The sequence below is a fragment of the Alligator mississippiensis genome, chromosome 2 (genome assembly GCF_030867095.1).
Source record: "Alligator mississippiensis isolate rAllMis1 chromosome 2, rAllMis1, whole genome shotgun sequence".
Taxonomy (NCBI): domain Eukaryota; kingdom Metazoa; phylum Chordata; order Crocodylia; family Alligatoridae; genus Alligator; species Alligator mississippiensis.
The window spans coordinates 168,566,075-168,618,353 of NC_081825.1; the positions used below are offsets into that span (position 1 = coordinate 168,566,075).

Below are 52,279 nucleotides of genomic sequence, written 5' to 3' on the forward strand. Positions count from 1 at the left end.
GTGTGTAGGACCCTGTATCATTCAATCTGTGCCTAGCATTCAAAATAAATAACACAATGGTTCCTTCATCTGTATTGGTAAAGTTCATTGCTGAATTGAATTCTCTTCTGTTAACTCTGGGAAATCATCTAGTAAGTGCTTTGTTACTTGGATAGGCAACTACATTCCTGAATCCATCTGGATTAATATGATTTCAGTGCTATAGGCACAAATCCATCAGCTACAATAGTGTATTTTCTGTGATAGAAGCAGCAGCAAAGATCCAGCCCTGTGCTGGGTTGAAAGGCTGATTTAAACATTGGACTCATCTACTTCTTGCCTCTTAAGCATCATTTGCCCAGAAGTTGGGGTTCCAGCTTTAAGGCTCTGCTCCTCTTCGGTACTGAAGTTGGTAGTGAAGCCCTTGTATACATATGACTCAACAAAATTCAGCATCAAGTTTCAAAAAGCTGATTCTCCAACAAAGACTACTTGGAGGAATGTGGAAGTCTCTCTATTGCTCTCAACTTCTTTGAAACTGGGTGCAACTTAACTCACAAAAATTATGGAGGGGTGCCTCAAGTCCAGAAAGGATGAGAACCACTGATCTAGGCAATTAATTAGTTCTCAGTTAAGACACTCAACAAGGAGATGGGAAAATTACTTTTCCAATCTTCATATAAAAATGATGTGTGAAGATAAGATCTACTAGCTCTAAAACCTTGTTTCCGTTTAGCTTGGATTTCAACAAGTTCAGTTCATTACTACAGGTGCATCTTTTGTTCTTAAGCAAGTTTAAAAACAAACATAAAAAATCAAACCAAACCAAACCCCCTTGAATATTTGCACATTTATACCAGGCCTATTAAAGGCAGTTTTAACTAAAAATAAAAATGCTATTATATATTTAATTGAATTCCACTTTTCATTTAAATAGAGCTCGACATATTTCACAAGTAAAAATAAGCGTAGTAAAAAAGATGCATCTATCTTTTACTCCCTTTCTAACATAAAATTAAAAAATAAGAATCTGTATAAGTGTGTTGCATGTTAAGCTGGATAACAGCTTAAATAAATATATATCTAGTGTATCCTTTCAAAAATGAAATGCCAAATTTAATATAAAAACATGCTTTAATAGTTACTTTCCTAAATAGATGTTGATTCTTACTGATAAGCAGAAATGTATCACAAGAGTAAAAATTATTTGAGTCAATACATCCTGGTTTGGATAGCTAAACAGCTATTAATACTGGATAACTATCACATTCTAAAACAACAATAATCATTCCATGAACACACAGACTAACCTTTTAGAATATCAATTTGTTTTGGTTTACAATTGCAAGTTTATTTGTTGAAATACACCAAATAAGATGCAAGCACTTTCATGACAAATATACAGAAAAAGTAGGATCAACACAGAACAGTAATTCTTAGCTAAAAACAAGGGAAAGCTCTTTAAATGTTATGACAACATACTCCCAATAAGACCTGCTTCCTTTCTCCAGTTAAGTTAATCATATTGTTCAATAAAATAAAGGGTGGTAGATTAAGAAAAGTTAGCTGTGCATTTTCCTTAAAAATGAACTCCAAACTAATTCATGCCAGTTAAACACTAGAACTAAAAATTTACAAATAAGCATAAAAGGAGCTGAAGGTGTTAGAATGACTTTTTTCTTTCTGAGCAGTCCAGGAAAAAAAAAGTTACTACAAATACAGCAGGCAAACTGACTGTTGGACTGATTGATATAGGATATATAGTGTTGTACTGAACTCAGTCTCAAATTGTGCTAAATGCTCATCGTCCTCAGTATGGCACATTTTGGTCCATGATGGGGATTTTATGTTGAAACAGATCCCAACTTGTTACAGAAATGTGTAAATATTGTTGCTTTTAAAATTCCAGGTGTACTTCCTTCTACGATGGCAGAAGTTAGAAGATATTTATAGGAAGTAGTCTGGGGTACGACGAGTGACATGAGGCTCTCCACGACGAGGTGCTGGGTCAAATTGAAGGCTATAGAAAAAGGAAAACAGAAAACAAAAAACCCCAATGGTTATTTTTTGGCACCAGAAGGAATGTTTATTACATTTTTTAATACAAGGCTGCTGTACTTTCACTTAACCCACCCTCACCACACATTGTATCTTATATCCCAATTCAAACTTAAAAGAAAAATAATTACCAAATGATGTAGTGTTTTACAAGAGGTAAATTGTTATCAACTGGCATAAAAGGTTGCACGAAAAGGTCAAAACAGTAGCCACTTCAAAAGTGAATTTATTGTCTCAATAAAGGTTAGAAGTGCCTTTCACCAATTCCATCTGGTGAGAAGGCTAGACCCCTTCCTTTCAGGCTCTGATCTGGCTGCCACCATCAATAACACTGAGCAGGGGTCTGGACTAGATGACCTTCTGAGGTTCCTTCCAGCCCTACTTTCCTGATTCCTTTGCTTTTGTAACATTAAGCTAGAATACTTTACCTGCGGCTGCCCACAGTGACAGTCCAGAAGATGCAACTGGTGTGGAATGCAGCAGCCTGCTTTCTAACTGGGGTGAGTTAAGGAGCACACAACTCCAATGCTCCAAGGCCTGCACTGGCTCCCAGTAACTTTCTGAGCATAATTCAAGGTGCTGGTTTGGACCTAAAAGGCACTAAACAGTCTGTGCCCTACTTACATAAGAGACGGCCCCTTCTCTCTTATGCCACATCATAATTCCTAAGACCAGTTGGAAGCAACCTCCTACTAGTACTATCAGTTTGCTTGGCAAAAAGATATGGGAGGCCATTGGTAACAGCTGCTCCCCAGCTCTGAAAATCTTTCTCCCTTGAAGCCTTCCAGAGCCTAAGCCTGGGCATCTTTTGGATACACTGTAAGAACTTCCTACTTGGGTAGGTGTTTAGCTAGCCAGGCTAAACCGGTATACTATTTAAGGAGCTTTTGTTTTCATGTTCTATTCTACTTGCTTTTATATGCCCACCACTCACCCTTCAGGGCCAGCCATGTAAACACTCCTTTGAAATCTGTCATTCTTGACGAGCAATTGGCTAGTCTATGTAATAAATAATACTGTTACAAACATGGGTGTAAGTCTTGTAAATAATACCATAAACTCTTTGCTCACTTCTTAGCCCATAACTACTGCTTGTCAATAACAACCTGCTGCACTTTGACACTTTTATATCATGCCTGGCTATTTTTCAATGTGTTCACAATGTTTCAGCACTTTCTTCCAGAAATACTTGTTTACATTATAAAAAAACTCTGGCGTTTTCCTTCCTAAACATGAAAGGGATAGAGAATGGACACAAATAGAAAAAGTACCAGGGAAAAAAGAGAGAGGAGGGCTAACAAATGAGAAATTGTGCTTATTAGGAAGTAGTAATACAAAACTAGATTTGCATAAATGTAAAAAAAAGCTTTTGCCTCCTTACAGTCAGAAACCAATACTTCAAAAAATATGGATTTCTCCCTATTTAAAAGTAAAAGGGGGACACAAATAAAAAAAAAGAGTTACTCACAAGGAATATTTTAAAGTATCATCTAGTTCCATAATAGCAGCCTGATTCCCACAACGATAACAATAATTGGGCGCACTGAAAATGGTAACCACATTTCGATCATGACACCAGTTGTAACCCTGCAATGCAAAAACAAAAAAAAGGAAAACAAAACATCCTTAGTTAGGGCTTAGTGTTGGTCAAATCTGAAAGCTCTTCTTAAAAGGTTTATATGGATTATAAACAGATTACTAACTATTTGCAAATTCTGAAGTACAGGCAGTCCTCGGACTTTTGACACAATTGGTTCCTGAAAACTGCCTCTTAAGTCGAAACACTGTAACTCAGAACCAATTTTCTCATAAGAAACAATGTTATAAATGGGGGACTGGTTCCTGAACCAAGGCCCAATACCCTATTTTCGCCAAAAATAGCCCAGAATTTTGTACTTGATCAATTATACATGAGTAATATAGCTACATTAATGTATTTATATTGTAAATAGCAATCATTTGATTTGGAAGGACTTCTTTGAGGTGACTTTGCTGGACTATGAATCTATGCTATGCTATGAACTTTGCTATGAATCTGTGACTTTTTGAAAGGCTCTTGGTTGGACTTTTTGAAGGGTTGTTGGCTGGAGTTTTCTCAGGAGTCTCGGCTGCAGGTTTTTCTGGAGTCTTGTCTGCTTTCTTAAAGAGACTGTCCAAAGAAGTTTGGACAGTTGTTTCCAGGGAGATGAGCGACACAGCCAACTTGTTCGCTGGTGCGGTGTTGCATCAGATCAAGTGTTGTAAAGTCGAAACTGATGTCATAAAGTTGAAACAGGGTGTCAATTTATAAATGTTGTTAGTGAGAAAAGTTGTAACTCGAAACGTTGTAAGTCAAGGACTGCCTGTATAGTATTCTAGAAGTACCTAAAAACTTTTAACTAGATATATTTAGCTTTTTAAATGTGATACAGTTCACACTTGACCAGTTTTCATATGCTGATGCTTGCATGTACAGACACTAAATATAAAGTTCTATCTATAACAGTGGTCACCAGCTTGGGGATCCCGATCTACAGGCAGATGCCAGAGCCTTTTTTGGGCTGGGGGGACAGTTGGGTGTGCACCATACACACACCTGCCACCCCCAGTACCAGCAGGTCAATCTGTGGCGGAGGGAAGGGGCGGGGACCAGACTGAGACCCCCGCAGTGAGCAGATGATCATGCAGCCCAGCCAGGAGCAGGGGAAGGTAAGTGGGGCTCCAGCCCGGCCGGGTGGTAGGAGGTTTGGAGCCTGGGGGCCTCCCCCCAATCTCTGCGGGAGTGGAGGCAGCAGAGGCTGCTGCTGCACTTCAAGCCCTGCTGCAAGCTGGCCACGTGTGGGCACAGCTCAGCTCAGTTCAGCAGTGGGAACTCACGTGGGGGCAGCCCCAGCCCAGCTGGGCCTGGGAATTTCTGATCACCCAGGGGCGCGTGGGGGCTCCCACTGCTGGGCTGAGGCCCGCAGCACCAGCTGCCTTGACCCGAGCACAGGTGGGGGGGGGGGCGCGGGCATGGGCCCCCGGGGCCTCCACTACTCTTGCATGTGCCCCTGGACCACAAACACTTCCAGACAGAGCCAGGCCGAGGCTCTGTCAGCCACATTTCTCTGGCTGCCAGGAGGGCATAGCTCAGTGCAGCTGCAGCACAGAAGAGGGAATGAGCTCCAGCCTGGCCAGGACTGAGACACTCCGTGGTCCAGGGGTGCGTGGGGAAGGAGGCGGGGGACGAAGACCCTGGGGTGCTCTTTAATTCCAAAAAGTGATCTTCACCATAAAAAGGTTGGGGACCACTGATCTATAACAACCGGATGGTTTAATCTCCATTACTGATGACTGCTATATATTACAGGATATCCTAACATATTAGTAGCATAAAACACTCTCAGAGTGCAAACAGACTTAACATATTTACTCAAATCTAACATGAAGCATCTGTCCATCCCCCATCAGCATTGGGGAAAAAAGCCCCTTGTCTTAGATTTGAGTACAAAGGGTGGAGGAGGGAGAGGAGGGGAAGATGGCTGCTGAAGCTCAACTCTGGTCCTGAACACAGGTTGGGGCCAGAGTCAGACCCACAGCAGCCTCTGTGTCTGACTCTGCTGCTCCTGGTAGAGGCCATGCTTCCACATGAGGAAGGAACAGAGCCTGAGCTGCATCTCACAGTAAGGGGAGTGAGGGAAAGAGGCACAGACTGTGGACAGCAGGGGAGAAAGCTTAGAGATTGTTGGAAGTGAGCAGGGTAAGGTGCAGAGGCTGTGGGGAGCTGGGGATGAGGAGATGCAGGTGGTGGGGGGAGTTGGAAGCAGGAAGGCTGCAGGGGGAAGAAATGGAGGGAGGACAGAGTGAGGGGGCTACCTAACCACCTCAGCCAGCCACCTGATCCCCCACTGGCCACTGCTTTTCCTGCTGTAGCAGTGAGGAGGAGATAAATTTAAAACAACCCTCCAGTAATTAGATTTTATACCTGGAAAATGATAACAAATGTATATATTTTCCATATACAGAATCTAATTATTGGGGGGTCATCTTAAATTCAGGGTGGTCTTAGATTTGAATAAAGTAAATGCATAACTAGTGATAGAAAAGGAAATGGAGATGAAACATACTTTGAATAACTCGATAAAGATAACAACTGAATATCCTTTTAATAATTTAGCTAAAATGACAAAGATTTAGAGCATTACATTTCTGGCCTATTGCAAGAAAGGCTTTTAAATGCCACTATATGCAATTGAATACACACCAAACTTGCATTGAGAAATTAGTTTCTGTATGACCTCATCTTTGGTAGTTTACATGTAGAACAGAAAATACTCATCATACCTCCATAACAAGTTGGTGAGCACGGGAGACCAGCGTAAGACCATTGGCATGGTTAAATGTTTCAGAAATGTCTTGTCCAAATGTGTAGCCAGCACCACGCGGAGAGATACCCCAGCCACCACGATCATCTGGATCTGACCATAAAAGATCACACATTGGGCCCTGGCAAGGAAAAGAGTGTTTAGCTCATCATATTTCCTTACTGAGGCAAAACATTCATGAAAATTAAATAATGCTGCTTTGTAACTAAAATGCATTTCAAACAGGTTGATAGCCCTTTCTTTTCTACACATGCACTGTATATTTAGGTACTTCCCAAACACATTTTTCAGGCACAGTGTTCTATAATACTAAGAGAAGCAAGGGGTTTTCCTGGACCATATGTATAGTTGAGAGATGTGAGACAAGCTTTCAGGCACAAAGTGGCTGTCTTCAGGTATCAAGTGACTGACATTGTGGGCCTGTTCATGAATACAGCGAAGGGTGGTGGTAGCTGGTGACATGCTGGTGACTGCAAGGGATACAGCCATTCATCTGCCAGTCTGACTCATTGTCTCAGGTCTGCTCCTACCAGAAATATGTATTTGAGAGGTTACGGAGGGGTTGCTCGGGCTCATGCTACCCCATGCTGCTCAGCCATATGGACACTAATTGTACTGCCAGGGGTGACCCTAAACAGATCAAAAGTAACAACATGGCTCTCCATGCAAAAGTGCAGGTGACAGGGGCCCATGTTGTCTCTCCATTGATCCTTCAAGTCAAGGTTAAGGGCCCAGGGAGGACCACATACACCCCAGAGATCAACATATGGCTGCATATGGTACATACCATACCTGTGTTACCAGCAGGACTTTGGCTTTTTTGGCCATGGGCTGGTGTTCCAAGGACTGCTAGGAAAAGATGGGATTCACCTGATGACAGCAGAAAGGCCATCTTTGTTAACCTAGTGAGGAGTGTTTTAAACTAGGGTCAATGGAGGACAAAGAGAAAAGCTAAGAAGTAGAGAGTCAGGTGACCTGGATAAAAACCAAAAAAAAAGAGACTATGGGAAACCTTAATATTTCTCAGTGTCAAGTTAGAGCAAGCTGCTAGTTATCAAAGATGTTTGTAAGAAGAACTGGAAGCCCTACACAATCATGTAAGTATGTTGTAATTTGTTTAACTGAAACTTGGTGGCATAATTCATATTACTGGAATATTTTCCAGGATGGGTGTAACTTATTCAGGAAGGATGGGCAGAGGAAACAGGTGGCAGTGCTGCTCTCAGTATAACACACACACACACACACACACACACACACACACACACACACACACACACACACACACACACTTGTTCTGAGGTGCAGCACAAAGTATAGTAGCTCTGATGTTCTGGTGCGTGTTTGTTATTGCTCACCTAAGTAGGGGAAGAAAGTGGATGAAGTTTTAAAAACAACAACATCAAAAACCAGCCCAACATTTCATGGAAATATCCTGATAAGCAGGGATCCTGATTTTCTCTGATTAAAAAGAAATCCTCACGTTTCAGATTTAAAAAAGTAACCCAAAATCCACATTTTTCTCTGATTAAAATGAAACACCACTAATATCTGTCTCTCTCTAGTAGGGCTGCGCAAAGCTTCAGTTGCTGATTCAATTCAGAGGAGATTTGGCCTGATTTGGCGGCCGAATCTCTGAATCTGAACTGAATCGGGAGACCCACTAAAAGATATGAATTGAAACTGAAGCCTCTGAATCAATTCAGAAAAGATTCGGAGAGATTCAGATCAGCTGGGGAAGAGGCAGGAACAGCCGGGCAACTGCAGGTTCTCCCGCAGCTCCTCCGGCTATGCCTACCTCTCTCCGGGCTGGCGCAGCCGTGAGAGAAGCCCCCATGGCTGCCCTGCCTGGCCCCATCCCAATCCTGGCCCATCCTATCAGCACTTGAAAAGAAAAATAAGAAAGAAGCCCCGTACTCACTGGCTGCAGCAGCGGCAATCGGGGTCTCTGAGGGCTTATGGCAGAGCATTCCCCATGCAGCGCAGGGCACGGCAGTGGGGGGTAGTGGGGATCGCACCCCTCCAGCCTGGCACCCTTGCAGCAGCTGCCCCATGGCATGGGTGCTACGTGGCTCGGGGAGAGGCAGGCACAGCCAGTAGAGCTGCAGGAGAACCTGCAACTGCCCGGTTGTGCCTGCCTCTCCCCGGCCAATCTGAATCTCCGAATCAGTGCCGAATCTCTGATTCTGATTTGGCCAAATTGAAACACTGTCCTCCAAATCGGCTGAATCCAAATCCGAATTGAATACTTCTCTATTCGTACAGGCCTAATATCTCTCTCTCTCTCTCTCTCTATATATATATCGTGGAGTTTCATTTTAATCACAGAAAAATGTGGATTTTGGGTTACTTATTTAAAACTAAAAATCAGGGGTGTTTTTTTTTAATCAGAGAAAACCAGGATCCCTGCTGATCAGATGCCCTGCTGCACGTACTATGAAATTTGCTGGGAAGGTAACACAGCAGTGCACAGACAGGTCACCACGTACTTGGAGTGTTCTGAGGATAACTTTTTAGTACAGATGGTAGAGAAGCCAACTAAGGCAGAAGTTTGCTTCCAGAAACGGAGCATTACCTGAGGCTATAAAGGTGGATGGCAACTTGGGTGAGTGATCATGAAATGGTAGAATTCAGGGTCCTGAAGGACCGATGGACTGAGAATAAAGATACAGGATTACAGAAAAGCTGACTTTAACATGCTCAGAGAATGATTGGCATGATCTTCTGGGAGACAAGTCTGAGAGGAAAAGGAATCAAGGACTGGTGGCTGTATCTTAAGGAGACCATATTAAGGGAGCAAGCATAGGCTCTGCTGATGAGAAGAAAGGATAAGTGCAGCAAGATATCACCCCTCCCTGGGGTGTGGGCCCTTGGATCTGCGCCAGATGACAGGAGGCTGCCGCTGCCAGCAAGTGTCACAAGTTTTGCTTTTTGAAGTTTGAGGTGCAGTTTCTGAGAATCCTCTGCACCTATCTCCTTGAAACTTGGCAGGCTTCATGCCCTCTGAAGAGGCTGCCATCCCTGCAATATTCATCCAAATCAGGCACGAAATGACAAAGTTTTAGGCATTTTCATGATTCCCCATATAGCCTATGGGCGAAATGACGAAATGCGTCGAAACAGCGAAATAGTTTTGACGAAACGAAATGTAACAGTGCTTCAAAACTAAACAAAATGAAACACTGTCCCTTCGAAATGGCGAAATGAAACAATGGTGTTTTGCACAGCCCTAGTATTTAGGATTAAATCTAGAAGTGCTTCTATTCTTGTGGGTTCCAAGAGGAGTTGTTCTAGAAAGCAAACATTTATTGCATTCAGAAAATGTCTCTCTGCCTCTATAACCCCAATGAGGTATTCAACAACAATTGTAGAAGCTAAGAACAATACAAAGGTAGCAACACTGCTTTAACTTTAATCCTGATTCAAGCAGAGTTAAAGCTGGAACTGTTTTGGTACATTTGTATCATTCCCAGCTTATCTGTATGTATCTGTCAACATGCAGAAGCTGCTGTGCAGTTCAAAGCCAGTCCCCACTCCACTTTTTGAAAAAAAACCTAAACAAACTTCAAATGTACATTAACTATTCTACAGGAATAGTTAAAGACTCCTATTATTATTGCATGTCCTGCTGATGCAGCTTCTGTGAATCCCCCTTGGCATTTTGTAATCACCTTCACTACCGTGAGCAGGTGGTCAGTGGCTGAAGGGCCTGAGTGGTGAGCGGGGAACCAAAAGGCTGGCAATTCAGGTCTGGACACTGGGACATGATCTTAAGCCACAATATTGAGGAGGGCTTTAAACTAGGTTCACAGGGTGATGGAGACCAAAGCCCCGAGGTACATACAGGAGTGGGAGACTTGGAGGAAGCAGAAGCAGGATGGGACAACAGGGGTACTCTCATACTTCCTGAGAAATCAGGGCAATCAAAAAGTTACCTAAGGTAGCTGTATACAAATGCATGGAGCCTGGGATACCAGAAGGAAGAACTGGAAATCCTTGCACAGTCACGGCAGGCACTATGACATGACTGGAATAACAGCAACTTGGTGGGATAGCTCGCATGACTGAAGCACTGTCATGGATGAGTACAAACTGTTCAGGAAGGACAGGCAGGGAGAAGAGGAGGAGGAGGAGTTGTAGTTTATGTAAAAGAGCCATATGATTTCCTAGGGCTCCAGTATGAAGCTGGAGATTGGCCTGTTGAGAGTTGCTGGGTTAGGGTCAAAGGGGAAAGCAACAAGGGTGACATCATGGTGCGTGTCTGGTGTAGACCATACCAGACAAGGAGGATGTGGTAGATGAGGCTTTCTTCAAAAAGATAGCAGAAGTTTCCCAGTCACAAGCCCTGGTTCTCATGGAGGACTTCAATCACCCTGACATCCGCTGGGAGGGCAATACAGCAGTTCACAGGCAATCCAGGAAGTTTTCGAAGAGTACTGGATACATCTTCCTGCTGCAAGTGCTGGAGCGGCTAACTAGGGACCATGCTCTTCTTGACCTGCTGCTCACAAACAGGGAAGAATTGGTGGGGGATGTAGTGGTGGATGACAACTTGGGCAGCAGTAACCATGAGATGACTGAGTTCAGGATCCTGAGGAAAGGAAGGATGGAGAGCAGCAGTAAGGACCCTGGACTTCAGAAAAGCAGACTCATTATGGCCTTATGGGCAAGATCTCCTGGGCAGCCAGTCAGAAGGGGAGGGTAGTCCAGGAGAGCTGGCTGTACTTTAAAGAAGCCTTACTGAGAGTGGAGGGACAGGTAGGGGAGAAGAGGAGAAGTTGAACTTTATGTAAAAGAGCCATATGATTGCTCAGAGCTCCAGTATAAAGCTAAAAATTGGCCTGTTGAGAGTCTCTGGGTTAGGGTCAGAGGGGACAGCAACAAGGGGGATGTCATGGTAAGTGTCTGCTATAGACCACCAGACCAGGAGAATGAGGTGGATGAGGCTTTCTTTAAACAGCTGGCGGAAGTTTCCCAATCACAAGCCCTGGTTCTCATGGGGGACTTCAATCAGTCTGACATCTGCTGAAATGACAATATAGCAGTTCATAGGCACTCCAGGAAGTTTTTGGAGAGTAGTGGGGACAACTTCCTGGTGCAACTGCTGGAGCGGCCAACTACAGGCCATGCTCTTCTTGACCTGCTGCTCACAAACAGGGAAGAATTGGTGGGGGATGTAGTAGCAGATGGCAACTTGAGCAGCAGTGACCACGAGATGATTTGAGTTCAGGATCCTGAGGAAAAGAAGGAAGGAGATCAGCAGAGTAAGGACCATGTACTTCAGAAAAGCAGACTTCAACTCACTCAGGGTACTCCTGGGCAGGATGCCCTGGGAAGCCAGTCTGAGAGGGAGAGGACTCCAGGAGAGCTGGCTGTACTTTAAAGAAACCTTACTGAGAGTGCAGGAACAAACCATCCTGATGTGCAGGAAAATTAGCAAGTATGGCAGAAGACCAACTTGGCTTAGCAGGGAACTCTTCAGTAAACTAAAATCACAAAAAGAAAGCTTATAAGAGGTGGAAACTTAGACAAATAGCTAAGGAAGAATATAACAGCACTGCTCACGCATGCAGGGATGAAATCAGGAAGGCCATATTGGAGTTGCAGTTAGCAAGGAATGTGAAGGGTAACAAGGTTTTCTCCAAGTACGCTGGAAGCAAGAGGAGGATCAGGGAAAGTGTGGGTTCCTTACTGAATGGGGGAAGCAACTTCATTCTCTTCTGCATCCTCTGTAATAAAGTGCTCAATGCCTTTTTTCCCCTCAGTCTGCTCAGTCAGCTCCCTGACTACTGCACCTGGCACCACAGTTTGGGAAGGAGGTGAGCAGCCGTCAGTGGTGAAAGAACAGGTTAGGGACTACTTAGAAAAGCTGGATGCGTACAAGTCCACGGGGCCGGATGGGATGCACCCAAGGGTGCTGAGGGAGTTGACTGATGTGACTGCAGTGCCACTGGCCAGCATCCTTGAAATCTCATGGTGATCAGGAGAGGTCCAGTATGATAGAAAAGGGCAAACATAGTGCCCATATTTAAGAAAGGGAAAAAGGAGGATTCAGGGAACTACAGACAAGTCAGCCTCACCTAATCTCTCTGTATAAGTTGTCAGGAAATAAAGGTCTCTGTGCTAGCCAAGCAGTCTGGGACTGCCATTAGCTAGATCAGGAGTGGGCAAAATATGGTCTACGGGCCCAAAGGACTCCTAAAAAATTTAGAAAATATTCATCTGCTCCTGGCTGCCTGTCAAAGAGGACAGGAGACAGCGGCAGTAGGACCCAGGGGGAGCTGGCGACAGGAACCCAGCCGTGCCCACTCACAGCTATTTCCCTGCTTCCTGCACCCGCCCTACTCCAGCACCATGTGGTTCCCAGCTGCATGTCTGGACTGGGGAGCATGGGGCCCCACTGATTGGGGAGGGGGGGGGGGGGAGCGCTGTAGGCAGGGGCAGTGTGTGTGTATGTGTGTGTGTGTTTGTAGGCGGGGGTAGAATGTATGTTTTAGATATTCACTTTTTAAAATATAAATTGGTATTTTTCTGGTTCCAAGATGGCAAAACCCCTTGCTGAAAGAAGTACTTCCGAGGGCAAGGGGAGGGACTTCTGGTGGCAACAGTCAGGGGGCAGGACTTCTGGTCACAAGATGGTGACCAGGGGGCGGGGCACCTGTCAAGGGGTGGGGCTACCCATGCAGCTCTTGATAGTTTGCCAAAACTTAAGTCCCCCCCCCCCCCGAAATAACTGCCCACCCTTGAGCTAGACAGAGAGATCAGTGAGGCAGTTACCTCTAGCATTTAAAACATCCGAGTGATCTCAAAGAAAGTATGGGGCAGTTCACACCTTAAGTTGCAGGCAGTCTGCATGATTTTGCAAATACCACTGTATACTGGCTTAGGTTACTAACATTTTTAACATTACCTTTGAAACAAGGGCCTGATGTTTTATTCATTTAAACATTCATTTAAAGTGTTTCAAACAGAAAAAATTCTATATAGATGAAATCTCAGAATATGTCGGCCCTTTGATTAGCTAGTGGGTGTTTTGTGTCAGTTGGACCATTCCACTTTTTAGCACAAAACACAATTTTTTCTTTCACCTTCTTTCACATGGGTATTTGAATGAAGTGGGGGAGAATATTACTATTTGTTCAGGTTTTAGTTTCTTTCACTTCACTTTTACAAGCACTCACTCCTCCTGTTGGTTGGTTTTATCCTCCCTCCATAAAATTATACCTTTGTACTTGCCAAAGTTATTAATATAAGAGAAGCATTTATTCAAGCCATGAAAATGAATTTAAAAAAAATCAGTAAGAGGACTGGTGCATACAGGAATCAGCTCCTGGCAAATATTAGGAAATATTACCATCTCCTCTTGCAGATTTTCTTATCCAAATACACTGGTTTGACTTGCTTGTTTAAAACCATATCACTCTAACTTAATAGAAGTACAATTTGTTACAGGGTTCTCTCATTGTAGTAAAGTGGATTTTAGAATAGAGTAAATTTGCATTAAAAAACTAAAAATTTGTAAATTATAAACCATATATTTTTATGTTACCTCATGTGGAACTTCCTGTAGGCGATCCAGAGCTCTGATGTGATCCAATGTATCTATAGATGGAGAGAGACCACCATGGAGACAGAATATCTGTCCAGGAATAAAGTGATAAAAATATTAATCATATCATCAAAATAACAGCTTAAAAGGTAAGAATTAGCTGACTTTAGAGTTGTTTAGTTTTATACAGTTCTAACTCTCATGGCAAAACGTCACAGCTCATTTAAAATGAAAACGAAGCCTCTGAATGCCATATGCAAAGTTTTAAAGTAAAACTAAAACAGCGAAAAGGGTCCTATGAAGATGTCAGGTCATATTTCTTCAATTACTATTTCAGAAGTGTTTTGCCTCACAACAGAACTTTAAATTATGAAACAGTCATTGTGTATCATGTTGGGTTCCTAAAGAGTGAAGTGGTGAACCAGAAGAAACTTAAAATCCTATAATAGCTTGAAGGATTAAGTAGGCAAGTGCTGAAAAGACCAACACCCTCTTCCTCATCTCACATCTTAAACCAACCTGGTCACATCTCCTTAACCTTACTCACATGTCACTTCACTCTAGGACAGTGCCTGTGGAAGTTCCACCAGCTGCACAGGCAGTTTCTACATCTTAAAAATTACTTTACAGGAGCTGAATACTGCACATATGCCAGCAAAATGCCTCTACAATGCCTACAAGGAGTACTCTAGTGAGATTATTAAAAACAATTATATTCCAACAATTTTTTAGAGATTATAGTATTGATATCCGATGTACTTGTTAATAGCCACTTTTTATGTGGGGGAGGAGAAGAGAAAGGAAGAAACAACCTTTAGCTGATGGGCCCAAGTCAGCCAGTAAAAATATTAAGGGAAAAAAATGAAGATTTAGATCAGAGCAATGACCGAATACTTCCATATGAAAGTATCCTGACCCTACAGGTGATCCGTAAGAATACAACAAAGGATGATGTCCCTCCATATGCCATAACATATACATAAATACGTAAGTAAAAGCACAGAGCTGGATTTAAGGCAAGGAGGATGAGCGAAAGGAAGAGGTTCCCAAGAAAGGCCTATACAAAACCACAAGTCAATGCAGTCCCCACAAGATGGCGATTAATCTCCAGGGAACCAGAGATTCTCTGATTAAAAAAAAATAAAAATCTCTGATTAAAATGCCCCAAATCCGCATTTTTTTCTGTGATTAAAATGAAACCACTATATAGACAGGTATCAACTGAACACAATGTTTTATTGATATATTTATAATTTTAAAGCAATTTGGAAGCCTCCCAGTGCCTCAATCATTAAAATAAAATAAATTCTAAATACCTATATATTTTGGCATTTGATTTTATTTATTTTTTAATCACAAAAAATCAGAGTTCCCCCTGCCCCTTCACTCACCAGAAAGGGTCCACCTGCAGCTGTCCCCCTGCTGCTTCGTGGTGCTGAGCAGCTCTGATATGCTGGTACCCTGCCCCTGCACATGCTCTTGCCTCTCACTCCCAACCCACAGCTCCCTGCACCCCCCCCCCCCCCCCGCTGGAAGGGGCCCCCAGCTGCCAGGACTATGGGTCCAGGGCCTGCAGCCCCCTGCCCCTCCTCAGCAGCACCTAAGCCCCAGCTGCCATGACCAAAGCATGCATATAGCACCCCCTGCATCAAGCTTCCCTAGCCCCAAGCAGCCCCTTGCAGGCTGGAATTCTGCCAGCCTGCAAGGGAAAACTGTTGTTGCCTGTGTTTTTCTCCTTTAAAGGAGAAAATCTGCATTTTTCCCTTTTAAAGGAGAAAATACAAGTTTTTCTGCAGTGAATGCAAAATCTGGATCCCTGTTAATGACATAAGATAGTCAAGGACATCACTGGCAGCAGACATGAAATGGATCAGTGCATGCCAGCCAGCCTAAGCTAAGACTATGACAAAGGAGTCGAGAAGAGTGCTCAGAATGTTGAAGGCTGATCAGAAGAGAACTAGCTTGACACTTCCAGGCAACTTTGGGGCAGTTTCAAGCAAACACAGGGAGGAAAAGAAAAAAAAAAAAAAAAAAAAAGGTCATAATCAGGACTGTGATTCAGGATGAGACAAGGTTCACCACTGATTTGGAAGCTGAACAGGAAAGCATTCAATGGACAGTCTCCATCTCCGACGAAATTTCAGACTATGGTATCAGTTGGAAAGGTCTCTCAAGGAACACAATCATCAATAGGGAACACTATGCAAACAAACCACTGCCATCAAGAACAAGTGCCATACAAAGCACTGCTTCTCTGAGAACTTACTGTATTTACTGGCATACCACATCACATACTGCCTATTCCCCCCCAAAATTAGAGCTTCAAAACCAGGATGCATGTTTTAAAGAAGTTGATTTCTGTGCTGGAATGGAGGTATGGGAATGCCAGAATGGATGCCTTAGGGCTTGTGCTCTTTTGGCAGTACAGAGGAGGAACAGCCAAAAGCTGCTACCAATTTGGTAGCTACTGTGACAGGGTCTAGCTGAGGAGCCAGAAGGTGGGTGATGCTGATAAGTGGACTCTGCTCCTTCTCTACACAGCTGTGAGCTTTCAGCCATGGTGAATCCATTCTGTGGTAGGAAGATTATGGAAAAAATATCCCTTCCCCCTGCATTCTGCCTCCTCAAAACAAGTTGTGGGTGGTATAAGGGTAAATACTGCTTCACTTCACACATCCCAGGTTGCAGTAATCACAACAACCAAACACGGCTCTAAACCGCTTCCCATCCAGTTTATTTACTGAACTTGCTCTCCCAAGTTGAAGGAAAACCTTTAGGAAAAGGATGTCCATGGTAATGTAGCAACTTGCAGCAGTTTCTTGACACACAGAGCTCGAACTGCTGTAAGCTGCAGCTGCACCAAACAAAGTGCACTGATGTCAAAAGGAAATTATATGGGAAAGGAAAAACCCATTTTAATGTAAATCAAACAAAACAAAAGCTTTTTTTTTTCTCGCCTGACAAGAAAAAAAACCCCTTTGTATTATGTGCTATACTCAGAGTATGACAAAAACTCTTCAAAGGACCATTTTCTCCAAGTTCTTTTAGAAGTCAAACTAGATCAATGGTTCTCAACCTTTTGAGACTCAAGGTTCAAGGCACCTTGACAAACTTGAGGCACCCCTCATTAAACTAAAGACAACCTCTGAATAAAATGCCAGCTCTTCATTTGTTTTCTGACTACAGAAAAACAGCAATTCTACTCTTGCAAACAACTCAGAAAGACCATAACAGGTCAAAATGTTTTTTGAGTTTATGGAGTCCCTTTTAAAATCTCTGGGTTTATATTGTGAATCATATTTGTATACCTAACAGTGCTAACATTGCATGGCACCCCAGGGCATCCTTGAAATGATCTCATTTGGTTGAGAATCACTGGACTAGATTAGACAGTGCCAAACAACTGTTGCTTTCAAGAAAGATGAATTAATCCCTCTATAATGCATAAGAGCTTACCTGGCCATCTACTAGAGCTGTTAGCGGAAGATAATCAAATAGGTCTGTGAAATACTTCCAAACATTAGCATTTCCATACTTTCGTAGACATTCATCATAAAATCCATATACTTGTGTAATTTGTCTGCTCTCATGATTTCCTCTCAGTATTGTAATGCGTTCTGGATAACGCACCTTTTGGCAGAAAGAGAACAGATTTTTATAATTTTATTATTTACATGCTATTATGAACCAATGAGAAATTAAGCGTCTTTCCAATAAGAGTCTTCTGCCCTAAAAATACATTCCAAATAATCTTTCTCCTTAGCCCTCCCACAATTTACTCCAGAAATCCCCAAATAAGAGATTTTAAAATAAAGATGTCACACTGTACCTTTAATGCTACAAGAAGGGTCACGGTTTCCACGGAGTAATAACCTCTGTCCACATAGTCACCCATAAATAAGTAGTTCGTATCTGGTGATTTTCCCCCAATCCTGAAGAGTTCCATAAGATCATGAAATTGACCATGGACATCCCCACAGACTGTAACAGGACAACGTACCTCCTGTACATTGGATTCTTTTGTAAGTATTTCTTTAGCCTGGGGAGGAGAGGAGAAAAAAATATATGGATGAAATTAGGAAACTTTTCTGCAAGCAGATTTAGCAGCTACTTCAGTGCCTACTAAATACAACGCCAATTTCCTGAGAGGTTAACAAGTACCAAGCCACTAGAAAACCCAATTTTGGAGATGAACAGACAGTGCATATTAAAAATTACTTTGAGGAGAGATGACCAACCTTGTGTTAGCTAGAGATCAGATAATTGAAATTTTTGCTAAACTCCCTATTTTAAAGCATATTAAGTTTGAGATTTCTGTAAAAGTACAAACAATCCAAAAATGTTGATAAAACAAGGCTTATAAATTCACATATTATGGGTCACAAGGTATCACATCATAACTTCCCAACTGGATTGCCTGTGCAACACAGGCCGGAAAGACATCCCAGTGACAATGTAAATATTTAAAAGTAATTATAAATCCATTAAGAAAAAAAAGTAATGATAAATCCCCAAGAAGCTTGTTTTCCAAAGGACAGTTCCTTACTGTTAAATGATTTCCTCACTGCTCATTTGAATGTGTCAAGCCACATTAAAACTATTGGATTCTGTCAAACCTTTGTCAGATTAAATGCCCCCTTACATAATACATTTTCCCACATACAGGTACTTATAAGCAGGGATCCTGGTTTTCCATTCACCATGGAAAAATGAGGTAAAACTCAGATTTTCTCATTTTAAGGAGAAAAACATGAGAAATGATGGGTTTCCCCTTGCAGGCTGGCAGAGTTTCAGCTTGCAAGCTGCTGGGGGGAGGGGGAGGAGAGCGGTTAGGCAAGGGACGCCATATGCATGTGAACATGCACATGGCCACCAGGCTAGAGAGCAGCTCTGGCAGGTAAGTCTGGTATAGGGGGGATGGAGGCCCCTATAGGGAGGGAGGGAGGGAGGGAGGGAGGGGGTTGGGCAAGGCTGGGGCTGGAGCTGCTGCCCAGCCTGGACGATGTGTAGAGCTTGGGGCCCAGGGCTTGAATGCATGGCCATAGGGGCCAGATAGGGGGGACAGAGGCATCCACTGGTCCACAGAGGGCAGTAGGGCAAGATCACCTGGATATTACGTGAAGATTTGCTGCAGTACAAAAAGAAAACACCCACGAATTGCACACCATTAGTTATGACAAACCATCCTTCCCTGGAACCTATACAGAAAATCTTCAAACAATTGCAACCCATACTAGAGGAAGACCCCATTCTTAAAGAGATTTTTCCAGAACCACCCATCCTAGCCATTAAACAAGCACTGAACCTCACTAACCTCATCACCAGAAGCAAACTCCCTATGACCCAAGTCACACCCAGTGGATCCAGACCGTGCCAGGACAAGAAATACAAAACCTGCCAACACATCTCCATCACCCCCACAATAACTATACCCCAGAACAGAACGATCACCATCCCTGGATCTTACACCTGCACCTCCAAGAATGTCATGCATCTCATCCAGTGCACCAAATGCCCTGATGGAAAGTATGTAGGAGAAACCAAACAACAACTACACACCCAAATGAACATACACTGAAAACCTATCCAAGAAAGAATACCCAACTACCTGTGGGGGCACATTTCTCACAAGATAATCACTCCCTCTCTGATCTCTCAGTTCTAATCCTCAAAGGGAACTTACAACACACTTTTCATAGACGAGCCTACGAACTTCACTTCATAAATATACTGGATACAAAAAATCATGGACTCAATATAGACATTGGATTTATGATACATTACATCCTGCCTGACATCTGATCTATCAGGTACCTGCCTGACCTGACCTCTTTTCTCCCCACCTTTTCTGCCTTTTGTCTTCCTGATTTCCAACCATTTCCTTTTTCTTTGAGAGCCTCTTTTTTTAACCGTGTACTATTATTACTGTAGTGTCTTCCTCTGGCTTTTTTCCCCCTGCTTTTTTCCCCCTGCTTTCTTCCCCCTCTCTTCCCTGTTTTACCTTTTGGTTTTTCTAATTTCTACCTATTTATATTTTCACTGACATCCTGTCACACTTTCTGTATCCCTCATTCCTGTTTTCCTGATCTCCTACTATGGTAATAGCAAGACTTTAGATCTTTATATAAGGTCCTGTAAATAAAGTATTGTTGCCACAGAGCAAACCTCATCGATATAATACCAGCAGCTCAGTTAATTCTTCAGGCACAAGCTACAGAGCTCAGCCAAAACTATGGCTTTGAGAGGGTTAACACAGGACTGCCATCTGGGGGGCCATCTTGGCAGCTGCATAGCATGTACAGTGTCTCCAGGCTGGCTTCTTTTCCAGCTTCCCCACTTAAAACAACCCTCCCAATGCTGGGGGGAAGGGTCCTGATTTTGGGGGAACAGATGTGTACTGTATGTGAGAAAATACAGGCTATTCCCAGTCATTCATTGTCATAGTACAGGGGTGGAATCTTCAAATAAATGTGTTATTTTCTGTTTTGTGTTGGCAAAACAAAACCAGGCAGAGGCTAAGACTTTTCTCAATCATGTGATGCCAGGGCCAAGAGTGAAGGAGTAACAGCAGTGGGTAGCTGTATTATATACAACAGTACCTTCTCATACTATACTTGGTTCTACACAGCACTATCCCCTTATTTCATAAGCTGCAAGTTTGCCCACAATCTTACGCTGAGCCTTCATTTATACTTACAATAATAAGCCTTAGTTTATACCCTCCAGGTTCATCCGCAAGACATTTTTGAGAATCATGTCAATTACTTAAAGTAAATGGGAATATGAAGTCCTACACACCTGTTGGCCACAGGTCAATAAGATACCATTTCCCAGAAAGAGTATAATCACTTCCACAAGTAACATATTAGTCTATTATTTGTAATCAATTTACAGGCAGGACTAAGCACGTGCTGCACTGTCTTGCCCTGCCCTGCCCAGCCCCACTCCTGGGAGGCATGCAGGGAGGGGCATGGGGAGGTACATGTGCTGGTGCCCCCAATTCCTGTCAAATGATTATAGTCACCTTATATAATAGTCAGCCTATACTTACATAAGCTTTAAATCTGGGATATGCATAAGCAGGAAGTGAAACCAGAACTGAACCAGAACAAAAGAACCAGTATGAATCAGTATGTTGTTTTGAACCTGAACCGGAACTTTAACAGCAGTTTCAAACCCCCCACCCCTGCTCCCCCAGCTGGAGGTGTGCGCGGTGGTGGGGAGCTGCCCTACCCTTAACAGCTCAGAGAAATTCATTAAACGGCCCTCCAGCCCAAATAATTGCCTACTCGTTTCAGAAGGTATTCATGTGACCCCCACACTGTTCCTGCCCAGGACTGCTCTGTACCTTCCCTTCTCTTGCACAGACAACTATTTAACTGCTCAATGAGTGAATATTAAAATAATAGGCATATTTGCTTCTTCTGTTGTCACCTCCATAGGGAAGAGAGACTTCTGATTTGGACTTGCATGAGTCCAAACCAGAAAAGGCTAGAGGTCCCACTCTCCTTGTGTGCACAAAGCAAGGATTTTATTTTAATTTTGAAACTGACAGACTCTAAGACCTCTAAACCTGGGTTGTCATCCAGTCTGAGTAAGCAGTGAAACTTTCTTTACAGGGTGTAAGATTTCAGATTCCCCCTGCCCCTCACTATTAATCTAGCAGATTTTGAAAGGTTGTTTAGCACGTTTTTTCCCCTGCACTGGGCTTGGGGCAGCCCCTGCCCCATACTCTATGGGGGCAGGCACCCAGCAGAGGGAACCCTCTTCCCCATCCCTCCCAGTCTCACCCCACATCTAACCAGCTAAGCAAAGCCTTAGCTGGGATTATATAGTTGGGGCTGGTCCCTCTTTGCTATGATTTCAGCATTTTGCACAGTGCAAGCTCTTCTGCTCCTCATGTAACGTGACTTTGGATCTGGCAAGAACAAATAGTATCAACTGCCATTTATAATCAGAAGTACACCAGAAGAGAAAGGCTGCTTCAGAGGCTGAAGGACAAAGCAAGCGACAAACCACCATGTCCTCGATGTTTAAAAAGACCACTGAAATAGAGATGTAAAATTACTGGGAATTTTGAAGCTGTGAAATCAAAAAAGTGTTTTTTGGGGAAAAAATTTAGATTTTGGGAAAAACTGAAATAAGCAATATTTATTTTCTTATCTATCTACATTGACTGTTATGTATAACTTAATTAGCACATAAAATTGTAACGTTTGGTATATTTATGAAATTTTAAAGTATAAATGTTTTATCTGAATAAAACCAAGGCATTTAAATTATTTGTAATTATGGTTACAGATGGAGCTACAAGCTGCTGCACCCTAAAGTACTTAAGCATCTCTTACTTTTTGCCAGTTTGTGAGAACTAGGGAAAAAATAAAAGTTGAAACTAGCAACCATTAACACTGTAGTAAACAAAAGGAAGTTTTTATTATCTGGACTTAGAAAGTCTCCTCCATACAGTCAGCACTCTCCAGAAAGAGAAGAAACTCCCATTTTTAGAAAAAAAACTCAGAAAAAAAAAAATCCCTTAAAAGGTGGAGACAAAAAAAATTCCCACATGAAACCAAAATGTAATTTAAACAATCAAATATATCCCTGAAAATATTAGCATCACAAGTTTCTTTGCCTAATCAGTCACACTGAGTTTCTAAAATATCAATATTTTCTGATGCTGAATTTGAGCCTTCATTTGACTTCAAAAAACCAAAGGTTTGCATGGATTAAAACAAGCTTCTCTACTCTTTCACAGGTTAGTTTATTTCTTGATTTGGTGTGTATATTTCCAAACATAAACCAGATTCTTTCACATGCTGGAGAAGACAAAGGAATCTGAAGCAGGCAAGAAGCAAATGGAATCTGAGGCTGTGTTGTACAAAGGTCTTGCCACCATGCTTGGCAGAGTCCCGGACTGCACTCCTGGACCAAATACCTGACCATGTTCTGTATTCTGCAACATCTGAACATACCTTGCCAACTGTCACAACCCAATTAAGCAATGCCCATGCCACAAGCAAGAGATACTATTCAAAGCATTCTCATTCCGCACTAGGTTAACTAAGGGTTAACAAGATGCTGGTAACAGCCTTTTTGCTGTGCATGCCAAAAAGAGATTTATAGCTGCGACACTAACAAGAGAGAAAACGTTTGCCTTCTGTGCTTTACATAAATCATTATAATTGGTCAGAGTAAAACTGGGAGTAGCCCTGCAACAAGACCCTAGAGGAGACCACTATATAACTGGCGATTCTAATTAAATTTATGACATGGCGAAATATAATTGGCTATTACACAAATAAAACCTGCTTGCATTTCCGCAAAATCGGAGACCTCTGAACACACGTCACAGAGTAAATTGATGAGCTGATCATTCATCAATATCATCCCCACTGCGACCTCCTAGGCGTATCCTTAACCTGCATGCTCGATAAGCCATAACCTGCCGACCGCCGGCCCATATATATCTGCAGACCGACCTAACGAACTCTAAGCTGTAACTAACTATCTCTGACCTCCGTCATTCACCACCTTGACGGCGTAAGTAAACAATCTTGCTCTGCAACCAATAAGCGTTCGTGCCTAATTCCACTCCAAGCGTCACAAGTACCTGCCTGCCAGGCCCCTAAGGCCCCGGACCCCTTGCTGCAGTGCACGGCAGCGACACCAACATCAAGTCTTAAGTGCGTTGCTTGTTTCGTAATCCAGTCAAATGCAGCAGCACTATCACTGCTAACACTTCTACCTTTGAATCTTGAACCCAAAAGATTTGGAGCAGTGTAAATTGGCTGGCAAAAAAATTCCTCCTGCCTGTCAATGAAGTCTTTCACTTTTCCATACTCATAAGTGGAGTTATACTTACATTGTCAAGCAGGTGATTTTATCTGAGCCATTAGATAAGGAATGTCTGACAAAAGCACACTCTCATTCAGATGTAGCGATTGCTGAAAAATCTGGCTTTAGAATCTTTAGGGAGTTCTGCATCTGGTCTTAGAAGACATCCTCAGTCATCAAGTATAGTGTTCCTTACCCTTTGGACTACTTTAAAATCTTTGGTTATCACCAGGGATCTGGATTTTTCACTTCCCATGGGAAAATGGAGAAAATCATGGGTTTTACATTTTACCAGAGGCAAATGCGGATTTCTCATTTTACTGGAGAAACCCACGGATTTTACAGTTTTGCAAGCGGTTCTCTGTAGGCAGGCAGAGTTCCAGCCTGCAAGGGGATGGGAGGGAGTGGGTGGAGGGCAGTCAGGCATGGGGTGCCATAGCATGTATATACACATGGCCGCCAGGAAGCCTGGAGAGCAGTTCCTGCAGGTAAGTGGTGGGGAGAGAGATTGAGACCCCCATAGGAAGGGAGGGAGTCAGGCAGGGCTGGGACTGTTGCCCAGCCAGACAGTGCGTGGCGCTTGATGCCTGAGGCTGCAACATGCAGCAGCAGGGTTCTGGCAGGCCACGGGTGGCTCATCTGGGGGGCAGGCAGGGGTGAGGCTGGTTCCCCAGTGCTGCGCATGCTCTGGGGGGGCAGGGTGGGGAGCTGGCTCCTCCAATGAGCCTGTAGCATGCAATTGGGGTGGTATGGGGGGGTAGGAGGGAGCCACACTCTGTGCTCTGCTCTGGTGCAGCAGCTGCCACCTCCAGCCAGGGGCAGGGGGCTATAGACCCAGGTCCCTGGCCCTGTAGCCCTGGCAGATGGGGGGCCCCTCTGGCAGGGGACTGTGAGTGGGGGGTGAGGGGCACGAGGAGGGCTGGGGGGGTGAGGGTCACTGGCACGGCCAGGGGGCTGTGGTGGGAGGCGGGAGGGTGGGGAGAGTGAGGGGCACCAGCAGGGCCAGGGTTCGGTGGGGGGAGTGAGGGGCCTTTCATTTTAATCACAGATTTGGGGGGGGTTTTATCAGAGAATTTGATTTTTTTTTTTTTTTTTAATCGGGAAAACCAGGATCCCTGGTGATCACTGTTTCTTGAAGACCTTTGTTTTTCATTAAACTTTCAAATGAGATCACCCTCCCTCCTCACCCCATCTAGTTTTACTACAAAGTTTGAGTGTCACCATTTTATTCTTCCCATTCTTTTCTTCTTGCTTCTTCTTAAAGATCGAAGCTACAATGAGTAGATTTACATATTTTATAACTTCTTTTGCTCTTCTATAGATCTTCTGCAGTGTATCCAATGTCATTAAATCATTAAGAAGCAAGTTTAGGTTATGGGAAGCACATCCTATTGCAATAATATGTGAATATTTGTCCATTATGATTTCCCATGCTGCTTTAATATTACTTGTGTTGTCAGTAAGCAAAGCAAATACTTTACCACTGCCAATCTTCTGTAGAATTTTGCATATCTGACTACTGATATACTCTGCAGTATGTCTGTTCTCTCCTGTTTCAACACTTTTATAAAAAACTGGCTGAAGTGTTATCACCAGGGATCCTGGTTCTCCTTGATAATCCCCCTCCCCCAAATCTGTTATTAAAATTAAATGTTGTCCACAGTCCCCCGGCCCTGCTGGTACCCAACTCCCCCCTCCCCACAGCCCTGCCCCTCACTCCCCCCCACAACAGCCCCCCCAGTCCTACTGGCGCCCCTGCCCTGCAAAAGCCTGGAGACCGCACATCCTGTGGTGCCTCTCCATCACTACCAGCAGCATGCGGCCCCAGCACACCCCATGCCTGCTCCAGACTTGCTCCCGTCCAAGCAAATCAGCCAGAACCCAGGCACAGCACAGAGCTAACCCGCTCCACGCTGTCTGACCACGGTGTATCCTGCCGCCCCTGGGCACACAGCAGGGCTGAGGTGGCTCCACAGCCAGACTGGCTTTCTAGGCAGCCCAGGTGGTGGTGGCTCCTTTCAGCTGCCATCACTGCTGGCCCCCAGGAGGGACCTACACTGCACAGCCCTGACCCCACATGCAGGCAGCACATTGGTGAGCTGTTAACCGGGTGCTCAGGATGTGCTGGGGTTGGGAGAGGTGGTTGGGCTGGGTCAGTTTCAACCACTTGGGCAATAGAGTTCAGGAGAGTTGAAAGTTCACCTACAGACCAAAGGAGAGGGAAGGGTGGGGAATGGTGTATCTCGGGATGCTGTTGGAATGAAAATAGAGCATTTTACCTTCTTAGAGCAGACTAAAAATTGTCAGGAACAACTTGGGTGAAATGGATCAAAGATAACTCTTCTCCTGAAGTGGCATAAGTTTAAAACATTTCAGATACTTAGCATGAGTTAACACCCTTTAATGGGTGAATGCTTAAGTATCTTTATGATGATTTAAAGGTAACTTGTAATGCCACCCTTAGTAGTTCAGACTGAAGAATCTTTTTTGTTACATTAGCGGGCTTTCGCGCAGATGTTAAGCTTTCAGAGGCATTCCATTCTGCTTCTATCTGATAAAGTTTGAGAGTTGAGGTGGCCATATCCTGACAGAAAACCTGAGCTCCACAGGTCACTCAAACACGACGTAAGTTAAATGTCATCTAGTAGAACAATTGACGATCGGGTGTTTTGACTTTAGTTTCCTGAATCTTACCAGTGTTTTTGGGCTTCTCAGTTTTTTGCATTCACAGTCTTTATGAATTATGTTAGAGATTCACAGAACCATAGAAAATTAGGGTTGGGAGGGACTTCAGAAGGTCAGCTAGTTCAACCTCCTGCTCAAAGCAGGATAATCTCCAACTAAATGATTCCAGCCAGGGTTTTATCAAGATGGGCCTTAAAAACCTCCCAAGGATGGAGATCCCACCACCTCTCTAGGCAACTTGTTCCAGCGCTTCACCATCTTTCTAGTGAGAAAGTTCTTCCTGATATCCAACCTAAACTTTCTTTGCAGCAACCTGAGACCGTTGCTCCTTGTTCTATCAGTCTCCACGGAGACCAGTCTAGCTCCATCCTATTTGGAACCCCCTTTCAGGTAATTAAAGGCTGCTATCAAATTCCCCCTCAATCTTTTCTTCTGTAGCCTAAAACTCAGTTCCCTCAACCTCTCCTCAGAAGTCTTGTGCCCAGCCCCCAAACTATTTTGGTTGCCCTCCACTGGACCTCTCCAACTTGTCCACATCCTTTCTGTAGTGGAAGGCCCAAAATTGGACACAGTACTCCAGATTATACATCCAGATTATATTTCCCTTCAGTGAATCTTCAACTGCAAGCTGCAGTATGTGGTTACACCAGTAATCTCAGCAGATATAGTAAATCTAATTTCTTCAATCATCTGAATCAAATTACTATGATCTTGGTCCACATTTTTTTTTTAAATAATAAATTTTTGTTTCCTCTTCCTTATGAACTTCTTGTTCTGCTTCCCCAGTTTCTTGGACGTCAATCACTTACCTAACTGCTTTCAGCATATTTGCTCTGTTATCTGTTGTAATACTACATATTTGTCTTGGTGTGATTTCATACATGCTAAGAACTTTAAGAATCAGTGTTCTTTGAACTCTTTCAGTGACAGACAGGAGGAGAGAAACACTCCTCTGAATATATATAACATTAAATTTGTCCTGCAACATTTGTTCCTGCCTTGATTTTCTTTTTTGATACACTTCCTGATGGGTGGTGGCAAGAGTGGCAACTTTGTCTCAGATATTCTCAGCATTCCTTGTAAAGTTCTTGCTCCCCCCCCCCCCCCAATGGGGTCAACAGTATTGTGAAATCCTAAATCTTCCATCATGTGAAATAGATTTATAGTCAGAAGGGACCTCAGTGGGCCATCTAGTCCGACTCTGCCCCTGGCAGGCAAGAAGAGAGTCACCAACCCTGGGGTCATATGATCCCAGCCAGGTGCCTGTCCAGTCTCCTCTTGAAGACCCCCCAAGGATAGAGCGAGCACCACCTCACTTGGGAGACCATTTCAGATTCTGGCAACCCCGAGCATGAAGAACTTTCTCCTAATGTCCAGCCTAAACCTTCTCTCTACTAGTTTATGGCTATTGTTCCTTGTCATTCCAGGGGGTGCCCTGGTGAATAGCTTGTCGCCTACTTCATGTTGCTCTCCCCTTATGAATTTGCACACTGCCACAAGGTCCCCACTCAGCCTTCTCTTGTAGAGGCTGAAGAGGTTAAGGTCCCTTAGCCTTTCCTCGCAAACCACTCAGAAGACCGGGGCAAGGAGCTCGTGGCACCCCTGGTTCAAAAACACTGATCTACACCTTTGTGGTGAGTAAAGCACTGTAAGCAACCTTTCAGACATGCTTAGATGGGTGTGGACTAGGCACAGTGAGGTGGGCAGGGTGTTGCTGGAGAAAAGGTCACAGCTAGACACAGTGATCCCATATTCCCTATAGGTCTCTAATCAGGTGAGTGTCTCTTCTTTGTACCCCCTCCAGGTTGTCCGCATCCTGCAATGGTCTTCTATTTACAGTAATTCATTCAAGGGAAGCATCCAATAAGGTAGATTCTCAATCAGGAAGGCAAAGAGCTGAGAGAACCTACACTTTGGATGGCATACAGCATACAAAAGCAAGACTTTATTTTGAACAATTTTGTAATCGCTTCTATATATGCTACTAAAAAAAACATAAAGCAGGACAAAAATTACTTTATTAAATAAAATTAAAATCTTTTACAATAGATATTTAATATTTAGTATGTTTTTTTAAATCTATACTTTAGTAAAATGATTTCTTTGGAAAGATTGTATGTGTGCAGCCCTTGACTCCACTGGTTTGGAACCAGTCTTGGGGAATTCTGACACCCCTGAAACCCCCACTAACTGGTTGAAGGCAATGGGGCAGATTGTTAGAGGGGTCACTACCCCTTGCTACTTGCTAGGTCATGCCTGTGCCTTGTCTTGTGGCCTAGAGGGCATAACTTCTGAGGTCCCAGGGACAGGCCCTGCACTATTGGGGGGGGGGGTCTGCTAGAGGAGAAGTGTTTCCCAGTCAAGGGGGCTAGGTTTGGTGTCAGATGGGTGGGCCTTCTTACATCACAGACCATGTGACAGGACAGGACTTCTAGTCCCAAAACTGCAAAACCCACCCCTCCCAAAGGAGTACTTCTGGGGCAGGTAGAGGGACTTTTGGTGGGGTCAGAGGTTAAGACAGGGGCAAGCAAAATACAGCGTGTGTAGGACTGAGGGGAAGCGAGCAGAACTAAGGAGGAAGGCTGGTCGAGTCCTGCTCCACCCCCAAATTAATGCATGTTGTAGATGTTGATGTTTAGAATATAATTTGGTATTTTTCTGGTTCTGAGATGACAAAACCCCATGCTGAAAGGACTATTCTCAGGAACAAGGGGAGGGACTTCTGGTGGCAAAGGTTGGGAGTTAGAGGGCAGGATATCCAGTCCCAAGATGACAAACACGGGGCAGGGCACCTGTCAAGGCATGGGGCTACCCATGTAGCCCTTGACAGCTTGCCAAAACTCAGTAAGCGGCCTTCTGCCCAAAATAATTGCCCACCCCTGAGTTAAGGGGTGGGATTTCAGGTCCCAAGATGGCAGTCCAGGGGTGAGAGACCTGTCAAGGGGCAGGGCTTAGCAGTTTGACAAGGGGTGTATGCTTGTGGTCCTTGCCAGCTCACCAAAATTAATTTCATGACCCTCCAGTGGAAATAACTGCCCACTCCTGGTCTAACCTCTAAGCAAAACTACACATTCAATCCTGACACAACAACACAAGACTACACCCTAACCCAGGGGTCGGCAAAATATGGTATTTTGGTGCAAACTGGAATGCATGAAAACAATTTTTCATACTGTTTATTAGTTAAATGGAACTACATTAAAATATGCTGTATGTATATGCAAGAGCTTATAAAACTACTGCATACGTAAAACTGATTTAAAAGAATTCTGTAGTTAGTTAACTGACTCAAATATTTCTGGTCATAGAACTAACGAATTATCTTCACAGTTTTTTCCTTTTAGAAACTAGGAGAGGTAAACAAATTTTTCAGCTTCTCCTTGTGCTTGGCCACTTCTCCAACAGGCCTGCCCTAGTGGGATGAAACTGAGCTTCTGTTCTGATTCAGAAATCTGGTCCCATCTTTCATGCCAGCCTCTCCAGTATGTCTTAGGAATTACCTATTTGCTCAGTAAGGTACTAGATGATGTAGGCACATCCATTAAGAGTATTTTGGAGCTGAGACTTCACAAACTGCCCCAGAAATTAAGTTATTAAAATTTAAATGATTGCTTTTTACATAAAAAAAGTGTAGGCACACCACATTGGACGTCAGTATTACCCCGGTTTAGAGAAGTAAGTATGTCCTATACACCAGGGCTGGCCAACATACAGCCCACAGGCCAGATCTGGCCTGTGACTGCCCTAGTTTTTGGTGCCTCTTGCCCTTCTCCCTTCCCCAGACTGCAGCCAGCTGCAGCAGCCGCAGAAGCACCAGCACCAGTGGCCAGGCAGCCACTCTCCACCCTAGTCCAGCCTACCCTTCCCCACCACCAGTGTATACTCCAAGGCAGGGGCACTGAACTCTTGGCCAGGCTTCTGCCTGGCAAGGCCGTCTGTGCACAGCTCCAACCCTGCAGCCCTTTGTAGACCAGCCAGCCCAGCCCCTAGCCAGAGTCGAAGTTCAAGTATGGTTCCCCCCACTGTCAAGGGAAGGTGTGCAGTAGGAAAAGGGGCAGGAGCCACAGGTTATCTGGGCCCTACTGGGCCAGGACCTGGCAGGCATGCAGGCACTGCTAATGTGGTGCCATGCTGTGTTCTCACATGTCACTTCAGGCTTCGCCATATGGGTGTACCTGGAGTGGCTGACGCAGCTCCTGCCCGACCTGGCTGTGTGCCAGGGACTCAAGGCAGGAAAGAGGGTGCAGGGAGAAGCAGGGGAACAGTGCAGCACTGGCCTGGAACTTGAAATGTAGCCTCACTTATTTACCTATATAACCTTATATTGAATAGATGAGACAAATGACTAACAAAATGTGCCACTTCATGTGCTGCCAGGGACTACAGGCATAGGAGTTCTCTGCTGAGCCTAGTCAGTAAGCAGAACCTCTGACTAAAGCCAGTGGTCTCTTGCTGCCACAATCATTGATGTGTAAGGTCTGGCCTACAGTACCAAGCTTTTTTTTCCAGCAAGTAAGTGGTGTGAAAACATCTTTGTGGCCAAGTTTCCTACCTACCCTCCCCATCTTGGCACATAGCTATGCCACTTCTGCTATTCGGAGAGGTGGAGTGGGCTAAGACAAGGAAGACCCTTTTCTGCTGCCACAGCCTCCATCCCGTGCCACAATGATGGTAGTAGCTACCCCATAACTTAAAGAAGTCCCTCTATAGCCATGTTGTTACCAAAGGTGTGTTAAAATTTAGTTCAGCCAACCCTCCCAGATCATAAACTTGCCACATAAGTTATTCAATTTCTCTTTTGTTCACTCTCAAGGGAACATTCACAAAGCTACAGAAGAGTATATGCCGATGGACAGCAGGCAGCAAGGTACCCCTAAACATAGTACAGAATATGTAAACCTACTACTACAACAGCATTAATGGAATTGCTGAACTTTTTGAGAGACGAGAGCAATGAGCAAAGGCTATGCACAGCCTGGATTTCAGTTACTTGAGCAAAACAGCATGAAGGCTTCTCGGTTGGAATGAACAGACATCATGAAATCGAGTACATAAGCTGTGCCAGGATGTGTCCTGGCACAGTAGATCCGCTTCACTGGGCAAAACACATATTTACCCATTGTCCCACATAATCAATGGGCAAGACAACAGGGAATATATTCCCCACTTAGAGACATTCCTAGTAAACTTTGGGGTGTGTCTCTGTAAATAGGGGAAGACAGACAGGAGCTCCAAGGGCCTGAGGGGCCCAATCCTCACAGAAATTCATAAGGCATGAAGGACTGGGTCCCTAAAGGCCCAGGGCTGCTTGCTTGGGGCATCTGGAGAATGGCACCTCAAGCCTGCCAGCGCTCTCCTGCCATAAAGCAAACAAACACTCACCATGAAAAAGCAGAACAAGTTTATTACTATCTGTTGTTGCAGCCACAAAAGCAACTGTGGTGCACCAAAGTGCAGGAACAACCATACCAACATGAAGCAAGACCAGCAAGCATGGCAGAAAACCAGACTGGCTTAGCAAGAAACTCTTTAGTAAATTAAATCACAAAAGGGAAGCTTAAGACAGGGGTTGTCAAGCAGGGGTATGTATATCCCTGGGGGTACTTGGGAAACCCCAGGGGGCACGCAGCAGCTGCAGAGAAGCAGGGGGCACTTGTGGCAGCATCACAGGCACTTCCAGTTTCGCTGCCAGTGGTTCCATGTTTGCTGCCGTGTGCAGGGGACCCCCTCCCGCTTGTCAACCAGCTGGGGGACTCCCTGCTTATCAACTGGCCACCAGGGGTACACCAACCAAAAAAGGTTGAAAACCCCTGCTATAAGAAGTGGAAAACTGGACAAACAAATAGGGAGGAGTATAAAGACTATTGCTTGGGTACGCAGGGATGAAGTCAGGAAGGTCAAAGCACAAGTGGAATCACAGACAGCAAGGGATGTTAAGGGTAACAAGAAGAGTTTTTAAAAGCGTGTCAGTAACAAGAAAAAGGTCTCAGGGAAAATGTGGGCCCCTTACTGAATAGGGGAAGACAGCCTAGCGACAGAGGATGCAGAAAAGGCTGAAGTACTCAGTGACTTTTTCACCTTAGTCTTCACAAGCAAGTTCAGCTCCCAGACTACTGCACTGGGCAGCACAGCCTGGGGAGGTGAGCAGCCAATTTGGTAAATAAGAGGTTAGGGACTATTTAGAAAATCTGGACATAAACAAGTCCATGGGACCAGATGGAATGCACCCAAAGGTGCTGAGGGAGTTGGCTGATGTGACTGCACACCTGCTGGCCATCATCTTTGAAAACACATGGCAATTGGGAGAGGTCCCAGATGATCGGAAAAGGGCAAATGTAGTGCCCACATTTAAGAGAAAGGGAAAAAGGAGGATCCAGGGACCTACAGACCAGTCAACCTCACCTCAGTCCCTGGAAAAGTCATTTAATAAGATTTCATAGACATTAGGGCTGGAAGGGGCCTTAGGAGATCATTGAGTCCAGTCCCCTGCCCCAAGGCCAGGAAGTCAGCTAGGGTCAAAGGGTCCCAGCAAGATAAACATGCAAATGCTTCTTTAAAAAGGAGTCCAGAGTAGGTGCCTACACCACCTCTGGAGGGAATCTATTCTAGGCCTCGGGGAATCTGACAGTAAAGAAGTTTTTCCTTATGTGCAGCCTAAAACAGTCTTAGAGGAGTTTGGGATGGTTGGACCATGTCATCCCTTGGGCTGCTTTGGTGAACAGGTGTTCCCCCAGATCCTGATGCACACGCCTTACGTACTTATAGGCTGCCACCAGGTCACCCCAGAGCCTGTGCTTTTCCAGGCTGAAGAGTCCAATGGCTCTTAGCCTCTTTTTAATAAGGCCTATTCTTTTGTCCTCTGATCATGCGCATGGCCCTCCCCTGGACTCTCTCAAGCTTCTCCACATCATTCTTGAATTGTGGAGCCCAGAATTGGATGCAGTACTCCAGCTACGGCCTCAGCAGGAGGATGACAGCCTGAGATTTATTTGAGAAGCATCTATGGACGCAAGCCGAAGTTTGCTTTGCTTTACCAGCTGCAACACCACATTGGTGGCACATGTTCATCTTGTGGTCAATCATGATCCCCAGTCTTTTTCGGCCATGGTGCTAGCAAGCGTAGCACTACTGAGCCTATAAGCATGCTGCGGGGGTTTTATGCCCCCAAAGGTGGAGTACCTTGCATTTGTCAGTATTGAGTGTAATCAGGTTTGTATCCAACCACTTTTTGAGCCTAGCCAAGTCAGCCTGGATCACCAACCTATCCTCACATATGGATGCTCTACCCCAAAATTTAGTGTCATCAGCAAACTTGGCCAGTCCACTTCTAACACCAGTATCCACTTTGTTGATAAAGATGTTAAAGAGAACAGGTCCAAGGACAGAGCCTTGGGGGGCACCACCAGTCACAGAGGGCCATGATGATTCACTTCTGTTGACTCCACCCTCTGGGTCCAGCCTGGGAGCCAATTCCCTAGCCATAGGACTGTGATGTTGCTGAGACCACAGTTGGCCAATTTTTCCATGAGAAGATCATGGGACACCAAATCAAAGGCTTTTTAAAAGTCCAGATATATGATGTCAATCCCTTCTCCAGGTGATATGTCACCTGGTCATAGAACGAGATGAGATTGGTAAGGCAAGACTTACCCGCAACAAACCCATGCTGGCTGTCCCTCAGGATGTTGCCTGCAGCCACCTTATCAAGAATGGTCTCTCTGATAATTTTTTCCAGAATCTTTCCAGGGATTGAGGTCAAGCTGACTGACCTGTAGTTCCCCGGATCTACTTTCCTCCCCTTCTTGAAGACGGGCACCACAATGGCCTTCTTCCAATCTTTAGGTACTTCACTTGAGCGCCAGGAGTTTTTGAATATCTTTGCCAGTGGCTGGGCTATGACTCCGCCAGCTCCTTAAGTACTCTGGGGTGCAAACTGTCAGGACAAGCTGACTTAAAGGCATCCAGCCTCTCAAGGTGTTCCTTTACAAGGTCTACACTGTTGCTGGGTATAAATTCACTCTCATCCTGGCCGTCCTGCATCATGCTAGGGTGGGGTTGATGAAAAACCAATGCAAAGTACCCATTAAGAAGGTTGGCTTTTTCCTGGGTGTTGGCTGACAGTTGTCCCATTTAGTTTAGCAGGGGTCTAATGTTACTGGGGGGGGGGGGGGGGGTGTTAGCCTCTAACCCAGTGTACTGTCCTATCTTTCTGTAAGTCAGGTTGTTCTGCTTAATAATACAACGGTATTTACCGACTCTCGCCTGCCACGTCTTGGTTAATATTCAATGTTATAAATTAGGATGTGTTAATTATTATCTACTGTCATAATAGTCCACAATCTTTATTGATAAGGAGGATCCCTTTTATGACGCACCTTAGCTTCCTCTTTTTCTCTTGTTTATGGGGTGCCTAACTTGTCAACCATTAATTAGAAATTACAGCCTTACATCATCCAGTTCAGTTTTACAATGTCCTTTATCAATATTTAAACTTACATCCATTATCGGCTTGCACTGAGCAAGGCTATCCTCACTCATTTACATCAATTAACTATGAATTTCATCTTAAGTTGAATTAAAGTCCGGGTGGGATTCTGCTTAACTGAGTTACTTGTCTATCGCTTTTGCGTCAGTCCTATCTTCATTGCTTTGGGTCCTACTCACTTTCTTTTTACTTTGTTTCCTTTTGGGGTGTGGTCCCTCTACCCAGGGACTTGTAGCAACTTCTCCCTCAATCACTTTTTATTCTCTCTCTTTCTCTCTATGTCCAGGGCCTGCCTGACCAGCAGAACAACATCCTATGAACAACAACACCCCAGTCCTGATATCCTCCAAAGGAGAAGAGGATTCCCCTCTCTCTTCTTTTTCTGGCACATTACATCTCTACCTGTTCTCATTGGAGCTTCTTCCTCTTCATTAGTCCTGGATGTCTCCTTTCTCTCCTTTGGGGTCTCTACTTCTTGGGCTTTGTTCTCTCCCCTCTCCAGATTTGTTTTTCTTCCTGCCGGATCCGTGCCTCTCACTCTCTCGACACTTCTCTCCAGCCCCGCCCCTCTCTCTCTCCCATGGCACTCGGGCGAGCCGGAGCAGCTGCTCCAGAATCTCCACTCTTCGCTTGGTCTCGTTCCTTCTTCTTTTCGTTCTTCTGACGCCTCTCCTGCTGGGATTCGTTTATTTATTCCCGCGGTCTCACCACAATTACCTTTGCTTTTCTTCCAACTCCCCACATATCTGAAAAGGACTTTTTATTGTCCTTGATATGTGTAGCCAGGTGGAGTTCAGTTGCAGCCTTGGCTTTCCTCGTTTACTCCCTACAGGTATGGACCAGTGCAGAATACTCCTCCTTTATGATGATTCCCATCTTCCATCCTTTATAAGCCTCTCTTTTTTGGAGTAGGAGGTCCACGAGTTCCCTGCTGAACCAAGGGGGTTGCTGTGCCCTTTTGCTACCTTTCCTCCGAGATGGGATGGACATCCCTTGCGGTTTCAGGATCGCTCACTTAAGGGGTGACCACTTCTCTTGCCTCTCCCTTACAAGTTACGGCTCCCTAGGGCCTTGACAACAAACCTCCTGAGCTTATCCAAGTCAGCTTTCCTGAAGTCGAGGACTTCTGCATTGCTGACCGAATTGCCAGTTTTGCGATAGATAGTGGAAGTGATCAGCTCATGGTCCCCATCTCACAGCTTTCCTTTGATTTTTAGGTTGCAGATTAGATCATCTCCTTTAGCCAGTACCAGGTCTAAGCAGCACTTCACCTCATGTTGGTCCATAGACTTCTTGGGTCAAGTAGAGCTCATCCACACATGAGAAAGCTTTGCAACCGTGCAGATTTGGCTGAGCACTCTTCCCATGTGATGTCCAGCTAATTGAAATCTCCCATGACAACCATGCATTGAGAGTGTGTAGCCTCAGCCAGTTCCCTGGTGAATTACTGGTCAAGTTCATGCTCCTGATTAAGAAATCTGTAGTCTTACCATTGTGTCCCCTGTGCCATGTTTCCCCATATATTTTAACCCAGAGGGTCCCTAGTCGTCCTCCCTGGGTGCCAGTGTCAGCTTCCAGTGATGTGTACCTTTCCTTGACACACAGAGCTACACCCCCACCTCTTATCTGCACAATCTCTCCTGTACAAGGTATAGCCATCTATATCTGTGGCCCAGTCATAGGTGGAGTCCCACCAGGTCTCCGTTAATCCTATGAGATCACAGTCATCCTTGTTTAGTAGGAGGACCAGTTCCTCCTGTTTGTTCTCCAAGCTCCTGGCATTGGTGTACAGACACGTAAGCATCCCATTGGAAGCCCTAGGCTTCCTTGCATTCCCAGGAGGACAGTGTTCCAGGGCTGGGGTAGGAATGGATTCCCTTGGGTGCCCTAACCTGTTGGTTTTGCAGCTGTTGCCTAGTGGGCTTGCTTTGGTGGTTGTCCACCCATCCCCCGGCAGGCTTAGTTTAAAGCCTGGTTGAGCAAGTCAGCCATTCTGGCTGAGAAGAGCTTCCTCCCCAGTGAAGTGATGTGGAAGCCATCTCTTCCCAGCAGACCAACCTCTCACCAAAGAGTGAACTGTGATCGTGGAAGCCAAAGCCTTCATGATGACACCAGCGCCAGTCTTCGATTGACTACCTCATTCTGTCTCTCCCTCCTCAGCCCATAACCCAGAACCAGGAGAATTGAGGAAAAAGCCACCAGTGCCCCCAACCCGCTAAGCCCCGCTCCCAGAGCCCTGTAGCCATTCATGACCCGGCTGTGATTGCTCCGAGTCATGTCATTTGCACCCACATGGATAAGGATCATAGGGTAGTGGCTGGAGGTCCGGACAAGTTTGGATCATGGAGCAGATCCTCAAGGAATCAATTTCTAGGCACTTGGAGGAAAAGGCGATTAGGAACAATCAGCATGGATTCATCAAGGGCAAGTTATGCCTAACCAACCTGACTGTCTTCTATGATGAGACGATCAGCTCTGTGGATGTGGTATACCTTGGTTTTATTTTAGCAAGGCTTTTGAAATAGTCTCCCACAACATTCTCACAGGCAAGTTAAGGAAGTATAGGTTGGATCAATGGACTGTAAGATAGATAGAAAACTGGCTGGAGCATCAAGCTCAGAGAGTAATAATCAGTGTTTCAATGTCTAGTTGGCAGCCAGTATCAAGTGGAGTGCCACAGGAGTCAGCCCTAGAGCCAGTTTTGTTTAATATCTTCATCGATGATGGCATACAGTGCACTCCGAGCAAGTTTGCAGTGGGGATAAACAGGAGGATAGGGCTAGGATTCAGAGTGACCTAGACAAGTTGGGGGACTGGGCCAAAAGGAATCTAATGAGATTCAACAAGGACAAGTGCAAAGTCCTGCACTTAAGACAGAACAATCTCGTGCACCAGTACAGGTTGGAGGCTGACTGGCTGAGCAGCAGCAGCTCTACAGAAAAGGACCTGGGGTTACAATAGACAATAAGCTGAATATGAGCCAGCAGTGTGTCCTTGTTGCCAAGAAGGCTAACAGCATACTGGGCTGCATTGGTAGTGATGCCAGCAGGTCAAGGGAAGTGATTATTCCCCTCTATTCAGCACTGGTGAGGTCACATCTGGAGTACTGTGTCCAGTTTTGGGTCCCCCCACTATAGAAGGGATGTGGACAAGCTGGAAAGTCCAGCAGCAGCAGAGAGCAACAAAAGTGGTTAGGGGGCTGAAGCATATGGCTTCTGAGGAGAAGCTGAGTGAGCTGGGCTTATTTAGTTTGGAGAAGAGAAGATGAAGGCTGCTATTGAATCCCCTCTAAGTGCCTGAAGGGTGGTTAAAGAGGATGGAGCTAGACTGTTCTCAGAGGTGGCAGATGACAGAACAAGGAGCAATGGTCTCGTTGCAGCAAGGAACTTTATCATAGAATCATAGAAGTAGGGTCGGAAGGGACCTTGTAGATCTTCAAGTCCGACCCCCTGCCTGGGCAGGAGGAAAACTGGGCTCAAATGACCCCAGCCAGGTAGGCATTGAGCTGCTTCTTAAAGGCCCCCAGGGTAGGAGCCAGCACCACTTCCCTTGGAAGTTGGTTCCAGATCCTAGCCGCCCTAACTGTGAAATACTTCTTACGGATATCTAATCTAAAACTACTTTCCAACAACTTGTTATTCCTTGTTATCCCGGGGGGTGCTAGGGGAAACAAGGTCTCCCCCAAACCCTTCTGGTCCCTAGTGAGTTTATAGACAGTCACCAGGTCCCCCCTCAGCCTTCTCTTGTGAAGGCTGAACAGGTTCAGGTCCCATAGCCTCTCATTGTAGGGTCTGCCCTGCTGTCCCCGGATCATGCGGATGGCCCTCCTCTGGACCCTCTCGATGTTGTCCACATCCCTCTTGAAGTGGGGTGCCTAGAACTGGACACAGTACTCCAGCTGCGGCCTGACCAGTGTCACGTAGAGGGGAGAATCACCTTCTTGGCCCTACTTGAGATGCACCTGTGGATGCACAATAAAGTCCGGTTAGCCCTGCCGACCGTGACCTTGCATCATCGGCCCATGTTCATCTTGGAGTCAATGATGATTCCAAGATCCCTTTCTGCCTCCGTGCTCTCAAGAAGGGAGTTTCCCCATCTTATAAGCATGCTGCCAGTTACTACTGCCCAAGTGCAGCACCCTGCACTTGTCCATATTGAAACGCATCCTGTTTTTGTTAGCCCACCCTTGCAACCTGCCCAGGTCTTTCTGCAGTCTCTCCCTCCCTACTAGCGTACCCACCTCACCCCAAATTTTGGTATCATCAGCAAATTTGAACAGGTTGCTTTTCACCCCGTCGTCCAAATCGCTGATAAAGAAATTGAACAGTGCGGGCCAAAGCACTGAGCCCTGGGGGACTCCGCTGCCCACTTCCCCCCAGGTCGAATATGACCTGTCCACCACCACCCTCTGAGTACGACCCTTCAGCCAATTTGCAATCCATCTGACTGTGTAGGCATCGATGCCACAGTCGCCTAGTTTTTTTAATGAGGACGGGGTGGTTGACAGTGTCAAAGGCCTTGCTGAAGTCCAGAAAGACTACAACCACGGTGACATCTGCATCCAATGCTTTTGTGACCTGATCATAAAAGGCAATCAGGTTGGTCTGATATGACCTGCCCCTAATGAAACCGTGCTGGCTGCCCTTGAGCATCATCCCCGATGCTGGCCCATCACAGATGTGCTCCTTGAGGATCTTCTCAAAGAGTTTCCCCAGGATTGAGGTAAGACTGATGGGCCTATAGTTGCCCAGGTCCTCCCTCCTCCCTTTTTAAAAGATGGGAACCACATTGGCCATCTTCCAATATAACCTAACTATTTAGGTTAAACCGTCTCACTAGGAGGGTGTTGTGAAATGGAACCAGCAGCCTGGGCCTGCTTCTTGCTGTCACATGCAGCTACTAGGACTTCACCGGGAAGCAGGGCTCCCTGCCACTTGATCCTTAAGCTCATCCTGAATAAATCACCATGCAACCAAGTTTCTAAATTTCATTTTCAGCAGATATGAATACCAATACAAGGAATTCTCAAAAATAACAGAGGTTCTGGATTGTAGCCTCATATCTACAGAACATGATAGCAGCTAGAAAGGAAAGCTTTACTTAAAATGTTAAAATTGTTACATGACAGAACATTGTAACATTGACAGAAGGATCCCATGCATAGTAATCACATCAGTACATAGCTGTAAGACAGTAAAGCATTCTTAAGTTCTGCCTTTAGCATGCTGTCTACACATCTGCCTCGGATGGAGTACCGCCGGAATTTCCAGTCTTTATTCAAGTCGACAGTACAAGGCAGGACGTCTCTTTCAGTCTGTCCCCCAACTTGTGCTTCTGGCAGATGGTCCTGGCTTGCTCTCTGCATACTGAAAACAGCCAGTCAGTGATGAGCTCGATGTAAAAGTTCCATGACCATCTTGCTCTCATCCGAATGCAGCCACAAATAAGGAGACTCAAGCCACAGGTATGGGTAAGAGTGCTGCCACACTGACCAGCATTTAATTTATTTTGAACATAAATAGTAAAACTAAGAATTAGTTACCATCAGCAGATTCAACAAATAAGCAAGCACAGAGAAAGAAAAAAATGTTAGGTTTAAATTCCTATATACACCTTCAAATATCTTGCACATCTGTTGGTGCCTGATACTATGACGCACCTCTTCATCACCACTGGGATATTCACAGGGATCTCCTGACACACTCGTTGTTTGGTCTCATGCACCAAGAGCACTAACACTCAGCACCTGAACATCCATGTTACACTAGGTTCTTCAAGTCCAGTGGGCTGTACTTAAGCAACTTATGCTCCTGGGCTTCAGCAAAAGCTTGCCACTAATTCTCAAAGAAGATGGTCACATTCATGATCTACATTTTTTCCCCCCCTCAGTCCTCTGGGATCTGGGTTTTCTGTCTGCTGCAGAAAACCACAGATTTTCCCCTTTAAAAGGAAAAAGATGCAGGAAACCATCTATTTCCCCTTGCAGGCTGGCAGTATTCCATCTGGGAAGGGGCTGTGAAGGGGCTGTGGGGAGTCGAAGGAGGGTGATTAGCAAGGATCCTGGGTTTTCTCTAATAAACAAATCCCCAATTTTCATGTTTAAAAAAGTAACCCAAAATCCACATTTTTTGTGATTAAAATAAAACGCCACTAATACAGTATAACCTAAAAAATCCGGAATTCTCAAAAAACCAGCATTTTAAGCTTTCTTCTCCACTCCCCCAGGCATGGAGGGGGAAGCTTGCACGTGGCGGCTCCTGGCACCATCCACCATCCCACGCTGCTGCTCTGCATGTGGCTGCTGCTCCAGGACCGGCCACCACCCCCGACGCAGAGGGGGAAAGCTTGCACATAGCTGCTATTGCCATCATCCACCACCCTACTTCATGTGCAGCCACTGCTCTGGTTTCAAACAAATGGAATTTTAAAATTTCCTGGAGGTGCTCAATCCCGAGTACGCTGGATTTATGAGGTTATACTGTACATAGATAGATATATATTATGGTATTTCACTTTGATCATGGAAAAATGTGGATTTTGGGTTATGTTTTAACCTGAAAATTGGGGATTTTTTTTTTTTTTTTTTAAATCAGAGAAAGCCAAGATCCCTGGTGATTAGGCAGGGGACACCACATGCGTGTGTACACACACACACAGCATCCAGGCAGCATGCTGGAGAATAGCTCCCACAGTTCCCTACAGGTAAGTTTATGGGAAGTGGCAGGGAGGGGCACAGGCCATACACAGGTGACATGGCTGTGTGGGGGGGCATGCCCAAGATTTCTGTGCCTACAATGGGGCACTGGGCTGGACCAGCTCCAGGCAGAAGCTGTTTGCACAGCCCAGTGGGTGGGACCCAGCGTGAGAGGGAGTGCCGCACCGCCATGGCCAAAGTGAAACACCTCCTGCCCGCCCAGCAGCAGCAGCAGCAAAGGCACAACTCCATGCCAATGCTGCCATGCCTCACTAGGGCAGGGTGGCACTTCCTCCAGCATTGGGTCCTGCCCGCTGCGCTGCAGAGGTGGCTCCTGCCCAGAGCTGGTTTGGTCCAGCTGCAGCCCTGCTCCCTATTGTTGGCACAGAAATCTCAGGAAACACATGCCCCCCCTCCCCTCTTCACACTGAGGATGCTGGGGGTGGGGGCAGCAGGTCTGGAGTGAGGGATACCAGCTGTGCTGGAGGGGCCTTGGGTCAGGAATCAGAATCACTGGCAGGGCTGGGGGTCGGTAGTGAAGGGTACCAGCACAGCTGGGGAAGCTGTGGCTTAGGAGTGAGGGGCAACAACATAGGTAGGGCACAAATATGTCAGGGTTGTTCAGCACCAAAGCCGCCGGGGGGGGCAGCAGTGAGGTGGGCAGCCACAGCTAGACCCGCATCTTCATGAGTGAAGGGGTCAGGGGAAAGCTCTGATCTTCCACAATAAAAAACCAAAATAAAATCAAACACCAAAATTTACAGAACAAATTTTATTATAGAACTGTCAGTTAATCGGTTAACTCATGCAATTAATGCAAAACCAAATGAATGTGTTAATTTTTTTTAATTGTGTTAATCGCACACATCATTTTGACCGGTGGAGTGGATCAGTTCTGGACCAGCCAGAACCTGCATTCAGAGCCCCAACCCTGGCCCACCCTGTGCCAGCTCTGGACTCACCCACCCATGTTGTGCAGGAACAGCAGCGAGGTAGAAGCTGCTATTTAGCACAGGGGAAAAGCAGCCCCCTCCCCCTTACTGCTGCTGGGCCCTTCTTGCTGCAGCAGCCCAGAGCCTGTGCCTAGATTGCCCTGCGTTTCCTCTCTGCTGCCATCACCGCTGGCTCTGGGTGGCCCAGCAGGGCAGTGGTGGCAGGGCAGTGTAGCTGCAGGGCAGCCTGACCATGGGCTTCAGGCAGCTGCAGCAAAAGAAGCCCAGCTGTGGTGAGGGGGGCCCCTCGCTTTTCCTCCGTGCTAAGCAGCAGCTTCTACCCGGCTGCTGCTGCTGCTCAGTGTGGGCAGATGAGTCTGGAGCAGATGCAGGTTCAGATCGGGGCTGTTTGCACAGGTTCTGACTCTGGTCGAGCCAAGTCCAGAGCAGGCGCAGGGCAGGCTGGGGCTGTTGGTGGTGGCAGAGAAGACCTGCAGGGCTCATGGGCTGTTGGGTGGGAGGAGGAGGCTGACTATTGTTTAACTGTGCAATTAATTGCAACTTTTTTCTTCTTCTCACAATTAAGTCTCACAATTAAATTGCAATTAATTTTTTTAATAGTTTGTTGGCCCTATTTTACCAATAATGATTGAGGCACGGATAGGCTTTCAAATTGCTTTAAAACTGTAAATATATCAATATCTTAGAGGAAGTCAGGTTCCCTTCTCATGAGTTACAGCAGTATCCAGTCTTACTGAGTTATAGCTGCCTCGGATGGTGTTTTACAGCAAGCATCCCTAGTGATGCTCGAGATGGTCTTGATCAGCTGGTCCTCTACAGCATTATGATTTGGGTATGATTTGGTTCTCATACCCCAAAATCTGTGGCATCTTGTTCCAGTTGTCAAAGTGGATGGCTCTGTTGAACGGGAAGCAGATTAAGAAGGCGCACCGGATGAAGTGCCAACCTGTAAAGTAGCTGAAGTTACCAGCAAGCCAGAAGCGGCCACTAACCTCTCATTTCAAGGTAACCTCGAAGACTTTGCCTTGGTAGCATTTCCCTTTTGGGTAACTGATGTATTTGAATGGCATGGCCTCTTTCAAGGGGTTACACTGATCAGGCTGGTATTAGGGGCCAGAAGCAGGGAAGACACCTACCTCTTTAACACAGGCGCAGACAATTATTTTGCATCCAGAGCCACTTAACGAGTTTTGGTAAGCTACCGAGGGCCACATGGGTAGCCCCATCCCTTGACAGTTGCCCCTCCTTCTTATTGCCATCTTGGGACCAGAAGTCCCTCCCCTTATCTCCCCCTACCCACCCACAATACTCCTTTTGGGTGAGAGGGGTTGCCATCTTAGAACCAGAAAAAAACCAAATCACACACTAAAAAAACCAAATATCGACTACAACATTATAAACAATTTTTTTTGTCATGATTTGTGTTTGCGTAGTTCATATAGAGGCAATTGCATAATAACTCAAAAATAAATTCTTTGTTTTGTATATTGTGTGGTGGGGTGTAGGCATATATGGTGGGGTGTGTATGGTAGGTGTGGAGGGTGTGGTGGAGGTTGGGGGTGTGTGGGGACCCCCACCCACTAAATCCATGGTGCAGCAGCAGCAGGTGGGGTGCTCAGAGTGCCAGCACCCAGAGGGGTACGGCTCTGGCCAGTGCTGCACATTGCAGAGAGGGACACATCCTCCGCTGTGCTGCCTGTATCGCAGGTGATCCTTGCCACTCACATGCAGCCCCCATACTCACACAGCAGGGAAGGGAAGTCCCATGTGATAGAGCACTTCGCTCCCACCCTGAGTGGAAGGGCTGGGCGGGGTACAATTTGTTGGGGGGCTCCACGGACCAAATGAAAGTGGTGGGCGGGCTGGATTCGGCCTGTGAACCATATATTTTGCCTGCTCCTGCCTTAACACTTGCCACTCCTCAAACCACATTCAGCAACAGTCAAAAGACTTCTAAGAGGCACTGCATGAAACTGGGTACAGAGCCAAAGTAAGGCGAAGTCCCCACAATCTCATCCAAACTCTTCCTCCAGTGGCCTGCTCAGGAACTTCGCCAGGCCAGTTACCCCACAAATAGGTAAAGGCCAGTCAGGAACCAGATGCTTATGCTTTGCTAGCAATCACCCTGGCTTTGCCTAACAGCTGAACATTATGCACTTGTCAGAGTAGAGTAGCAGATAACATACACTAACATGAGAACAACCAAAGGAATACTAATCCCAGCTTCAACTTGGTTCCACACCCTCTCACATCTTAACCCATCCCACGCCAAAGAAATTCAAAATACAAAGACAAAACCAAGACCTGATTACTAACCCTGTAGACAAGAGGTGGCCAACTTGTGGCACAGGAAGCCTCCATGTGTGGCATGCAGCAGACTAGGGTAGAGAGCAGAAGACACAGCAGCAGATCAGGCGGGGTAAAGAGAGTAGGAAGCAGAGCAGCCTATCAGCCAGGAGGAGATTAAAGCAACAGAAAGGGCATGGGGCTAATTTCCCAGAAAGGTTGGACCTCACTGCTATAGACAAACAATGCATGGATCACAGAGACTGGTAAGAGAACCTCACACAAGTAACTGCAGTGTCAATTGCACAAAATAAAAAAAAAAGTTAGGGATCTTTTAAATACACACCTGTGTAGAAGACATCCAAATAAAATATCTAATGAACGTCTGCCTTCTACATCCCTCTGGAAAAACAGGACATGACTAATTCTGTGTCAACAGAAGCCTCAAAGTAGATGACAAACTTCAAAAGCAACCATTAATATTATTTTTCAAGACAACATAAAAAATGAGGTATTGGCCAGCTCTACACTGCAGACTTCAGTTTACTTTCTTGTTTTGTAGATCTATTCAATATTTTAGAGTGGAATAAAAATACTAGTTGACATTGGCTCTGCACTTATTTAAGAACTTGAAATTTCATCTTGTATTACTAACTACCATATACTTCTAATGTTTATTCGTTCATCCAGCTAGTTCCAAGCAAACTACAAGGTTACTAATAACTACAGTATGATTTTGTCCCCATGTACCTTGATGGTTTTAATAAACTACACATCTGGGATACAATCCAAGTAATTTCTGCCAAAACAAGCAGAAGGGATGTCCAACTGACCCACTGTATGTGCTAGGCCACAGCAGAGCTGACAAGGTATGGAGCTTCAGCAAATGCTGCGAGTAGAAGTATGGAGACCCATCTATTTTCTAGTTAATTAATTTTTTACATAAAGTACCTTTGCCAGTAGAGTTGATAGGAAAAATATGCACTTTATTTTGCATATATTTAGGTAAAATAATAGTGTGGGTACTGATTTTAAAAAGTATTTTAGGGATAATTCAGGAATTTACAGTGTTATGACACTACAGATTCCTGACATTGCAAGGACAGGAAATAGTCTTTGGTGAACTTTAATAGAGACCCACAAAACAGGACCATGTCCCCTGCTACAGAGAAAGGCACAAACCCCCAAAATTGATGACACTGATTATCAGGGATCCTGGTTTTCTCCGACTAAAAGTTGCAAATTCTCTTATTAAAAACCCAAAATCCGTAATAAAAATTAAAGCCCCCCTCCCCCCCCAAGTCTCAACAGCCCTCCTGATACCCCTCGCAACAGCCCCCCAGAGCTACAGGCACAGACAGTGACAGTGACACCCAGCCCAGCAGGTAAGTGTGTGTGGGGGGAAGGGGCGGGGGAAAAGGAAGGTGCTGGGAGGGTAGATCAAGAGGGAAAGCGTGCCCGTGCCCACTCCCAAGAGCAGGGCCAGGGGGTGAGGGCAGAGGCGCCACTCCGTGGGCCACACACATGCCAGCCAGCCTGACAGGAGGTTCGCACACAGAGGCTGCCACTGCAACTCTGCCACTGCACCCTGCGCTACCATCCCACGGCCACCTGCATGGCTTTGTTGGCAAGTTGCAAAGGGCGTGGCAGTGCGGTGGCAACCACCATGTGTGGGCCACATACGTGTTGCCTGGCCAGGAGGGGTGGAACAGGGGGCTTGCATGCAGTGGCATGCCCTGCAACCGGCTGCACAGCTCCATGGTGGTGCAGGCTGGGGGGGGCTTTGCGGGCAAGCGCTGCCACTGTGGAGCAATACCCTTTGCCTCTGGATCCTAGAGGTAAGTGGGGCTTGGGGGCTGTGGGGCAGGACTGGGGAAGATGGTTGGGGGCTGATGAAGCAGGGGGTGCTGCCAGCCCCAGGCAGCACACCACAGCTGGGAGCAGGGCCAGGGGGTGAGGGCAGGGCGACACAATGACTTGCACGTGGTAGCTGCTGCCGCTTACCTGGAGGGCCATGATAGCCATTCCCATCCCCATCCCCCACCCCGTGTCAGCCGTACAGCTTCGAGTATGGATCCGCAGCAGCAGTCACTGCTGGCATGGCCCTCCAGGTAAGCCACAGAGACTGCCTGTGCCAGTGGTGACTGCCGCTGCCTACAAAACCTCCCGCTGCTGCTGCAGAGCTGTGCTCGGAGCTGTGCAGCTGGCAGCAGCGGCACAGCGTGGTGGTGGGGATGGCTGCGTGCTGCCTGGCCACCACCATGCTGCGGCTGCCACCTGGTGGCCAGCCACACAGCTCTGGGCACAGCTCTGTAGCGGCAGTGAGAGGTTTTTGCAGGCAGCGTCTGTCACTGCCCTCCAGGCAAGCGGCAGCAGCCGCTGTGTGCGAGCCCCGCCCCCCGCCTCCCCCCAATCATCTTTCCCAGCCCTGCTCCACTTACCTGCCCCACTTACCTCTATGCTCCAGGGGAGAAGGGCAAGTCGGAGCCTGAGCCCAGCCTTGGCTGTCTCAGAGGCTCAGGCCCTGCCCTTCCCCTTCCTCCTCTGGGTAGGGCGGAGGGTTTCCCACCCTTTCTGCGATGGGCTCTTGCAGACTGCAGCTGTGCCAGCCTCCAAGAGCTCTTTGCAAAAGCGGAGAATCCACGGATTTCTCTGCTAAAAAGGGAAATCTGCGTTTTCTCCGATAAAAATATGGAATCCATGGTTTTCTCCATTTTTCCGTGGGAAACAGAAAACCCAGATCCCTGCTGATCTTGAAGTAAGATTCCCTTCCAGATGCCAATGTGGCAACCAGTCTGATCTTCAGGGGAAGAGCGAGACTCTTTAGAGAGGAACCTCTGGGTTTTAAGTCCCATCAGAAGCATCAGCACACACCAGTCAAAATCCACAATCTTGGCTGCACAGTACACCCACTGCTTCTAAACCAGGCAAAAAAAAACAACCCCCCCCCAACCATGATACCCATAGAGATAGCAGAGGGAACACTTCCTTCTCAGTCGCACATGGAAACTAGCAGAGCCCAGAAGCCAGGGCAGGATAGCAGGATAGGTGGGAGGCAAGTGAGACACCCAATACTCTGTACTGCAACCCAGGGACTGCAAACAGCCAATGCATCAGACACAGTAACTGGAGAACCAGAATTCCCTTTTCTATCATCCTACCCCTCTTTGTCCAGCTCCAAAATGTTCGTGGAGCTCTGCTTCATCCTCCTGCTGCTGAGCAGAATTTTCTCTAATTTCTATCTGCTCTGGGCTGCAGAGCTCTGATCTGAATGATGCACAGGGGAGTCTCTTCACAATGCACTCCAGGCACTTTTAGTCCCAGATAACCTTTGACCAATGCTTATCCATCCTCTTCTTTAAAGTCTCCCATGAAGGAGATTTCACAGCTTCCCTAGGTAAGCAATTTATTCCACCGCCCCACTGTTCTAACAGGAAAAAAAAAATTTTTTTTCTCACAGCCAACCAAAACTCAAAATTGCAGCAATTCAAGTTATTGTAATGAAGTAAGAAAAGTATTTTCCCTCTTTATAACAGCACTCAAGGTATTTGAAGACTATGTCTCCCACCTTAATCACCTTTGCTGCAAGTTAAAGATGCCTAGTTCTCTCAACCTTTCCTTGTATACCTTGTCTTCCAAACCATTTATCATTTTATTGCCCACCACCCTTCCTTCTACATATCCTTTTTAAAAATGTGGAGCCCAAAACTGTACATTCTAGGTGAGGCCTAACCAGTGCCAGATAGAGTAGCACTATCATCCTTCTTACACCCTATATTTCTGTTGCTGCAAGCCAAATTGCATTTTTTTGTAGTGCGTGACATCCTGACTCGTACCAAGTCTGTAACCCACCAGGGCCAAAAAAACCTACTCTTTCCAGGGCTACCATCAAGCCAGTTATCACCCATTCTGTATTTGTGCTTTTGATTATTCTTCCCTACATGTAGCATCTTGCATTTGTCAGTATTGAACTCCATCCTTTTGTTGTTCCTACTTTTGCCACAAATGTTTGTTTCTACGTCCATTAAATTTCATTCCAGTATGAAGAATGTCTACTGCCTAATTACTGGTTTGCAGGCACAAAAGACTGCCAATCTTAAGATTTGTTCACAGACCTATATCAATTTATGAAGTACGTTAAGAACTAAAATGGAATTTAAAAGCTATTTTGTGAGGTCAACGAGCATAGTGGACATTACTAAGTCCCCATCACCGACTTGGATAAAAGAGAATTAAAGGCAACTGGAGTCATACTATCCTATATCCCCACAGGTGAGGGCATGAAAGTCTAAGCAGTTGGCTCAAAAGTTGCTTGCATGAGACACATAGAGACAGAGACAATTAAAGGTACCACAGAAATAGAATTCTGTCCCCATAACTATTACCATGCCAAGGAAGATTCTTATATCACCAGTGATAGACAAGCCTCCAAAGTTCAGCCTGTTTTTCATAACTAGCACAGGAAGCAGTTTTATAGCATCCAATATTTATTCATTAGTATTTTGTCTTGCAGGTAACTACAAGCCTCAACTAGAAATTATAGTCAAATTATGCTATGGGCTGTTTGCAACCCCTGTTGAGGTGACCAAAAAAGTTGATGAAATACTCTAACAATTATAAGTTATTTCCCCCTGAATTATATGTGAACTTTGTTCACTTGGCTTAGTCATCATCCAATTAAAAATTCCTTATCTACCTAGCTTTAAGTTACAAGACTAAACATTAGTTGGCTACCACAGTCTTAGGACAATAGACCTGGTGGGGAGAACTAGTCAACACCATTAACTGAAAAGAAATAAAAGTATAGTAATTAAACATTTTTCAAAGTTTAAGTAAATGTTATATACAAATTAAGATAAGTTTAAAGAAACCTAATTACCACAAGTATTTTTCTTTGTACTTTGAGCAGGTATTCAAAACCTTACTTATGGAGAAAAAAAAAAATCATATCATGCTCAAGCTTACCGCAAGGACAAAATAATTTTTCTGAAGCTTTGCTCACAATACAATTTAAATAAAAGTAAATGGTTTAAGAAATTTGGCACTTATGGCAGTAACCTTTGAGGAGATGAATTTTGACAGAACAAGCCATCAACTTTCCATATAAAAGGTTAATTAATTAAAAAGCCCCATGCATAAGGCATATCTCAACAAATTAAAATTAAACTATTAGCAATTGTACATAATTACTAAGATTTACAAGCCATAAACAGGGTCTTTTGACACTAATTCACCTAAACCTTCAACAGAGCAATTGTGACAAAAGATAACTCATAACTATTTTTCCTTTATAGCCAGTTGTATGCAATAATTCTGTTGGTTTTAACTTTCCTAAAAACCCCCCAAAATGACACACATAAGATCGTTTAGCTCTGACTTTTAAAAGGTTTCACTACTGGCTGCTGGCTTGGACTACCGAGTTGATTCCAATGCAGACTACCACAGGAGCATTGGAAGGGCCTGAATAACCAGGGCAGAGAGACCCAGAAATAAGCACCCCCCATTCTTCTCTACAGGATACTAAAAAGGTAGTTGGGGTACTCAAACAGCCTCAGCTTTCCAACGTAGCCTGTGATAAACAGAGGGTATAAGACAGCACAAACATGTCTACAAATGAATTCTATGCAAATGTTATGCCACAGACCTCTAAATACCTCAAGCGCACTGTATCATTGACAGAGTTAAGGACATTTGGGTACCTTAGTTGGGCTCTTGCCTAGCAAAAGTTTCTTTGATTTCTTTTGAGCAACACTGTGCTGTAGACAGAACCTGACTTGCATTCACACGACCTGGAGACTAGTCTCAGCTCAGCTGCTGGCTAACCTATGTCACTTTGCCTTGGCCTCCCCTTCTGCGACACAGGGAGAAACGCACACAGAGGACCTGGAGAAGAGCCTCCCTATCCTGACATACCCACACAGCAGGCAAGGCGAAAGAGACGTGCCATGATGTGGAGCCACAGTGCTGAATGTCTGAGTTTAGAGGGTTTTTTGCATCGGGACGAGGGCAGGATCCAGTCCTCACCTGAGCTTGTTTCTCCGGGCACCGCGCGTCTGTACCCGGCCCCTCAAAGCCGGACCGCGGCTCTCTGCGCTTCTCCCTCAGCCCCCGCCGGCTCGGGCGGGAATGCCCTTCCAGCGGGGTGACGCGGCGCTGGCGGCTGGGGGTGCTGCTGCCCCGGCCGGGAAGGAAGCGCGGATCTCCCGCTGCAGCGGCGGGGGAACCCGGCCCACAGGCGCGCAGATCCAACGGCAGCGGCGCGGAGTGTCGGGGCGGGGCAAGGCCGCACTCACCTTCTCGCAGAGGCTGCGGACCTGGCTCTCGCTCAGCTGCTTGCACTCATTGAGCTGCTCGATCCACTGGTCCAGCTCCTTGGCGAAGCCCTTCTCCTCCATGGCGGCGGCGCTGCCCGCCGCGGGCTCCCGCGCGGCCCAGGCCTAGCCAACGCTCACGGCCAACGACGGCGGCACGAAGCCCGCTCCGCACCCGGTCTCGGCCCGCGCCGCGTAATGGCTGCCGCCGCGCTGCGCACTTCCGGCCCCTCCTCCGCCCGGCGCGGCGCACTTTCCGGCCCGCCCGCGGCGGCGCAGGAGATAGAGGCCGCTTCCGTAAGCGCATGCGCGCGCTCCGACCCGTCCTGTGCCCAGGGAGCCCGCAGGGCAATGGCTCAGCTGTACCTTGGGCCGCGGTCTCTACCGGTCGTCCTTTTGCCACCTGCAGAGCTGACCCCGCACCTCTCCTTCCCTTCATGTCACGCTGCACCCATCAAGGGCCCTACTGCCCCTTCCGCCCGCACCACGACTCTTCTAAACACACCGTGGTGGGCAATTATTTGGGCTGGAGGACCTCTTTGGGAGTTTTGGTGGGCACCCCCTCCCGCGGCCACAGCTCACCGAAGCTTCCTAAGTGCTCTGCCCCGCGTTCAGGCCGCAAGCAGGCAGGGAGCGGCAGCCAGCAGGAGCACGATGGGTGGGCGATGGCAGTGTGGGGCCAGGGCCCCCGGCAGAGCCGGGACCGCTCCTTGCATACCGCTACCATGGGCACCCGTTCCCTGGGCAGGGGCATGTGGGGAGCGGATTGCCGATCGTGGCTCTGCCCCAGGCCTGGCCCCACATTGTCATGCCCAGGGTCTCCATGGAGACTGGCCAGGACCCGTGCAGACAGGGCACATGGCTGGGCAGATGGGCTGGGGCTGCTGCCCTGTGGGGAACAGCATCTGGGAGGAGGACGGGCTGGGGGCAGGGCTGGGGCTGGGATCAGGACTGCAGGGCCACGGCAGCACGGGGTCAGGGCCCAGGCCTGGGGCAGAGCTGTAATCTGCTCCCTGCATGCCTCTGCCTGGGGAACCGCAGGGACCCCATCGCAGGGACATGCAGGCAGTGGCTTGTGGCTCTGCCCTTGGCTCTGCCCCTG

At 46.0% G+C, this 52,279-nt stretch overlaps 1 protein-coding gene across 1 annotated transcript; it reads right to left on the bottom strand.

Annotated features, from left to right (window-relative positions):
- Positions 1 to 1,094: 1,094 nt before the first annotated feature.
- On the bottom strand, positions 1,095 to 51,388 carry PPP2CB (protein phosphatase 2 catalytic subunit beta). Its single transcript, XM_006270034.4, has 7 exons — positions 51,160 to 51,388; positions 17,759 to 17,968; positions 17,386 to 17,559; positions 13,930 to 14,019; positions 6,340 to 6,501; positions 3,506 to 3,624; positions 1,095 to 1,999 (listed from the first exon to the last, which is right to left on the bottom strand). The coding sequence occupies exons 1-7, from the start codon at positions 51,259 to 51,261 to the stop codon at positions 1,927 to 1,929; spliced, it is 930 nt and encodes a 309-aa protein (XP_006270096.1). The 5' UTR covers positions 51,262 to 51,388; the 3' UTR covers positions 1,095 to 1,926.
- Positions 51,389 to 52,279: the final 891 nt, after the last annotated feature.

Coding starts and splice junctions, on each gene's coding strand:
- PPP2CB (XM_006270034.4), bottom strand. CDS start 51,261: ATGGAGGAGAAGGGCTTCGCCAAGGAGCTGGACCAGTGGATCGAGCAG. Junction 14,020..17,385: donor CAGCTCTAGTAGATGGCCAG/GTAAGCTCTTAT, acceptor ATTCCTGGACAG/ATATTCTGTCTCCATGGTGG. Junction 6,502..13,929: donor TACAGGAAGTTCCACATGAG/GTAACATAAAAA, acceptor TTTCCTTGCCAG/GGCCCAATGTGTGATCTTTT.